General features: G+C 44.7%; 2 protein-coding genes across 2 annotated transcripts; one reads left to right on the top strand and one right to left on the bottom strand.

The window, feature by feature from the left end:
• Window positions 1-5,264: 5,264 nt before the first annotated feature.
• LOC143497948 (E3 ubiquitin-protein ligase TRIM35-like) lies at window positions 5,265-10,982 on the bottom strand. The gene is made up of 7 exons (XM_076993606.1): window positions 10,860-10,982; window positions 10,239-10,718; window positions 9,797-9,892; window positions 9,456-9,686; window positions 9,106-9,128; window positions 8,651-8,769; window positions 5,265-6,131 (listed from the first exon to the last, which is right to left on the bottom strand). The coding sequence occupies exons 2-7, from the start codon at window positions 10,641-10,643 to the stop codon at window positions 5,587-5,589; spliced, it is 1,419 nt and encodes a 472-aa protein (XP_076849721.1). The 5' UTR covers window positions 10,644-10,718; window positions 10,860-10,982; the 3' UTR covers window positions 5,265-5,586.
• Window positions 10,983-40,257: 29,275 nt separating this feature from the next.
• On the top strand, window positions 40,258-44,928 carry LOC143497962 (uncharacterized). Its single transcript, XM_076993615.1, has 3 exons — window positions 40,258-40,261; window positions 40,519-41,715; window positions 43,309-44,928. The coding sequence occupies exons 1-2, from the start codon at window positions 40,258-40,260 to the stop codon at window positions 41,673-41,675; spliced, it is 1,161 nt and encodes a 386-aa protein (XP_076849730.1). The 3' UTR covers window positions 41,676-41,715; window positions 43,309-44,928.
• The last annotated feature ends 27,161 nt before the right edge of the window (window positions 44,929-72,089 follow it).

Consider the following 72,089-nt stretch of genomic DNA (forward strand, 5'->3'; position numbering starts at 1 on the left):
TAACATTATACACATGCACACACGTATATAAAACATATTTTTGTAAGCTCATCACAAAACATTAAGCCAAACAGCAGTAAGTATTTTAAAGTAATACAGTGGCTACAACACTCAATTTTTGATTAAACTCATGACTGCTCTTTTAGTCCCGTTCATGGCGATTTGGCAAAGGTGTAATGTACAATTTGTCAACTGTTTCAACAACAACACATTTCATTGTTATCATGTCTGGCCATATAGCACTGACATTTCCAGTCTTCCTCACCTCATGTGTAAAAGTACACTGTACATTTATTTGTGAATCTTTACACAATGGCCTGCTAGATGTCGCAAGTACCTCAACTAATACACAGCAATGTTTGGTACATGCACAATTTGCAGGGCTTTGATGTGCACAGTGTATGTAATCCACTGGTAAGTCTACTTACAGTACAGTTAAAGGTATATTTAAAGTGTAAAAAATTGAAACTAAATTGAAATAATTGTATACTTAAAACATATAAGTAGTAAACTATAATTATTATGTTAAGTTCAAAAGTGTCACGGTGAGGGGGCCGGGTCGCCACCAGAGGGCGCGCATCCCGGCCAGCAGCCGATCCCAGCACACACCCCCGAGCACACAACCACTCCCACAGTAGCAATCATCAGCATACTGAACACCTGTTTCTTATTTACTTTGCTCTTCTTAAGCCCGCAGGTCGTCTGGTCCAGTGCTGCACATTGCCGCTACATGAGCGTCTCTGGTCCCAGCGAGTCCATCACTGCGTTCCCTACCTGTGTGCGCTACGAGCTTCACCTTGCATCACTTGCAGTGTGTGCGCTAAGAGCTTTACTGGTTTGGTTGCCATTGATAATAAACATCCTTCTGTCCAACCCCCGTCTCTGGCTGCCTCTGTCCCGACGCCCCCGGCGTCACAAAAAGTAAGCTTATTTGTATACTGTTAGTTTACTAGTTATATACTTATATCCCACTTTTAAGTGTATGAAAGTACACTTTTAAGAATACTCTTAGTAAACTAGCAGTATACAAATAAGCTTACTTTTAGTATATTAACAGTACAAAATAAAACCTAAATGTAAACTAGTTGTGTACTCAAAGTTTACTATTCTTACACTTAAAGTATACTTAACAGTGTACTTTCATAAACTAAAAACTAGACTAGAAGTATATAACTAGTAAACTAACAGTAGACCTGTAAGTTTACTTTTAGTATAGTTGTAGTACAAAATAAAACTTGGATATAAACTAGTTGTGCACTCAAAGTTTACTACTCTCTCACCTAAAGTATACTTAAAAGTATATTTTATAAACTAAAAAGTGGGCCAATTTAGTCCCAAGAAGTATTGAATTAGTAAACTTACCAGTATACCATTAGTACATTGGTATTAGTATACTTACTACATAAAGTATACAGTGGTACCTCGAGATACGAGCTGCTCTATATACGAGCGATCCAAGATACGAGCACCGAGATGAGCAAAATTTCTGTTCGACACCCGAGTGCACGCTCGAGATGCGAGCATGAACCACTAGGTGGCAGTACAGTACTATATGGAAAAAAAGAAATCATTAATCAGCTCAAAGACACACTCAAACGCTTTTCTTTCTTTCCCTCCCCCACAACCTTAGGTTCAAAAACACAAACATACCTGTATGTGCGGAGATGACGTCATTTAGCGCGTTCTAGCAGCCAACAGCGTTTTTTAATTCTTGAGGTGTTGGTAAGGTCGACTCCTGTACCCGGTCATCACAGCCATTCGCACGTGTGCTTTGCAACGAGTAACAGTACGTACGGTGTATACAGTACAGTATTTCAATACTACAAACGTTTTTTTTTGCATTATGGCTCCAAAGAAAGGCTCTAGTAGTGGAAAGTTTACGCTAGTTTTGTGACTTTTTAAAGGACCGGAACCAATTACAATACTTTACATTGTTAAATTGCTTCCAGAACCGAGCAGTTCGGGATACGAGCATGGGTCTGGAACGGATTAAACTCGTATCTCGAGGTACCACTGTACTTGGGAAATATACTTAAGTTTACTATAAAAAATAACCTTTTAAGTATACTTTTTTTGGTAAGGGAAGACAAACACAAGACAGAGACAGACATGAGTCTCATTCAAGCATGACAACTCTGAGAACAAGGGGGCAGTGCCCTTGCTTATATATGTGGCACTATTGAATAGTAATATACATGGATAGAGTAGCCCCCCATTTAATTTTGATGTCTAAGGTCATTCTTTTCTGTAATTTAACAGTTTAATATATTTCACCAGTAGAGGGCGCTCGGTACCATATTCACCACTAACTGCCGCTCTGACCGACAGAAGTAGTCGGCCAGTCAGTAGCGAACGCACCGAGTGGTAACCTGCCATTTTCTCTGTTGTGCAGGTAAGCTGGGTGGTAGGCTAAATGATATAAAATGAGAGCGAATATGAGATGATTCTTGTGCAGTGTAAATGGTGGACTCTTGGTCCGAGGCAGTTGTGGTAACAGGCTGCAGAGCGGGTTTATGTCTGTAAGCTAAAGCTAATGGTATGATCGGACAGGCTAATGCTAGGCTGTGGAGCGCACATGGTCGTTTACCTGAACTAGTTAAGTAAAGCTGGGCGTACACTGTGTGATTTTTGGCCCATTTTCAGCCGATTTTTCACTCATGCGACTATTTTTCGATCGGGCCGAGTTTCGGCTCAATCGCGTGTCGTGCATCGTATAGTTTACACAGGTAAACGAGGAGCGATTCACACCTCACGACCAACTCCCGATCAGAAATCGCAGCGTCGCAAGAATATCAAACATGTTTGAAATTCAAATCGCTCCTCGTGAGATCGCATGAGAGCGTCGGGTCGTATAGTGTGAGTATATGAATCGTGAGCTGTGAACTTTTAAACCCTGCGATTTAGTCGTACAGTTTGAGCTGGAGCTGAGTACACGATTTAAAATATCGTACAGTGTACGCCCAGCTTTAGTTGGCCGGGATTAGCATCCGTGCTAACGATATAGCTGTGTTTAGTTTAAAACTGCACTATATATATTTTCTGTTTACTGGCGGAAATGTAAAATACTTGTTGTTCATTTAATTAAAACGGAGTTCATTTAAAGATGCAATTCATAAGAGTACTAAAAGAGGTTAAAACTGATTTAAGATGGCGGTTAAGGACACGGTAAACCGGGATAAGAGTTTATACTGATACTGGTTTATACAGTAAACTACATTCTGGTTATTTAGTGAGTTCATGATAGCGATGTTTGTAGACATAAAACTGTAAAAGTGCAGAGACATTAATGTAATTGATGATTATTGATTGAATTGATGATAATGCAAATTGTTAAAATAATACTGTTTTATTATTTGCATTTACAATACATGTCTTGTCTAACTGCCGCTCTGACCGACAGAAGTAGTCGGCCAGTCAGTAGCGAACGCACCGAGTGGTAACCTGCTGTTTTCTCTGTTGTGCAGACAAAATAAATATGTTGCACCTGGGATGAATTGGCCCATCATTTTCAGAAGTGTAACATATACAATCTTAAACACAATTCAGCAGTTCTAACAGCAGGTTATCTTAAGCACAGCATGTTCCAAAACATAGGTGTCCAGCAGGCTACTTTGTCTCACATGTGTGTATCTCCTAATATGGACTTCCCTAGAGTTAGCGGAAGAAACTGATGTATCAGTTGAACACAGAGAAAGCTAACTAGTGACTAGTGACTACCAGTTAACAGAGTGCTCTTACCCTCTGCACTCTCCCTGACCTGGGTCACAGTATAGCACACATGCATAATATGAACTAAACACAAGTACATGGTTACACTGAAACACACTTCATTATTGTCTAATCAAATGACATGTACTAAATCATAAAGTTCATAATGATCTCTTATAATAACTAAACATGATCTAATCAATAATCTCTGTCACACTGACATTACTTCAATATCTGTCCCTTGACAGAACCCAAGAGGCGCCAATCCTCAGTAGGTCAGGAACAGAAACACTAGATCTTAACACCAGGAGGTCCTTAGACTCCATTGAAATGATATTACACCATTTGTAAACAATGATAGCAGAGCTTTGCAGTGGAGAAGAATGGAACGGTCAAGTGAAGGAGCCCTCACTAAAAAGAGTGATGGAGACGTCTGCACAGTGTCACACTGAGAGGAAGATACACTCCACAACAGAAAGAGAGTGATCACTCTCACTTAGGAGAACAGAGGAAGAGAGAAAGGTGGACCTGACCTGGGAGAAGAATGAAATGGAACGAGATCTCCAGAAAATAAAGGACAGAGTGACCTATTTGGAGAGATTCATAATGCAAGAAAAAGAAGAGAAGAGAGAGATGGAGGATGTGATGACCAGAGAGATTACACTGAAGGAACACACTAAAGGAGATGTATAGACTGAGAGATGGAGAGAGAGAGATGTAGAGAGTGAGAGAGATGGAGGCATAGAGAGGATCAAACAGAACAAGAAAATTTTTTTTGAAGAAACACGAAGATGATTGGCATCAAATATATTTGGAGAAGCGTGGTGAGAAAGAAAAAGAAACAATGATTGATGGATTGAAGGAAAATATTAAGGAAAAAGAGACAAAGTATGAAAACTTTAAGATGATGTGTTCAGTAGAGAGAAGGCCACATGTAAATCCATCCAAGGAAGGTCAGAAAACGAAAGAAAAGACCTGAATGTGAAAAGAAGCTACAGATGGAGAGGAGATGGACAGAAAGTGAGAGAAGGAGAGAAAGCGAGATAAGAAAAAAAAGTGAGAGCAAGTGAGAAGAGGACCTGTATGGGAGCATGAATACAGAAATGGTGGAAGAGTTCAAGGAGGAACAACGTCAAATAAAAAGGGAGAAAAGGATGAAGACAAAAAAGAAGAGACAGAAGGACGAAAAGCTGAAGGAATCAGAGAAAAATGTGCTGAGAAAAACAGTAATGTTCAGCTTGAGAAGAATGAGAAAGAAAGAAAAAGAAAGAAGAGAGGGAGCATAGAAAGAGGAGAAACAAAGTCCTCTGCCTGACAGACTGAGAGGAGTTAAAGTGTACTGGACATGAGGACACACTGGGATCACACTGACCCCACTATAATGATATTCAGTTAATGATGTAATTTAATTGTAACACTAGATGTCACTAGTGAGATAACGATAGTTAAGCAGAACATGAATAGAGGGAGTAGGAAGAACACACGTTGAGCGAGTGGGAAATAAAACAAGACAAGTTTCTTAAAGTGTCTATCTTTATTGTATTAAGAACGAATACAATAACGTTACATGGTACCAGGAGTAAATCATAAAGCCCTCTCAACGGGCACGCGACCAGTCAGGACATCAGATCCATATTTCTCACATGTAATACATTCACATTCAGTGGACTCAAACTTTCTGATGATTCAGGTTATAAAAATGTAATGACAAAGAGAAATTAAAAAATTATACTTTCTAAGTCAATAGTTAATAATCAAAGTCATGATTCTAATATTTTGAGGAAAAACATGTATTGAATTTTCTAAGATATAGTCAAAATATATATTTATAAATATAATGTTCATTATTACATGTATGCAGATTAATTCAAGGCAACGTTAACTTTGCTGTTCCACAGTTACTGATATCTTTGCTGGTAAGATCCTCATAGGAGAGGAACTGTTATTACAGAATAAAGGGAAAACAGTGTCAGTAAAAGTGTGTGTTATAGTGTGCAGGTGTGAACTGGTTAGAAGATCAGTGAATGTCACTTTCCCCCTGTCCCAGTCCAGCTGAACTCTGACCCTCTGCAGTTTCTCTGTAGGTGTGAAGTAGTGACGTGTCTGTCCTGGGCAACGTGTCCAGTATTCATCAATGTTTTTACTGTAGCCCAGACACCACATTGAACCCCAGACCCCCCATCCCTTTCTCCTTTCAGACTCTCTAATTACACCCAGTTCCCATATTTCACTGTCTCCAACATCAACATCCCAGCAGTGTGTCCCTGAGTTAAAGCCCTCAGAGCCCAGGACACACGCCCACACATTAAATCTCTCTGGATTATCAAGAAGCAGTGATTTCTGTGGTCTGCGTTCTACAGTAGTGAGATCATCAGTCAGGTGGAGGTCTGGATGTGCAGTGTTGGGGTCCAGAGTAACAGGGTCTGAGGAGAGAGAACAGAATGAATCATCATGTTCTTCATGTGTTTATGTGATGAGGTCACATCTACAGACTGCAGGCCCTTTACTCTGAGTGAAATGCTGCAGTAGGTTGATAAGAGGGAAGTGATGGTGATGTTGTGTGTTCACCACACACCCCTGCAGTACTTGTGTGCTTGTTGTTTTGACACTTGAAATTGTGTCTTTTATTCATTAATATATTTCTACATATCTTGTATTCATTATTTGAGTATCACATGTGACACTTAACTAGTGCAGTGTTACTGTTACACTGAGTGTCACACTGCATGTGTGTATTATTAGTGTGTGTGTACTGAAGTGTGTGTGTCCTCATTAGTGGGTGGATACCGTTACAGTTCCCCCACTAAAGGGCGCTACTCCCAGAGTGACTAACACCAGTGGACTGTCCCCAGACTGAAGGACGGGACCAGAGGACGAGGACCACAGTGTCCAGACCCCCCAGGAGCAGATCCTCCAGGGAAGAGTCCACCGACGTGCCACAACTACAACACCCTCACCAGGACAACAGGGGGCGACACACACAAGACAGACACAGTGACAGACAGAACAACTAACACAAGGATGGCGAGGAGCAACAACACTAAGGACAAAACAGGAACAGACACAAAACAGTGATAGACTCACAGAAAAGACACAGACTCAAAGATGATGACAGGGAGAAAGACAGAGACAGACACAGAGACAAGGGAGGGTCCCAGCTGGTCCCTCAGGGATGGAGATCCATGGAGCTGAACTCACGGTAACGGACTTCCTATAGACCCCTAGTATCTTCATTATTTACAGGATGGGGGAGGAGGCAGGATGGAGGAGCAGGTGGAGGTGGTGATGTCCCAGGAAGAGTGGGTGGTGTGTAGAGGTTGAGAGTGGGTGGTGTGTAGAGGGGAGAGTGGGTGGTGTGTAGTGGGGGAGAGTGGGTGGTGTGTAGAGGGGTGGTGTGTAGAGGGGGAGAGTGGGTGGTGTAGAGGTGGAGAGTGGGTGGTGTGTAGAGGGGAAGAGTGGGTGGTGTGTAGAGGTGGAGAGTGGGTGGTGTGTAGAGGGGAGAGTGGGTGGTGTGTAGAGGTGAAGAGTGGGTGGTGTGTAGAGGTAAAGAGTGGGTGGTGTGTAGAGGTGGAGAGTGGGTGGTGTGTAGAGGTGGAGAGTGGGTGGTGTGTAGAGGTGGAGAGTGGGTGGTGTGTAGAGGTGGAGAGTGTGTGGTGTGTAGAGGGGGAGAGTGGGTGGTGTGTAGAGGTGGAGAATGGGTGGTGTGTAGAGGTGGAGAGTGGGTGGTGTAGAGGTGGAGAGTGGGTGGTGTGTAGAGGTGGAGAGTGGGTGGTGTGTAGAGGTGGAGAGTGGGTGGTGTGTAGAGGTGGAGAGTGGGTGGTGTAGAGGTGTAGAGTGGGTGGTGTGTAGAGGTGTAGAGTGGGTGGTGTGTAGAGGGGAAGAGTGGGTGGTGTGTAGAGGGGAGAGTGGGTGGTGTGTAGAGGTGGAGAGTGGGTGGTGTGTAGAGGTGGAGAGTGGGTGGTGTGTAGAGGGGAGAGTGGGTGGTGTGTAGAGGTGGAGAGTGGGTGGTGTGTAGAGGGGGAGAGTGGGTGGTGTAGAGGTGGAGAGTGGGTGGTGTGTAGAGGTGGAGAGTGGGTGGTGTGTAGAGGTGGAGAGTGGGTGGTGTGTAGAGGTGGAGAGTGTGTGGTGTGTAGAGGGGGAGAGTGGGTGGTGTGTAGAGGTGGAGAGTGGGTGGTGTGTAGAGGTGGAGAGTGGGTGGTGTGTAGAGGGGAGAGTGGGTGGTGTGTAGAGGTGGAGAGTGGGTGGTGTGTAGAGGGGGAGAGTGGGTGGTGTAGAGGTGGAGAGTGGGTGGTGTGTAGAGGTGGAGAGTGGGTGGTGTGTAGAGGTGGAGAGTGGGTGGTGTGTAGAGGTGGAGAGTGGGTGGTGTGTAGAGGTGTAGAGTGGGTGGTGTGTAGAGGGGAAGAGTGGGTGGTGTGTAGAGGGGAGAGTGGGTGGTGTGTAGAGGTGGAGAGTGGGTGGTGTGTAGAGGTGGAGAGTGGGTGGTGTGTAGAGGTGGAGAGTGGGTGGTGTGTAGAGGGGAGAGTGGGTGGTGTGTAGAGGTGGAGAGTGGGTGGTGTGTAGAGGGGGAGAGTGGGTGGTGTAGAGGTGGAGAGTGGGTGGTGTGTAGAGGTGGAGAGTGGGTGGTGTGTAGAGGTGGAGAGTGGGTGGTGTGTAGAGGGGAGAGTGGGTGGTGTGTAGAGGTGGAGAGTGGGTGGTGTGTAGAGGTGGAGAGTGGGTGGTGTAGAGGTGGAGAGTGGGTGGTGTAGATCTCCTCATGGACTGACTGTCTCTCCTCAGACCAGCAGTCAACTGGTCGTCCCCCTCACTGTTTATACTAATACAGCCTTTAATACTGGAATAGTTCATGTACCAAACACACAATGTTAATGTTTCTCTCTCTATAGAGTTCTAATTGTGAGGAGAACAGAATTACTCTAATTAATTAAAGAACACCAAAACTCACAGTACTGGAGAATCTTCTGCATTCTCTCCCAGACTCTGAACTTCAGGTTGGAAAGATGTTTTGCTACATTGATCAGAGCTCCTGACACCTTCTCATGTTCCTTTGGGGTGTGATGAACTCTGGAATAATATATTATTATATGTTGTATTCAAATTATTTAACATTTAAATTAACATGTGAAAAATATTTCACTGGAAATGTATAAAGCTGTTTTATTATCTTTCATTAAACATATCAGTGTATCTAACCACTTTTTGCACATCATCAGTATCAATGTATTTTTATCTTCTTAAATCATTTTAAGAAAATTTTCTTAAATTATTTTCTTAAAACATCTTCATATATCTTGTTTCTGAAATAACAGAGACCAGATACTGAAGATCTGAATGTATCAGAATAATTTCACAAACACAATGTGTAACACAATATATCAAACAGAAATAATAATCACTTACTGTTTCAATGTGGACGACACGTTCTGAGAAGAAAACAGAGGGACAAACACAAAAAGTAAAATTAAATTTTAGTCATTTTGTTTATATGAGGGTCAAACATGCGTCTTCCTTATATGATGATAACATCACACACACGCGCGTACAAAAATAAATGTCAAAACATTTTACTTATGCATTTGTGTGTGTGTGTGTGTGTGTGTGTGAGGTAGATGGCTAGTGAGTGATTCTTTTTCTTCTACATTGGTGTATTTCACATGTTTTGAGCATATGTCTAAGTGAGAGAGAGAGAGAGAGAGAGAGAGAGAGAGAGAGAGAGAGAGGGAGAAAGATACAGACTGAGTGATTCTTACTAGTAAGAACGGGATGTTCTCAGCTTCCATCTCCTTCTCTGTGTTTCTGATTTGATCTGAAAGAGATGCTATTTCTCCACTCATCTCCTCAATCTTCCTCCTCATCATGTGACTCTTCTGCTCCTCTTCCTCCTTCAGTGCAGCTATTCTTGCTGCTTCTTCATCTCTTAGAAACTGGTGGATCTTCTCAAACTCCTCCTTTATCTGCCTCTCTGTGTGCTGGGCCTGATACTGGAATGGGAGATGATGAGGAAATATAAACTGTCCAAATGTGTGTGTTTCATTATGGTGTACGTGGACAGTGATCACAGCACCGTTCAGAACTCAGAGTGACCTTTCACCTTAATGTGTGATGCTGTTTTCTCATAGTCTTGTTTATCTTCCTCTAAAAATTTCAGATGCTGCTGTAGTGTCTCCAGTGAGGTCTTGAGTTTGTTCTGTAAAATACGGGTTTAGTAGAGGACAGTGTGAGTCTTACAGGACTCATCACTGTATCTGTATAGATGTGCTGGAGATTACAGAGATTATAACGACTGAACACAATGGCGTGATTACTATGATTCCTTTTCATCCTTTTACTATCAAATTGAGATGTATGATATATTGTAGCAGATTGTATATTAATAATGTTATTTATATTAAGTTTCACGGTGAATGAAGGTCAGATTTAGCTGTCTGAAATTTCATCATCTGATAAATTTAATCTAGACTCTCTAACATATATTTCAAGATAATTGTAAACTGGAAAACATTACAGTTAAAAAATTAGTATATATTTCATACCTTAAAGTCACACACAGCTTCCTCTACTGGACAGCAGTCGTGAGTTTTATGTGCCTTTGAAATCTGACACACCACACACACAGGCTGTTGGTCCTCCAGACAGAAGACTTTGAGTTTCTCATTGTGCAGACTGCAGAGAACCTCAGACCCTGCTGAAGATCTCTGACTCCTACTCGCTAGAAAAGCCTCGCACAAGTTCTTTAGGACAAGATTACAGGGAGGATCATCTCTTGAAGATCTTCTCCTACAAACTGGACATTCTTGAGATCCCTTGATTTCCCAGAACTGCTGCAGACAGGTTTTACACACACTGTGGCTACATGACAGTACAACAGGATCCCTGAAGATGTCACAGCACACAGGACATGAAAACTCTTCTTCTGACAGAGGGTTTATAGCAGCCATTTCCTCCAACAGCTGCTGTGCTGTTTCTCTGTAATGTCTCCTTCTGTACAAACTTCACTTTCACATTTAGATCTTCTGTAATAAACATAGTAGCACAGGAGAGAATCAGTCACTGTAGTCTTTTATCCAGCTGAGGGAGTTTAGACTCCTTTTAGAAATAAGGCAGAAAGAAGTAAATACCAGAGTTAAGAGGTTCTCATTATATTTATAACTCACCTTAACGCAGAATTAATAAAGACTAGTGTGTCACTCCCAGATTTACTTCCTCAAACAGGCAGGTGTGTACAGGGAGGAGGAGCTTTTGTAAAGAAATAAAGGAGTTGAAAAAGTGTGATTTCTCCACCAGATGGCGCCAGTTTACTATCAAGTACCTGAATCAGGGAAACATGCACTAATTCAACTTCTGGTTTTAATATTTATTCATTAAACAGGAGTGCACCAAAACATTTGAAGTAAATATTTACATAATTATGAGATCATGATTTAAATTTTTTTTGAACACATAAAAAAAATTATAGGTTAAGCCAGTGGTTCCCAAAGTGGGGGGCAAATATAAGATTAGCATTTTGCATTTTACGTTCCTAATTTGTTTCTGCAATACTTTCCCTCTTTTGCGTTTCTTTCTTTTCTTTGCGTTTCACATTTTATGTTGCTGCTTTTTTTTTGCAATACTTTCCCCCTTTTGCGTTTCTTTCTTTTGTTTGCGCGTCACTGCTTTTCTTTGCGCGTCACTGCTTTTCTTTGCGTCTTGCATTTTACGTTCATAATTTTTTTTGCGCTTCTCTCTTTTCTTTGCTCCGGTTTTATCCTCTGTGTGGGGGCCGGGAAAGAGGCATGGTCAAGAGCGAAAGGCGTGCTGTGAACGTTCAGCGTCATCAGTTGAACCGTCACACAGCGCGGCAATTTGGTTACTGGTATCATGGCAGGTCGCCCAGCTGGACCACAGGTATATGCGTGCAGACATAGACATCAGGTGCTAAAGCACCACCAAATCTGCCCTTTATCAACGAAAGTGCCCTTTTAAAACTTCGTTTAAAAAATATATATTATTATTATTATTATTATTATTATTATTATTAACATTTTACTGAGGTCAGTTTGAAATGATCTTTTGAAAACCTGAGCGAATAAAAACAATGCCCTGAAATGCGCCACCACCTCGCACACACCCGACCTCTCTCTTCCTTTAACACCAGATGCGCTCAGTTCAGCGAGTGGAAGGAAGCTGAACTGACGCTGAACGTTCACAGCACGCCTTTCGCTCTTGGCCACGCCTATTTCCCCGCCCCCACACAGAGGGTAAAACCGGAGCAAAGAAAAGAGAGAAGCGCAAAAAAAAATTATGAACGTAAAATGCGAGACGCAAAGAAAAGCAGTGACGCGCAAACAAAAGAAAGAAACGCAAAAGGGAGAAAGTATTGCAAAAAAAAAGCAGCAACATAAAATGTGAAACGCAAAGAAAAGAAAGAAACGCAAAAGAGGGAAAGTATTGCAGAAACAAATTAGGAACGTAAAATGCAAAATGCTAATCTTATATTTGCGATATTATTTTTTTTCGTCACCATTAAAGACCCTAATTTGACTCCATACGCCCCCTAGGTGGGGCGCGGAGCTATTGTAGGGGGGGCGCGGAGCTTGAAAGTAAAACGTGCACATGTGTCAATATTAGGGATGCACCGATTCCGATATTAATATCTGAAAAAATTCTAGATCGGGTATTGGGGACAATGTGACCGATCCATAAAAACAGATCTATTCACTCTAATTCTATGCTTGTATTGCTTGCTTTTCGGAGTTAGTTCAACCTTAATACTCACGCTGGTGGTATTCCACTTAGTCCGTTTATTTGCTGGTTGACCAAAATAAACCTGGGCTCCAGCAATACTTCACTGTTCATACATGAACTGGTGAGTTGTCCAAAGCTCATTTAATGCGTTACTTACAGAAATAAATTAAAGAGCAGTGGTCTGACTCGGTCTACGGCGGAAAGCTAAAAAAAACAATATTCCATACGCACGCTCAACTCGCTCCCTTAAAGAGACAGTACACATATTTCTGGCCGTTACATGCTTTGTGCTCTGCGTGATGTCTGCGCTTGCAAACTAGCCGCATATGTATTGCTGTTTCTCTTATTTCATTTCCTTATTTATTTTAAATTATATTTAGAATTCTTGAACCATTTAAAAGGTTTCTTGCAGTTTATTTTTTTCATGTTTGACCAAAGTTGTGAACCTATTGTTTTTGTAAGTTTTCAACACATCCCTAGTCAATATGGGGGGTGTAGGGGGGGCGCAAAAATATTCTCATCTACTAAAGGGGGGCATGGCAGAAAAAGTTTGGGAACCACTGGGTTAAGCAATGATAAGCTCTTTAAAAAAAAGTAGTTAATTGTCACGGTAGGTCAGCCTGGACGCCACCAGAGGGCGCATACACACACTCCCCTCTCCCCTCACACACACACCCACAACCAGACGGAGCGCACCCTCTCAGTCTCGGTCACTCCTACTTTCCCAATCACCGGAGTACTGACACCTGTCACATAATCAGGTGGTGGTGTATTTATTCCCACAGGTCGCACTGTCCAGTGCTGCGCATTCAGCCTGCTACCTCGCCTCGCACCGTGGGAGAGACCTGCTCTGTGAACAAGCTAGTTAAAAGCTCCGCTATTATTCTCGTTCCATTACTATTTTCTTCGTTTACATTTCTGTTCGTGTCAGTTCTGCCGTGTGGCCTGAGTTTTTCTGTTAAAGCGTTATGGATAATAAAACCAGTCATTTTACCAGATTTAAATTTTCATTGTACTCATAAATAAAAAAAATTGAGCAGTGATGAGTTCTTTCAAAAAGTAGTTCATTTATTGAAGTTCATGTATTAGTAATTGAGAGGGTATTTATTGATTATATATGTTTATGATATCCTCTTTTTGTTTGATTATATGGACCACTTCTCGTGCATCCTATCTAGGAGAGATGAGAAAAAAACACCCCAGACGAACAAGACGTGGTGTTATGATATAGAGGCTGAGACTTAGTGTCATTTACCAAAGTATATGCAGAGTATATCAACGGTGGAGAACTGTAAGAAGGCTGTGTGAAGATAATATTGAGTAATTGAGTAATGGAGTAATGTTACGGTGACAGCTCCGGACCCTTCCCTGTGGACGTGTCGCTACGTTGTCTGCGTGTCGTTATGTCCATGTATGTAGTTCCGTGGGTGTGGGTTGTCTGTGAGTGTGTTCGTAGTCTCACCTGTGCCTTGTCTCGAGATCACGAGGGTATGTGTTGACCGTCTATTTAATGTGCGTTCGCGCAGTGTCCTGTGCTCGTATTTGAGTGTTACCCGTGCGTGTTTATGTTGTATGTGCGCTGTGTGCGCTGAAGCCATCACTCAAATAGAGTGACGCTTGAGTGTGCGAGCTGGATTCTGAGCCTCGTCATTCTGCCCGCACCCCCGCGTTACAAGTAATAACAGACTGTTTTACTTGTTTGCAATCAGGGCCGGACTGGGCCCTTTTTCAGCCCGAGAGTTTCATGCCCAAATCCGGCCCAAAATTATTTTTCCCTCCCAATTAGCCCAAATTAGAGATTGACATGTGCCGGCCCATCGGGAATCCTCCCGAATCTCCCGATTAGCCACTCCGGCTCTGAATGGTAAATGTGACTAGCGATTAGCTTGTGTTGCTACATGCAGATAGTAGCTTAATGTTACACGATGGCTAAATGTGTTTGGACTGTGTGCTTTTGAACTCGGCATGAGCTCAGTGTGTGTGTGTGTGTGTGGTGTGTGTGTTTGTGTGTGTGTTTGTGTGTGTGTGTGGTGTGTGTGTGGTGTGTGTGTGTGGTGTGTGTGTGGTGTGTGTGTGTGTGTGTGTGTGTGTGTGTGTGTGTGTGTGTGTGAAAGCACCAGAACACGCTTCTTGGACCTGCCCATCAGTGAGCAGCAGGTCAGTGATGTGATGTGTGGGGAAAAGAAATCCATCCAGAGTCTGATTACTCCCTGATAATCTCACCCAGAGTCCGATTACTCTCTGATAATCTCCTCTCACACCTGGACATGGCCTGAAGAAGGACAGTGTGAGCACATAAGAGATGCTGTACATGGAGGTGTTTCTCAAGTTAATTTTGTGCCTGTTGGTAGCTGTTTTGTTTTCTTGCCGTAATGTTTTATGTTTTCTTGCCGTAATGTTTTATGTTTGCAGTAATGGACATTAAACCCTTTGCTACTCCAGCCTTCTGCTGCTTCCTCACCGTCACACACTAATATACCACACAAACTGGTTTGACTTTGACCTGAAATTAAACAAATGGTGTAAGGCAGATGTGAAGACTGTATTCATACATTTGTTATAGAGACTAAATTAGTTGGGCTGTGACAGAGTCTTGGGTCTGTGAGAAGAACATTTAACATGTTTGATTTTGGTTCTTTCTCTATCTCTTCCTTCAGTTAATGTCTAAAGTGACTGTGGTGATATTGAGAGGACGTGTAAGCAGGAGCATCTGTGAGGAAAACACAGGTGGTTTAACATGTCAGTATTTCACAATCAGACCTAGAAATTCAGTGTACAGTGTGTGAGGAGACCGGTGAGAGGAGACCAGTATCTTGCTCCCTGAGTAAACGTTCCTTCTTCTCCAATACATCTTCTCAACTGGTTTGGAGATACTTTACCCTTCAATAATGACTAATAACCATGTTTGAACATGAACATGTATTTCATTGTTTTTTTACTTCACATTTTAAAAATATACTGCATTGTTTCACATTTTTCAAAATGATGATAAACATGAGTCTAAGCATTTCTTTATAGAATGTCTTTATAAACAACAAACTAAAGATTGTGTATGTATAATAATCATGGTGTTTACTGCCATGTTTTTCAATAACTCTAATAATTTACATTTATAATATAAAGTGTCTCATTTGTGTACAGATTAAACAAATTCTAAATAAAAGCAAATGAAACCGGTGCGACTACGAACACGCTCACAAACGACCCATACCCATGGAACTACAAACATGGACATAACGACACGCAGACAACGTAGCGACACGCCCACAGGGAAGGGTCCGGAGCTGTGACCGTGACACATGGGAGATTGTCAGGAACAGCACATGATACCCGTGTGATGCGGTTCACCTGTCGCTCATCGCCCCTCCCCTTTGCTACTATTTAAGCTTCCTCCTCTCTCTTCCGGGTTGCGAAGTATTGTTGCCATGCCACATACCAAGCGTTTTCTCAGTGTTACTGCTCTCCCGTGTACCGACCTCTGCTCTCCTCCTAGACCTCGTCCCCTGCCTAGTCCCTTTGTACCTCCTGGCTTCTGTCTCATCGGCGTGACCCTGGACTGTCCTGACTACGATCACATCACTCCTGCACTACACCCCCTGAACAGAGTTACTCGCCTGTTTGATCACTCCGTAATTGCTGTTTCAATAAAAGCGGCTATTGTCCGCACTTGGATCCTTGTCTGCCTGATCAGTACGTTACAGAGATCCAAAGATATTATACTGATACGAAAACAAGTGCAGATATCAAGAACAGGCAAAACCAGTACAAATGGGATAAGTAAAGAATCAAGAAACCAGTCCAAAGCCTCAATAAACCAGGAGCAGTGGGAACAGAACCAACCAGAGAGGAGCAGAACAGATCAGTAACTGGAAATAATCAATGGACATGATCAGTATGCATAAATGAGACATGACAGTCATTCATAATGATGACACTTTGTGAACAGGACTGGAGAGTGGATGGTCCCCTGTGGTGCTCCTGTGTTGCTGGTCACTGTATCAGAGGAGCTGTCCCTGATCCTGACGTGTTGTGGTCTCCCCATAAGGTAGTCAGTAATCCAGGTGACCAGGTGCATGTCCACCTCCATCTTCATCAGCTTGTCCCTCAGCAGTAGGGGCTGGATGGTGTTGAAGGTGCTGGAGAAGTCAAAGAACATAACCCTCACAGCACCGCTCCCCTTGTCCAGGTGAGAGTGAGCTCTGTGCAGGAGATGGAGGATGGCGTCCTCCACCCCCACCTTCTCCATGGTGGACCTGAGGTCTGAGGTGACACAGCAGCAGTCGCTCCATGGTCTTCATCACGTGGGATGTCAGAACAACTGGCCTGTAGTCATTCAGCTCCTTCGGGTGTGCCTTCTTGGGAACTGGAATGAGGCAAGTTGTCTTCCACGTGTCAGGAACCTTCCTTAAGCGTAGACTCAGGTTGAAGACATGTTGGAGCAGCAAACCCAGTTGGACAGCACATGCCGTGAGCAGGACAGTCAAACCTGTTGTAGAAGTAGTTGAACTGGTTTTCTCTGTCCACACCCCCATCCACTGAGCTGCTGCTATTGTTCTTGCACGCTGTGATGGTTTTCATCGCACCCCAGACCTCCTTCATGTTGTTGTCCTGCAGCTTTCTCTCCACCTTTATCCTATAGGACTCTTTGGCCTCTTTTAGACGAACCTTGAGTTTCCCCAGTACACGCTTCAGCTCCACCAAGTTTCCATCTTTGAACACCCTCTACTTCTGATTGAGGAGGTCCTTGACGTCACTGGTGATCACTGGTTTATTATTAGGGAAGCAGCGTACAGTCCTTGTGGGAACAGCTACGTCCATACAGAAGTTCAAGTAGTCCGTAACGCAGTGTGTCACTCCCTCAATGTCCTCACTATGTGGGTGCAGCAGCACGATCCAATCAGTGGTCTCGAAGCAGTCTATGAGGGCTTCTTCTGCTTCAGAAGACCAAACTCTTAATGAGCGAGAGGTAGAGGGCTGTCTCAGTACCAGTGGTTTGTACTGAGGCTGTAGGAAAACCAGATTGTGATCTGATTTCCCCTGTGGTGGTAGTGGGGTGGCCCTGTATGCGTCCCTCACATTAGCATACAGCAGGTCAATAGTCCTGTTTTTCCTGGTGGGACAGTCCACAAACTGGAAAAAGGCAGGCAGGGTAGAGTCCAGTGTGACATGATTAAAGTCGCCAGAAATCAGAAGGAAGGTGTCAGGGTGCTGTGTCTGTAGTGCTGTGTCTGTAGTGCTGTGTCTGTAGTGCTGTGTCTGTAGTGCTGTGTCTGTAGTGCTGTGTTTGTAGTGCTGTGTCTGTAGTGCTGTGTTTGTAGCGCTGCGACAGTGTAGTGGATGACATCACACGCTGCCTGCGCGTCCGCCCGGGGTGGAATGTAAACACACGAAGATGGCGTGTGTGAGCTCCCGCGGCATGTAATATGGTCGGAGGCTCACCGCTAACAGTTCGATGTCCCGACAGCAGATAACCTCCTTCACGCTTACATGGCCAGGGTTGCACCACCTGGTGTTGATGAAGAGAGCGAGCCCCCCACCTTTGCGCTTCCCGCTGAGCTTCGGGTCCTTGTCCTGTGAAACAGCACACTGCACTCCCTGTAGACCTTCTGGTCCTTTACCAGACTAGCCAGCTCATCGGTTTTGTTAGTTAGCGAGCCCCGATACTTCCGCCTCACCAACGCCGATTGTTTGTACAATGCCCCCGCGTCTCCCATGAGATAGACGCTCAGCAATTGTTCCTAGGAATAGACTCGATATTCCTCGCTGCATTCCATACTACGATTAAATATATTCTAATATCCTTAGGATATAAATAAGATGCACACTGGGCGTGCCATCCTGGATGAGCTGCACTACCAGAGCAACTTCTGTGGGTTGTAGACATCACATCATGCTACCTCTATGGTGAGAGAACTGACAAAATGCAAAAGTGACCAAAACATCAGCCAGAAAGGATGAGAACAGAGAAAAGGTCTGTGGTCTCCACCTGAAGAACCACTCCTATATAGGGGGGGGGGGGGGGGGGGGGGGGGGGGGGGGGGTCTTGCTAATTGTCATTTCTACCTGTTGTCAGTTCCATTTGCACAACAGCAGGTGAAATTGATTCACAATCACTGTTGCTTTCTAACTGAACAGGGGTGAGTTTCCCGTAACATTCTTAATGCTAAGTACTTTGTAACCTCGTACTTACGAACATTCTTAAATTTACACTGGTTTCCCAAAAGCCTACGTAACCCACGTCATACTTAAACTTGTTTGTGAACCTACGAGTGGTCTGGCCCTGTTGTAATTCGCTAAGTTGTTCTTAGCGAGTGCAGTTCTGTCTGAAAAACTAAAGAGGCTGGTAATTATCCCTTTATAAACGCTCCGAACTGCACACATGTGTGTACAAACACGAATCCATTAACAGTTAAATGTACTTTTGAAAAGGGACTTGCGTCAATTGTTTTCATGAAACAAACTATTGAAATTGGTTAAAGTACAACATAGTATTTATTAATATATGCAATTTTCCAGTGGAACAGTTGTAGATGTAACGTAGGGCGCGGCGTGAAGGATGAGACACGGAATCCTTTGTGCCAGCAGACGTCACTCTTTATTTTACACATGAATTACGCTCGAAGCGCACAGAGAGACATGTAACTCACACAGAAACGTGCAGACTCAGACAACGACGAACACAGGACGCTGCAGCGCGAACACACATTAAATTGACAAACCACATAAACCCCACGTGATGGCGAGACGAGCCACAGGTGAGACGAATCAGCACAAGACATAACCGCACCCACGGAGATCCACAGACGCAGACTAGGAGACGTAGACAACGTAGACACGCCCAAAGGGAGGGGCCGGGTACCGTATCGTGACAGTAGAATTCAAATAATATATTGTTCCTCGAGCAATGGTTACAAATTGGCCTACTAAGCTTGTTAACTCTTAACCAATCAAATTCATTCAATCATTACTTACACATATAAGTAACCAAGAGGAATGCTGATAATGGTGGTTATGTGGTGAACATGGCAGCTATACAAAGAATATTGTTTCTCAACTAAAGACATCGTTAAAGAAGACGCCGTAATAAACATGAACAGGCAGCTCATCTTAACTCAGTTCTGCGTCTAAGGGTGGGTCAACTTGATCTTCGTGATGATGTACTGTGTGACAGATACCGCCTGCCTAGGGAGGAGATCATGGCTCTCCTTGGTCTCATACAAGAGGAGTTAACAAGAGGCACCAGAAGAAATGTTGCCTCAGTCCCACCATTCAGCTACTGACAGCACTTTGTTTTTATACCAGTGGTGGATGGCAGCACTCTTGGTGATGTCTACAGTCTAAGTAAAGCTGCTGTGTGTAAATGTGTGTGTGCTGTGACTAAAGCTCTTCTGCAACATGCACCAACATACATAATATTTCCACAATTCCTGGAATTGTTGGTGTAGTGGATGGCACATTCATCCCCACACACACTCATCCCCACACACACTCATCCCCATACACACACTCATCTCCCCACACACTCATTCCCACACACACTCATCCCCATACACACTCATCTCCACACACACTCATCCCCACATACACTCCCAGCCTCTTGAGCCCTAACTATTGGTGGTGGTGGTGGTGATGGTGGTGTTGGTGATGCCGGTGGTTGTGATGGTGGTGATGGTGATGGTGGTGTTGGTGATGGTGATGGTGGTATGGTGGTGTTGGTGATGATGGTGGTGGTGGTGGTGGTGGTGGTGATGGTTGTGATGGTGGTGATGGTGCCAAGTGACCTGAAGTGACTCTTTCATTTGGTCAAATTCAGTAGTGTGTCAGATGGCAACTGAGGGTGCGTTTGCTGGTGGACACGTCCTGGGTGACAGTGGTTATCCACTCCGCACCTATTTACTAACTCCTGTCTTGAACCCCCAGACAGTGGCTGAAGAGAACTACAACATGGCACACGGGAGAACACACAGTGTTGTGGAGCGAGCTTTGGGCATTTGGAAAATGAGTTTTCAGTGCCTTCAAAAGTCATCAGGGGGGATTCTGTATTCACCAGCACGGAGCTGTGCCATAATAGTGTATGTGCTATGCTTCATAACATTGCAGTGCAGGCTGGCATACACGTTCCTGGTGAGGACATTGAGGAAGATGATGATGAGTGAGGAGAAGTTCACATTCCTGCAATCTTACCAGGAATTGGGAGTGAAGGACATTATCAGGCTGGCTTGGAAACACGAATGCAAATTATTAGGGCTGTTTTACTGAAAATAAAATTTGGGATACAGTTTTTGGGATATGGGTTTTGTGACCCGTGTTTGTGTGTGTTGTTTCTTAGAAAATGAACAGACTCCAAGGAATTCATTGGGTACAAGTTATGCTTTTCAATGTGTTTAATTTGACTTCACTAATTAAATGCTACAATAATTAGGGAGGGAGGAATAAGGAAGGAGGATTTAAATAAATGAATGAGTTTGATTAGCTTTTTCTTTATACATCAGAGATCAGTAACTTCCATTTTCATTCACTATGGTTACATGGCAAAGTATGTTACCTTGTTCAGTGGGTAACATGATTGGCACAGAAATTGAGGGTCTGGATAACTGAAACTCAGTCATTGAGAGTTGTTGAGCAGGTGGAGGTGGGGTAGGTTACACAGGGGATGCAGGTGGAGGTGGGGTAGGTTACACAGGAGATGCAGGTGGAGGTGGGGTAGGTTAAACAGGAGATGCAGGTGGAGGTGGGGTAGGTTACACAGGGGATACAGGTGGAGGTGGGGTAGGTTACACAGGGGATACAGGTGGAGGTGGGGTAGGTTAAACAGGGGATACAGGTGGAGGTGGGGTAGGTTAAACGGGATACAGGTGGAGGTGGGGTAGGTTAAACAGGGGATACAGGTGGAGGTGGGGTAGGTTACACAGGAGATGCAGGTGGAGGTGGGGTAGGTTAAACAGGGGATACAGGTGGAGGTGGGGTAGGTTAAACAGGGGATACAGGTGGAGGTGGGGTAGGTTACACAGGGGATACAGGTGGAGGTGGGGTAGTCGGGGTCAATCAGTGGTGTAGTCCTAAAAAAATAATTGAGGGGTCGCGGCGAGTGTAAGTTGTTGAGCGTGAGGGGGGTTAGGGGTAAGTTGTTGACGGGGCGAATGCCCCCCCCCACTACACCCCTGGGTTCAATTTGAGATGATGGAGATTTGCGTTTTAGCCAGCGCTCCATGTTTGTGTGACTGTGTATCAGTATCAGTGATTGTGTTGGTTCTGATTTGACTGGGAGAAATGCCTCTAAAGCAGAAGGTTCTCGTAGCTCTGTAGAGAGAGGAAGAGTGAGCACACCGAGTGCAGCGTCCAGTACGGAAGTCGGTCTGTCCGACTATCTGTCCATCTCACAATACTAGATTATTCTTTTAGATAGTACTTAAAAACTTAATTATATTTATAAAGTCAAAAAATCATTTTTTACAGTGTATAATATAATGTTCATTATAACATGTATTCAGATTAATTCAAGGCAACATTAACTTTGCTGTTCCACTGTTACTGATATCTTTGCTGGTAAGATCCTCATAGGAGAGGAACTGTAACTGCAGAATAATGGGAAAACAGTGTCAGTAAAAGTGTGTGTTATAGTGTGCAGGTGTGAACTGGTCAGAAGATCAGTGAATGTCACTTTCCCCCTGTCCCAGTCCAGCTGAACTCTGACCCTCTGCACTTTCTCTGTACGTGTGAGGGCATGACGTGTCTGTCCTGGGCACTGTATCCAGTATTTACCAGGTAATTCATAAGTGAATATACCACAGGCCAAACTCCACACTGAACCCCAGAAACGCGCTACTTTACTCCATTCAGACTCTCTAATTACACCCAGTGCCCAGTCATCACTGTCTCCAACATCAACATCCCAGCAGTGTGTCCCTGAGTTAAAGCCCTCAGAGCCCAAGACAAACGCATACACATCAGATCTCCATGGATTATCAGGAAGCAGTGATTTCTGTGGTCTGTTTTCTACAGTAGTGAGATCATCAGACAGGTGGAGGTGTGGATGTGCAGTGTTGGGGTCCAGAGTAACAGGGTCTGAGGAGAGAGAACAGAATGAATCATCATGTTCTTCATGTGTTTATGTGATGAGGTCACATCTACAGACTGCAGGCCCTTTACTCTGAGTGAAATGCTGCAGTAGGTTGATAAGAGGGAAGTGATGGTGATGTTGTGTGTTCACCATACACTCCTGCAGTACTTGTGTGCTTGTTGTTTTGACGCTTGAAATTGTGTCTGTTTTATTCATTAATATATTTCTACATATCTTTGATTCATTATTTGAGTATCACATGTGACACTTAACTAGTGCAGTGTTACTGTTACACTGAGTGTCACACTGCATGTGTGTATTATTAGTGTCTGTGTACTGAAGTGTGTGTGTGTCCTCATTAGTGGGTGGATACCATTACAGTTCCCGCACTAAAGGGCGCTACTCCTAGAGTGACTAGGAGTGGTGTAGGACCTTCTTTGCATTGTGTGTAAATGTATTTAGTTCAATAACTTTTTTATGAAGAGGTGCATATGTTTATATTTTGCTATTTAATATAGTATTAAGATGCCAGAGATTATATTTGTACTGATTATATAAATATAAATGTCTACAGGCACCATGTGTTTGTGAGCTTGTCTTTAAGAGATAAATGGCCACAGGGCGGGAAGCTCATGTTGACTTCGGGGGAGAAGCGAGTAGTTGAGAATACTGGTAGCAACACAGTTTTATTATCGTGTTTAGCGTTACGGTTTGTGCTGCATCACATATTTGGAAGGACTTAACCATTGTTTGAAAGTTTTGTTTTAAGTTTATTTCATCGCATGTACAGCCTGGAATAAACAACCGTTTTATTTTGTTCATCACGGAACTTTGGGGAAGTTTCCTTTACGTATCGGAATAACGCAGACATGAGTAAAGAAAGTTGCTTCAGTCACAACTTGAGGGGGTGCGACAACAACTCAAAGGACAACACTGGGACAGACACAAAGATGGAGACAGGGACAAAGACAGAGATAAACACAGAAACAAAGATGGTGACAGGGACAAACACTGAAACAAAGACTGACAGGGACGCAGACAGGGACAGATATGAAGATGGTGACAGGGATACAGAGAAGAAAAGACACAGACTCAAAGATGATGACGGAGACAGACAGAGACAGACACAGAGACAAGGGAGAGTCCCAGCTGACACGCTTGGTCCCTCAGGAATGGAGATCCATGGAACTCAGACTCAGAGTACCGGACTTCCTATAGACCCCTAGTATCTTCATTATTTACAGGATGGGGGAGGAGGCAGGATGGAGGAGCAGGTGGAGGTGGTGATGTCCCAGGGAGAGTAGGTGGTGTGTAGAGGTGGAGAGTGGGTGGTGTGTAGAGGGGGTGAGTGGGTGGTGTGTAGAGGGTGAGAGTGGGTGGTGTGTAGAGGGTGAGAGTGGGTGGTGTGTAGAGGTGGAAAGTGGGTGGTGTGTAGAGGGGAGAGTGGGTGGTGTGTAGAGAGGGAGAGTGGGTGGTGTGTAGAGGGGGAGAGTAGATGGTGTGTAGAGGTGGAGAGTGGGTGGTGTGTAGTAGGCTTGTCCGCCGATATTTGCAAAAAATGCATATCGGTATCGGATCGGCAAGCACGAGAAAATGCCGATCCAGACCCCCGACCCCGATCCAGTTTTTTTTTTTTTTTTGAAAGTCCGAACCGGGTTTTCCAGTGCACCCATTTAGATAATCTATTCCAGTTTTTGGTGTGTTTTCGCCAGTGAGAGTAAAATCCGATCCACATTTTCCAGCACACGAGCATAGCGTTTCCCCAATTTAGCTCAGTGGCATCTCCTAACCATTAAGACGGCCTTGGAAATTTGAAGTTATCGGTATCGGTGCTTTGTGTATCTAGTCTTGGAACATCCTGTGATTGGTTAAGGTAGGACTTGAGTTTATTTACTATTGCCTGAGATTCTGGTAGATTCTAGGCTTCTAATCATAACCTTGTTGCTTGTTGTTATTGACTGTAATTAGTCACTCCAGGTGTAGTTTCGCCCTGGTCTAAGGTGTGAATTAAGGGGCGGATACAGCACTGACTAAAACAGATAAATTAGGACAACTCTAATTTTGGACTTCAGTGTGCTTTGTGTATCTAGTCTTGGAACATCCTGTGATTGGTTAAGGTAGGACTTGAGTTTAATTACTATTGCCTCAGATTCTGGTAGATTCTAGGCTTCTTATCATAATTTTGTTGCTTGTTAGTTGTTATTGACTGTAATTAGTCACTCCAGTCACCCCACTCCACCTGTCAGACCATCACCTTTTATCCTTTTCTATCCTCCTCCCTGCCATTTCCACTCACACTTCCCCTATACATTCTTCTTACTTTTACCCAAGTTTGCACTCCATCAATCCCTCAACCCTTTCTACCACTATTTTGTCCTCCCTTCCTCATCAGAATTGTCTGTCTTCTCTCTCGCTGGACACAATTACTGATACTTTCCTCTCTATGCTCTCTTCATCCATCAATCTTCTGTGTCCTCCCTCCCCCAGGCTTAAGAGATCTGTTCCATCCACCCCCTGGCTAACTGAAGTGCTTCGCACCCACAGGAGAGATCTAAGAACTGCAGAGAGGAGGTGGAAGAGAAGTCGCATAGATTCAGACCTCTGCTCATATCAATCTCTCCTTTCAAAGTTCTCACTGGAAGTTACATCAGCGAAGTCAGCCTACTACAGAAAGAAATTTGAATAATCTGCATCCAACCCACGCAAGCTATTCAGTATTTTTTCTTCACTCCTTAACCCTCCCTTACCCTCTCCTCCATCCTCTCTCACTCCTGAGGATTTTGTCATCTTCTTTGAAGAGAAGATTGCAGCAGTCCGTCAGTCCTTCTCCCCAGCTCCCAACCTTCCTACTAGTACCCCTAACCCAACACTCAACTCCTTGGCTTCTTTCTCCCCTCTCTCCTCAGACAAGATACATCAACTTCTGACTTCTAGCAATCCTACTACATGCCCACTGGATCCAATTCCTTCCACTCTTTTCCAGAATATGTCAAGAGAACTCCTTCCGTTCATCTCGGCAATCATCAACAACTCCTTAGTTTTGGGTCATGTGCCTACCGTGTTCAAGATGGCAAGGGTGGTACCAATCCTGAAAAAAGCAACACTTGACACCTCTGACATGAACAACTACAGACCGGTATCACTTCTTTCTTTTCTGTCAAAAACTCTGGAGTGAGCAGTCTATGACCAATTATCTCTCTTCCTCACCCAGAACCAACTCCATGATCCTAATCAGTCTGGCTTCAAACAGGCACACTCAACAGAAACTGCCCTCAAAGCAGTGACCGATAAGCTCCATGCTGCCAAGGCTAACAAGCTATCATCAGTTTTAATTCTTCTAGATCTTTCTGCAGCCTTTGACACTGTCAAACACAACATCCTCTTCTCTGTTCTTTCTAGCCTAGGTGTGACTGGCTCTGCTTGGACATGGTTCCAGTCATATCTTGAAGACTGTTCCTATCAGGTAACATGGAGAGGATCTACATCCAATCCATGTAAACTTTCCACTGGAGTCCCCCAAGGCTTGGTCCTAGGCCCTCTTCTCTTCTCTTTATATACTCGTTCCCTTGGTGACATTATTTTGTCTCATGGTTTCTATTATCATTGCTATGCTGATGACACCCAGCTAATTCTTTCCTTCCCTCATTCTGACACCCAGGTCTCTAGGCGTATCTCGGCATGCTTGGCAGATATTGCTTCATGGATGACTGCTCACCACTTGAAGCTCAACCCTAGCAAAACTGAGCTTTTGTACATTCCAGGAACCCCAAACCCACACAACGACCTCACAGTTTCCTTTGAGAACATCTTGTTAACACCATCAGAAACTGCTCGAAGCCTGGGTGTAACGTTGAACAACGAGTTGTCCTTCTCAACACATATTTCAAAGCTGACCAGATCCTGCAGATTTCTCCTCTGCAACATACGGAGAATACGACCCTTCCTTTCACAGGAAGCTACTCAAGTGCTTGTGCAGTCTCTAGTAATCTCTAAGCTGGACTACTGCAATTCTCTACTTGCAGGTCTTCCTCTACGAGTCATCAGACCTCTACAACTGATTCAGAATGCTGCAGCACGACTGGTCTTCAATCTACCCAAGTTCTCAAATGTGACTCCTGTACTATGCTCTCTTCACTGGCTTCCAGTAGCGGCACGCATCAGATATAAAACCTTGATGCTTGCTTACAAAGCCAAAAATGGACTGGCCCCTCCCTACATGATGTCCATGGTCAAAAGCCGATCCGTACAGCGAGCACTCAGAACCTCAAGCTTGGCTCGACTAGAAACACCATGTTTAAAGTCTCATGGAAGACAAAGCTCCAGACTATTCTCCGTCCTGGCTCCAAGATGGTGGAATGATCTTCCATTAGCTGCGAGGACTGCAGAGTCTATTGCTATCTTCAAGCATAGACTGAAGACTCACCTGTTTGTTGAGTTCTTACCAGAGCACTAACTCAGCTGATACCACTTGCCGTTGTTCTTAAATTGTATGTCTGTCTGTGGTTATTTGTGCTTCTTGGCAAATGCCTAACTTGCAAACACTAGGTAATGATACTGACTCCTGTAGTTTAGTAGTAGTCTGACTCAATGGTGTCTTGAATTCTGGCCTATCTGTACTATTTCCTAGGATGTATTCTGTGATCAGAAGCAAAGCACTTTGTAAGTTGCTCTGGATAAGAGTGTCTGCTAAATGCCGTAAATGTAAATGTAAAAATGTCAGTTGTGTGGGATTATTTTAAAGGACGACAAATACGAAGATGTAGAGTGCAACATATGCCACAGTAAAGTCAAGCGTGGTGGTAAAGCTATAAGATCTTTTAATACAACCGATCTAATCAAGCATTTAGCGAAATACCACCATAAACAACATGAAGAGTTTCTAAAGAAAACCGAATACAAAAAGAAAGGGCCTACACAACTAACACTGGCAGAAATGTTTGTGAAGTGTGACAAACTGCCACTTTAAAATACAATTTACAATATTATTTGCATTTATGGCTTTTTAAGCCTTGGTTTACTGATGCCATTTCTGTTTGTTATTTATTATTTTGTCTATTTTGAGTTTATTAATTGCTAAATAAACAGGTCAGTTTCTCCTTACCAACCATTATATATTATTCAAACACCAAATTCAGCTGGCTACTTGTTATCAAGAGTAAAACGCTTTTCAACATGAGTTTGACAATGAAGTAAGTTGCCTAAATAACTTTAAACTTTAATACATGCTCGGATAGGCCGTTATTGGTATCGGCCAAAATCGGTATCGGATCGGAAGTGCAAATAAATATCGTTATCGGATCGGAAGTTCAAAAAGCTGGATTGGGACATCCCTAGTGTGTAGAGGTGGAGAGTGGGTGGTGTGTAGAGGGGAGTGTGGGTCGTTTGTAGAGGTGGAGAGTGTGTGGTTTGTAGAGGTGGAGAGTGGGTGGTGTGTAGAGGGGGAGAGTGGGTGGTTGGGAGAGTGGGTGGTGTGTAGAGGGGGAGAGTGGGTGGTGCATGGGCGGTTTGTTAATTAGGGCGATTGGGCAACGCACCACGAAAGGATGAAAAGGAAGTCTTTTTTCTCACATTCTATCACGGCATTTAACTAGCTATGGCTGTTCCGGACAGTTTCTCTTGCCTCTGAATGCCATTGTCCAATCAGCGTTGAGGTCCATTCCCTGTAGTACCACCCCTTTTTGGGCGATTTTAGTCTGACTGAAAATCGCCGATTGTTCTGGTAGACTGTCATGTTAATGTTTTTTTTTTAAGTGTAGGCACTGTAATGCAATATATATGGGTTCCGGGAGGGCTTGCACTTATGTGTTTGCGTCAGACGTAACCTAGGGAAAATAATGGCAGCTAGCGATCTGCTCAACATGGCCAGTGTTCCTTCAACTCAGAAAAACTCAATCGTTTTATTAAGAGAAGTGCCATTCTGTCGTCGTAATAATCAAGATAAACTAGCAACTAAGGAATCAGGGCCTCTGCGACCAAATTTAAACATCAAACAAGTGAAGTGTCTACAAAGGGAGAAAAAGAATATAACCGAGGATTTTCGTAAAACTGGTATGAAGGGAAAACATGGCTAGCAGGCTGTGAAGTAGCTAGCACCCTGTTTTGCTTTCCCTGCATTCTGTTCCATCCTTAATGCTGTTGCCCATTTATATTCTAAAATGCAACACCTAATATAAAATGCTCTTGTCAGGGTTGGCTCGGATGCCACGCCTTCTACCTCCACAAGAGGCACCCGAGTCAGTCCTAGACTAAATCGGCACAATCCAATTCACACTGCTGATTCGTTGTGGCTTGCCGTTACGCTCTCAGCCCTTTCTCTGTTCTGCAGTTGCTCTCTCTTTGTGAAGGTGTCTCGCCACCATTCTCTCTCTCTCTCTCTCTCTCTCTCTCTCTCGTCTCTACCTTTTTCCTTTTCCTTATTCGAGTGTCTATCTCCTGATAGACGGCACTTGGGTCTGCCTCTCCCTCTCCCTCTTCTGACGCGGTGTGTGCTTGGTGTACACCCCGCGTTACAGCTGTCTGAGGAATACAGAAATTATTGTGAGAAAGATTGTGGGAAAGATTCACTTTTAATTAGTGGTAAATCTGGCCTCTCTCCATGTTTAAAATTGTTTGTGAGGGCAAATTGAGAGATGACTATTTTTGTTGACCAGTTAATTGTTGTCACGTTACGGTCCCCGACCCCTCTCTTTTGGGCGCGTGTTTACGTTGTCTCACCTGTGGCTCGTCTCGTCATCACGTGGGGTTTGTGTGGTTTGTTTACTTAATGTGCGTTCACGCAGTGTCTTGTGCTCATCGTTGTCAGAGTCGCTTATTTGTTTACGTGTTTGTGTTCTACATGCGCTGTCTGCACTTGTGTTTATGTAATAAACGTAACGTCCGTTCAGCAAACCAAGGATTTCTGTCTCGTCCTTCGCCACGCTCCGGACGTCACAATTGTTCAGTCATTGTAGAGCTTTAACCAAGATGATATTTACAAGATATATCAATGCACAAATACTGTAGGGACTTGGATATCCCCGCATGATAATGATTGAGCCGCGGCCATTTTTCTCCGGTCGCACTGTCTAAGCGAAATCAGTGATCGCAAGCGTGCTGTAAAAAAAATTGCTGTTTTCATCGGTTTGTAGGAGGTTCTTCCCAGAGTTTTCGTAAGATGATATAATTGAATGTCTGCTTTCTCTCATCCCGTTTGTCACAATATGGACAGACAAGAAGTGTAGTTTTTATAACTTTTACTCGAATAGCCAAACACCATACAATCTGTATGTCACTGAACAAAATCACACCATACTCTAACTCTGATGCAGTGCGTGTTATGTATCCTAAATGCATTCTCTAATATCTTATCAAAATAAAAGCCATGTCTCATGACATCTCCCCCTTTAAGTTTGTTTATGTAACAAATATCAATAAACAAATAATGTCTTCACACTGCTCACATTTTCTATATCCTAGTTTCATTACCACTTACAGACTGTAATGTCTCTAAGATGTCTCTAAGATGGCGCTGTGGATGGCAGCCTTGGTGAGATCTGTGCATTTTGTTTGTTTTTGTTGTTTTTTGTTTGGTATTGCACGTCAAACACAGTCAGTTGGAGAAGAGAGCAGTTATTGTCCATCAGAGACAATGCTCCACCAACTCTAATTCCAGAGTTTATTGGAATACCTTCAGATTTTTTGGAAATCTTGACTTTGGGAGCACTGGCTTTGCTCAGTTTGGCCAGGAAGAGACAGAGAAGCAGGAGAGCCGGAGCGCTCGTGCGCTTAAGACATCGGGGTTTTCGCACACCACTACCATCATTATTTCTCTCTAATCTACGATCCCTGCACAACAAAATGGACGAACTGCTTCTCATTAATCAAACAACCAAGGACTTTTCAAATGCATCTGCACTCTGTTTCACGGAGACCTGGACCTCTGAACTGTGCCTGGACAGCGCGCTGCACCTTCCCGGCTTCCAGCTGTACAGAGCGAACAGAGATGCGGAGCTTAGCGGCAAAAGCAGAGGAGGAGGAATCTGCTTTTATATCAATGAACGCTGGTGTAAAGACGCTACGGTACTGGAAAAGTCATGCTCTCCTCTTCTAGAGACTCTAGTCATAAACTGTAGACCTTTTTACTCTCCCAGAGAGTTTTCTTCTTTCATTCTGGTTGGCCTTTACATCCTGCAGGGCGCGCGCACGGGCGAAGCGCAAAAGCAGCTTTCCGAACAGTTAATGAAAGTAGAAAGGAAGTATGCAGACTCACAACTTATCATTCTGGGGGACTTCAACAGCGCCAATCTCTCTAAAGAAATGCCAAAATACCGACAGCATGTCCCCTATGCCACGAGAGATGGGAATATTCTGGATCACTGTTACACCACTATTAAAAATGCCTACCATGCTGTGACACGCACAGCTCTCGGTCATTCCGACCACGCACTTCTCCACCTCATACCTACATATAGGCAAACACTTAAAACCAACAAACCTGTCATAACTACAGTGAAGAAGTGGACCAGTGATGATATAGAGAAGCTACAGGGCTGCTTTGAGTCTACTGACTGGTCTGTCTTGGAAGAGGCAACAGGGAGCTTAGACAAATACACAGACACTGTAATGTCACATCAGTTTCTGTGAAGACAGCTGCATCTCAACCTCAACACGGGTGAAATTCAGCAACAACAAACCATGGTTCTCTGCTGAACTCAAACAACTTCGTAAGGAGAAGGAGGCTGCTTTTAGAAGTGGGGACAGAACTCTCTTTCGAGAGGCCAAATACAGGCTGGAGAAAGGTGTTAACACTAGAAGCGCCACGCCTCATTTACATACTTATACCTAGAAGCGCAGAGGGCCGGTCATCTGACCGCTTTCACCACCTCCTACTAGCGCCGTGTTGTTTTCACCTACTTAAAGCGCGCCTGGGGAGGTCAAAAGACCGCTGAGTCTTTACACAGAGAAGCTGGTACTGACACATAATTAACACTAGATGGTGTTTTGCACAAAAGGAAGAATGAGCCGCCCAAACAAAATATTCGTAATGGTGACATTTGCACATAACGTCAATATGCTAACAAATTAATGTGACTAAATTACCTTTTAGAATCAGTGACTTGTGACCTTGTTCTCAGTAGCCCCCATTGCCAGTTTTGTTTAGTTTCATATTGCATTTCCTGGCTTGTGCGAAAACGTAAATGCAAAATATAGTTTCAGTTTTGTTTCTTGGTTAGTGTAATAAGAGGGTTTTCCATCCACCGAGTTTTTGCGCATTTTGAAAATGCGCATGAAAAAAGCTGGATGGAAAAAGTCCAAAATTCGAAAAAAGCCCCAAATATCGCAAAAAGATTTTTACGCTAGGAGGAGGTGGAAAAGTTAGACTATCGCATCGCCAAAATTCGGAAAAACTGGATGGAAAAGAGCAAAAATTGAATTTAACTTCTCCATGTATAGAAAAGAAAAAGAAAAAAATGTTTCAAAACCTCAACGTGCAAAAATGCGTAACTGCCAGATGGACGTAAAACCACTATTGTTTGGCGTCCTCTCACGGGATCTAAAGTTTATTCGCATAACTGTAATGAATGGAAACAAGGCTTAATTCGCATTTTTTTCTGCCGAAACTTGGAAATTGCGCAATTATTTTTTCGAAAGGTTTGGATGGAAACCCGGCTATAGTTTGCTTGGTTAGTGTAATAGTTTGCTTATTTGTCTGTGTGTTATTCTGTTGGCATATATGTCACTATATTATCGTGTTCTTTGCCACACCACTAACCCACTGGCCCGCACCCCCACTGTGAAGCGTTCACGTCTTTCGTCTTGCTAATGCTACAGACTGCGCTGCAGCCTTCCATCCCCACATCCACAGAAAGCTTGTTCAATACTCAAAGTGAAGCCCGCAGACAGAGCTAAAGCAAGTTTGTTTGTATACTCAATGTTACGCCATTTCATGTCTAAAAGTTGTGTATGTTAGTGAATTGCAGGCTATGGTGAACATAACAAATCTACAAATAAATGTCTATAATGTGTTAGACAAAGAACAAAAAGCATAAATAGGCCAAATTAATTACAAAAATATCATTATAAAAGGTAGGCTATGTACCTTTGTGTAACAAAACGCAAAATTATTAAAATGATACTTTTGATGGCTTTACGAATATAGTTGCCTCTTTCCTCTGTAATGTTCACTTTTTTATCTCGCCGTATTGTGTTGCTGTTTCAAATGGAGAGGTGTTTGATCGGTGAATAGCCGATGTGTGATCCCACGTCCTAACGACCGTGTTATCACCGAGCGTTATCACCATTCGGCGATTTACATTTAGCTTATATTGCATACGTTTAGTTCCCCACTTCAAATTAAGTTCCATTTATGTAGTGAATTGTGAACTTGAGAATAAACCTCCGCTTCAGGTAAAATTCGCTTTTGTGCCATTGCCCTAGCCGCTTTCGCCATTTTCTGCTATGCACACAGCTCCTTTACCAACTCGAGAATAAACCTTCGTCTGCTCAGGTTAACGTTCATGCACTGTTTGAAGAATATATGTGCATTTATTGCAGCCAGGTCTAGGAGGTTGTAGAAAACCGCTACAGGCCAACGACGGGTGCCTCCCTTCACCGAATACAGTCGTGCCATTTGATCCATAACATCAACGCCACATTTAGTCGTGTTGTAATATGAAACAGTTTCAGGCAGTTTCTTTGCGCCATTATCAATTGCAACTGTCTGATGCATTGAGCTCAGGATGGATACATTTTTTTTAGGTTTTGCCTGGTAAATCGTTAGTTATTTTTCCAGCCCGCAACACCTTGGTGGAAAATCTTTCAGACTGTGTCTGTGTACATGGGGGCATCTCACATCTGATTTTATTCATCGTACCAACAATAGTGGTTTTGTTTGCCAAAAGGGTGTTTGCCAGTGCCAATGAAGTGAAGAAATTGTCAGTCGTTACATTTCTTCCTTTACCCATGAAAGGCTCCATCAAACGCAACACTATATTTTCAGACAACCGTTGACCAGCCGGCCTGCTTTCATCTTTCCCTAGATAGGGAATGGCGTTCAACATATATTTTGTTTCAACATCAGCGGCCACCCAGAACTTAATCCCAAATTTATCGGGTTTATTGGCCATGTACTGAGTGAAACGACAGCGAGCTTTAGTTGGGAACAGTTGCTCATCAAGAGTTATGTTCTCACCGGGCGTGTAAGAAGCAATACTGTTTTTCACAAATTTATCAAATATCTCCGAGATCATGGCAAATTTATCAGTCGCAAGATGGGCAGCCCTTGTGCTCGTCATCAAAGCGCAGATAGCGCATGATATCTCTGAATGTCTGTCTAGACATTGCCTCTTTGAAAATGGAATTTCCCAAGTCAGCAGACCAGTATTCATCAAGTTTCATGCTTTTACCGGCTGTTATACCTCTCAAATAAACGAGACCCACAAATACTTTCAGTTCGTCAGCTGTTAGTTTGAACTGAGCATTATTTCGTTCAGCCTCTGCCTCTGTGTATTTCAGAATTGCGCCCCACATTTTTGTGTCAATCAATCACAGTAAGCTGGACAGTGGACTTTTAATTTTGTCCTTTGTCCTAACACGTAGGCCCTGTGGTTTCTTTCACAATATTGCACTCTTGTGCTCTACCCCGAGGTTTGCCAGCAGTTTGTTCAAAACATACTGTACTGTCTTTTGCCTGAAATGAGTCACCGCCACACTCAGTTTCAGAGTCCGATTCTGAATCAGATTCAAGATTCAGATCCATTTCACTTTCACCCTCTCCATCTGACACCTCACATTGTTCGCCCTCCGATTCCATCTCATCAATATTGCACAGCATGTCCAACACTTGCTTTGGAGTGTACATGATTCTCTGTGCCATTTTTATAATGCACTATGCAACCTTTCAAACGCCCAAACCGAGGAGTCACGCAAACTGTGTTGCTGTTCGATCACACAAACCGAGCTTTCAAGCAAACTGTGTTGCTGTTCGATCACCCAAACCGAGCTTTCAAGCAAACTGTGTTGCTGTTCGATCACCCAAACCGAGCTTTCAAGCAAACTGTGTTGCTGTTCAAACACCCAAACCGAGGAGTCACGCAAACTATGTTGCTGTTCAAACGCCAAAACCGAGCTTTCAAGCAAACTGTGTTGCTGTTTGATCGCCCAAGCAGAGTTTTCACTCAAACTGTGTAGCCGCGTCCCGACGAATTTATAGCTCGCGTTGCCTCATGAATGCTAATGTGAATAAAGTGTTCATAACAGCACCGCCCATGCCATCATCTCAGTTTTACATCGCTTGCAAAGGTATGCATTTACATACGTAACTTGCATTCTGCTTAATTCTTTTGTAATGCCAGTGTGTCAAAAGCAGCCATACATAATGTATGTATCTAACAGCTAGCCCTGGCGAAGAGGGATTATACCCGAGAGATCATTTCTTTGAGATATTGACTTGATAAGTAATTACCATTCGCAGGATTCCTGCAAACTACTAAAGCATTTATTAGGCAAAGCAAGACTCACTCACGGTTTGAAAACCGTTGATGTAAACTTATATATAGTATATATTAAATAATATTAATAAATAAAGTATATATTAAGACTTTGGAAAGTGAAACACATTCACTTTCGTTCAACGGACGAATTCTGTTTTGTCTTTACACATAATCAGTTTGAACTTTGTGATTAATTTAGTTTTGAAAACTATTGATCTTTATTTAGTTATACTAAATATTAAATGACATACGAATCTTTGTGACACCCGCTGGCAGAAAAGAGAATCACAGTCTTGAAGTGTAGGCGACGACGATAATATTACAGAGATACGAGCGAAATCGATTGAACCTAGCCTGTGCAGGGTTTCTTTTAACAATGTAAAAATACTAGTTTAAAAGGACAATTCAGGGAAAAGTCATGAAAGGAGGGTTCTGAAATTGGATCCAGTGCAAAGATATTATTTTATTTTGTGCTGCTGCGGTCAAGTGACCGGTGCTCGGCGCTTCTAGGTATAATTAGGTCGAACAGAGGCGGCGCTTCTAGTAGACGTCACAGCGGTCAAATGACCGAAGCTTTGGCGCTTCTAGTGTTAAAGCAGCAAAGAAGGATTATTCAGCTAGGCTGAAAAACCAGTTTGCTGCCAACGACTTATCCTCAGTCTGGAAAGGCCTCCAAGAAATCACCAATTACAAGGTGAGAACATCCCCTCTCTTGAACGACTGTCAACTCTCCAACGACCTGAATGAGTTCTACTGCAGATTTGAACACACAAAAGGAACTGTTAGAACTGCTACTCTCAACTACCAATCCTGCTCCCCCACACTGACTCTCTCACCTCAGCCCCCTGCTCACCTTATCATCAAGGAGCAGGACATCAAGAGGCTTTTCTGCAAAGAGAAGGTGGGGAAAGCCCCCGGCCCAGATCTTGTGTCTCCTTCCACCCTAAAACGCTGCTGTGATCAGTTAGCACCCATTTTCACACACATATTCAACAGATCACTGCAGCTCTGCTCTGTTCCTACCTGCTTCAAAACTTCCACCATTGTTCCAATCCCCAAAAAAGCGAACATAACTGGACTTAATGACTACAGGCCAGTTGCACTCACTTCTGCAGTCATGAAGGTATTTGAACGCCTGGTTCTAGCCCACCTGAAAAACATCACAAACCCACTGCTGGACCCCCTACAGTTTGCATACAGAGCAAACAGGTCGGTCGATGACACAGTCAACCTAGCCTTGCACTACATCCTACAACACCTGGACAGCCCTGGAAGCTATGCAAGAGCTCTGTTTGTGGACTTCAGCTCGGCATTCAACACAGTAGTGCCAGAGCTGCTACAGGCCAAACTGTTACAGCTGTCAGTGCCTGATATGCCGCTGTATCATGGATTTTCTGACAAACAGGACACAGCAGGTGCGGCTTGGTAAACATACATCAGATACCCGAACCACAAGCATAGGATTACCGCAAGGTTGCGTCCTCTCACGTCTCCTATTCAGTTTTACACAAACGACTGCGTCTCCAAAGAACAGTCTGTAAAAATCCTGAAGTTTGCAAATGACACCACCGTGATCGGCCTCATAAACTGAGACAGCTGAAGAAATTCAACCTCCCGCAGAATCTGATGGTACAGTTCTACACAGCAATCATGGAAGCTGTACTGACTTCATCCATAACCATCTGGTTTGGCTCGTCCACCTCGCAGGAATGAACCAGACTGCAGCGCATAGTCAGGGCAGCGGAGAAGATCATCGGTTGCAGCCTGCCATCACTTCAGGACATCTACCACAGCAGGGTCAATAGACGGACAGGAAAAATAACTTCTGACCCCTCTCATCCTGGACATCACATCTTCCAACCACTCCCCTCTGGCAGAAGATTGAGAGCCATCAAAACCAGCACAGCCAGCACGCAAACAGCTTTTTCCCCAGAGCTGTAGCACTCAGCAACAGAACCAGTCCCTCTGCACCTTAAACCCCTCATGCCACTTCCTACACTCCCTTTCTTCTCTACCTACCTCAATGGACATGAATGACATTTTTCTGTCAAACAGCATTTATTATTTGTGCAATACATTTACCACCCCTTGGCTTTTTACTGTTTACTGTTAACTGTTTATAGCATATAGCATATTTATTACATATCTATTCTGTATATATCTCTTGTATAGTCTGTGTGGTGTCTTGTCGTCTAAATATGTGTCAAGTCTTACTTGTGGGCCAACACCAAGAAAAATTCATTGTATGTGCAACATACTTGGCGAAATAAAGTGATTCTGATTCTTATAAAACATTAAAGTAAACTTCCTATAAAGAAAACATTCTATAGCATTTCTATAGTATTTCCCTTAACTACAACTTAAACTTAATTTCTCTTTTCTTTAAACTAAGCATTCATCGGACAAAGTCCTTGAACTTCACAGGAGTCTTGATAGTTCTTCCTGATGACCGTTTAACCAAAGGAACTGGTGTAGTCGGCGAATGGACCGGCACTCCTTCTGGCGATGCCTGGTCTGGAGCCTTTGGTACGGATATGGGCTGAGCTGGCTCGCTAGTGGTCACACCAGCTGGTTGGGCATGTTCCTCTGGCGGTGTCTGTTCCTCCAGGCTGGGTTGCTCTGGGATGAGCTGCAGGTGATGTCGGTTTCGACGTGTGACTGTGCCTTGCTCAGTTCTCACCACATATGACCGTGGCTCTGGTGCATTTGAAACTATAACACCAGGAGTCATCCATCTCTTTTCCCCATCTAGCTTGACCTTTACCTGCTGACCAGGGCGTAGAGCTGGAAGGTCACGCGCAGAGTGTCTCCTGTTGTAGAAGAACCTGTAGGCCTGTTTCGTCTGTCTATCTTTATCTTTCAGCTGCTTAGTATTGACATTGCAGGGCTGCAGATGTTCTGTAAGAGTGGGGACTCTCGTTCTGATCTGGCGACCAACTGCAAGCTGGGCAGTGCTCTGTCCAGTTGACTGAATTGGGGTGGCCCTGTAATTCATCCACGCCAAGTGTGGGTCTGTTTGGCACAAGATCCACTTGGCAGTCTGTACTGCTCGCTCTGCAGCACCGTTTGCTTGCAGGTAGTGCGGCTTGAAGAACTCTCTGGAGATCCTCATCCTGGAGGGTCGCCACTCGGATCTGTTCTCAGACACTGGTCTGATAGCCATCACTGCTTGCACATAGGCTTTCACATCCTCTTCAGTATCCGAAGCTTCAATGACCTTCAGTGGGTTTCGGGACAGTGTGTCTGCAATTATGAGTTGTTTGCCTGGCACATGTACCGCCTTAACATTGAACCTCATGAGGTGCATTAATAAGCATTGGCATCTCAGTGGCACTTTGTCCAGGTCGTAGGTGTTGATCAAAGGTACCAACGGCTTATGATCAGTTTCCAGACAAAAGCTCTCCATTCCGTATAGGTTACGTGAGAATTGTTCGCATGCCCAGACACACGCCAGACACTCATTTTCTATCCGAGAGTATCTGCGCTCTGTCTCTGTCAAAGTGCGTGAGCAGAATGCCACTGGACATAGAGTATCTCCCTGGTCTTGGAGAAGGGTGGCTCCTAGGCCATAACTACTGGCGTCTGCACTCACCACTGTCTGCTTGCTGGGGTCATAGTAGGCTAACACTGGTGTTGTGACCAGCATCTTCTTCACCTCTTCGAGGGCCTGCTCTTGTGCGGCACCCCACACCCACTGGACATCACTCCTCAGCAGGGAGGAGATCGGATGCAACACAGTGGCCAGATGAGGCAAGAATTTGGCCAAGTAATTCACCATACCCAGCATTTGGCGGAGTTCACTAACATTCTGAGGACTTGGCATGTCGGTTATGGCTTTGACCTTGTCACCATCAGGCTTTATTCCATCCGCTCCAATGATACCGTAGTACAAAGTACCGTAGCTCTGGCTGTGCGAAGTGGCACTTGTCTTTGTTGAGCTTAAGCCCAGATGCTTTGATTGTCTGCATTACAGCCTTCAGGTTGCTGTCATGTTCAGCTTTAGTCTTCCCAGACACTAATATATCGTCCATCAATACAACTGTGCCTTTATGTTCACATAGGAGGGTGCTGATTTCTCTCTGAAATATTTCAGGAGCAGAGGTGATTCCGAAGGGCAGTCTTTTAAAACAGAATCTCCCTATTGGAGTGATGAAAGTAGTCAACCTCTGACTGGATGGGTCCAAAGGTAACTCCTGTGGTGGAAATTTGGTGATTTCCATTTAGATCAGGCTTTCTTAGTATACGTTAAACACATTAGAAATAAGGTTTTTGCATATGTGTGTTAATCAAAGCACTAAAGTCATTTTGGTGACTTTAGTAGGCCTCAGAGATGTGTTTATGTGTGCCTGTCTGGGACATTTAATCTGATGTTCCTCTGGATGTTCCTAAACTGACCTCGCTGGAGACGCATAATCTCAGCTTGGAAAGGACTACGGCGACACTCAGTCTGCCATGCCATCACGAGGATGCTGAGCAGGGAGGGGGCACGCATCATATGCATCTGTCAAATCAGAGTTAATCACTCCTTACTTTGTCCAATCATATTTAGTTAATAACCGTGTGTTCACCTCGTGGACACCGTGTGTATTGATGATCAAGGGTATAAAGGATGAGAGTTCGGAATGGGGAATTAGCTCTCTCTGTGACTGACACGTGGGTGTTTGTAACGGAGATCTCAAGGGTTTAATCTATGTCTATGTTTAAATAAATCATTGTACTTATTATCTAACCCAACTACTTCTGACTTATTTTGTACTCACCATTGAAGGGTTTCAGAATTTCTAAGACATTTTGGCACCCCAGATGGGACTCCACGACTGAGGACGGCACACCTGAGGGAGAGACTAAGCGCTTAGCTCCTGAAGGCCTTACTTCAGTCAGCCAACGACAAATTCCGTTGAGCGGGACTCGCAGGTGTGTGTGCCTCCTCGGCGTCGGAGTTTTCCCAGGAACAGACGAACATTTAAGTTAACTAAACCCTGGTGAGTACAAAGTGTTGATATAAGCTTATTGCAGAGGTTGTGACTTCTCTCTTGGTGCGTGTATACACGGTTATGGTTATCGGGCGGGGTAACTGAATGATTAAGTGTTTCACCCTCGGCTAGGAGTCGAGGAGCAGAGTATCAGGGAGAGTGAGAGTCAGGCTCTGCGTGAGTGTGTGCGTTGTGTGAGGGAGTGTTGTTATTTTTTTTCTCCCCAGAAGCAGTAAAATGGGCGGATGTGGTAGTAGTCATACTGACAGGGAGGTCAGTGAGATACTGCACGCACATCCTAGAATAAGGTACATGAAAGAACGGTATGGGTCCGAAAGTTTAAAACAATTTCACATGTGGGTAAAGAAATGTGATTTCCCAGAGGGAGGGAGTTTTAACATGAACCGAATTGCAGCATTAAAACGGAGTCTGATAAAAGAACAATATGATGGGTTCAAGGTAAACTGGGAAGCTTTTGACTTGTGGGAGAGGGAGGCGAAACGGCGGGATTATAGATTGCAAACACAAACTAAATATGAAGTTCAACGGGAACTTAAGAATCTCCAGTCTGTTGAGTGTGTTGCAGATCCAGACCTGGACGGATGTCCCAGGCGACCCCCAACCGCCCTGACGGCCTCACCCAACCCCACCGACGTCAAGCCCCAGGAACCAGTCAGACAAAACAAGCCTCCTCCAGCACGTCCAATCAGCCCAGTGGCTATGCACACAAGATCGCGAGACGGGCAAGACACAACTGCCGGACCAAGCCAAGGACGGATGGTCCATGTCAGCGAGTCGCCCCTGTCTCCTCCTCCGGAAACAACCAAGGATCAGGTGATGTGCCCAATGGTAGAGGTGGCTGGTCAGGATGGGCCTATGCTTGTTATGAGAACATGGACTGTTGCAGATTTACAGGAAGTGATGAAGCAGTTCAAGCTCCCTGGTGACATGGGGGGGTGTAAGTTTGCACATGAACTGGACATGTTTTGCCGTGAGTTCAGGCCGACGTCACATGAGCTGCGACGACTCCTGGGCCTGAAACTGGGAGTAGAGGTTACAAAGATCCAGATGGACTGGTCAGTCAAGAACATTCAGTTGGTCAACAGTGAGTGGTCACATGAAGGTAACAAACCGTATCGGACAATGTTACATGAACTATGTGCAGCAATACGGGATGCCTTTCCCCTTGTTATGGATTTAACCAAAATAGCTATTTGTAAACAAAATGACTCAGAGACTGTGCAGGAGTACCTGTATCGACTCACCCAGGTGCATGATACTCACTGCGGCATGGACAAGCCCGACAGGATGGACAACGGGCCAATCACACCCTATGAAGCTCATTTGCGGAATGCTTTCATCAATGGACTGAAGCCGGAGATTTCCGAGAAGCTCAAGGACACTTGCATCACGTGGGAGACAGCCAAGATGGAAGTGATTGTGCAACATGCTATCCACGCGGAAAGGCGATGGAAGACGGTGAGTGCCGGGAAGCAAGACAAAGAACCGCGGCAAACACAACTTTCCATGGTTCGAGTGGTGAGGGGCGATGAAAAAGGTAACTATGCAGGAGGCAAAAGCTGGAAGGAGCAGAAGAGGACTAAAAAGGTGAAGAACCGCAGGAGAGATGATGACGACAACGCTTGTTACATCTGTGGAGAGGACGGACACCGGGCAAGAGGGTGTCCACAAAGACAGGATAAGCGGGAGAAGCAAGGTCAGCAGAGTACTGGTGGGGACTGATGGTCGGAGGGGTCGACTGGTGATGTTCCGGAAGGGTCAGGTAAGACACAAATTTTTCCCACGCTTTGCAATGAAGAAATGCTTCCGCTAACACCTACTGGTTCTGTTTTTTCTTTTTTTTTTTTATTCCTTTATTATATATAAAAAAAAAAAAAAAAAAATTATATACATATTATTCTGCAACTGGGCTATGCAAATAATGATGAACTGTCGTATGGGGAATATATGCTGTTTTATGAGACAAGTGCTGCTGCTGAGCGGTTATGTTTTTTTGGGGTTAACTTGGGCAGAGCAGGTTAGGTTTCAAACAGTAAACGGTGTGGCTGAGGCAGGGTTTGTGTGCGCATGGCTGTGGGAGTGGGTGTGATGGTGTGCGGTACAGTCCGTCAATGGACGGGTTTTTCTAAACCACTGATTTGGGAGGTCAGAGTGAGCAGGGGAGTGCAGCTGTATCTGGGCGAGTTGCCAACATTCCAATGTCCAAAGATAAGAGGGTGTGTGTGTGTGTGTGTGACTGAAGGGAGTCCCACAGACTCTGTGGTCCCAGGGGAGTGTGACTTAGAGAAACACATCTAGGTCAGACCGTAGGCCTTGCAAACCACAGTACCCCTTGAAGCGGTCAAGGGGATACGACCAGTCTTTGAGACATTGGGAAAGGGGGGGGGTAATTGTTCCATATGCTAATTCACCAGTGGGAGTTCCAATTTTTTTCCTGAGTGAAAATTTAGGGAGCCTGGTGTACCGAGGAGTGGAGGTTGTTAAAAGCTCTCCAGGCGGTAAAATTTAGATGTGGTAGCAGGAGCCCCGTTGGTACCGAATCCCTTAACAGTTCTGTCACAAGTCTCACCTGACAGTAAGTGGGTTTTTTGTTGATTTGGCTAATGCCTTCTTTTCTGTACCGGCACATGCAAACTCACAGCTTTGGTTTGCTTTTAAGGTTGATGGTCAACCATACACTTTCACTCACCTAAGCTAAGGCTGTCGACAGGCCTTTAATGCATTTAAAAACAAGCGTTGCACACATCCTTAACATTGGGCCTGGCTAACTCTGTATTTCTGTTTGTCCAAACAGCAGATGATAAGCGGCGACTGAGATCTATTCCCCAATGCCAGACCTGAGGGAGGTCTGGAGCTATTTGTGGACGGATCGGCATCACGTAATCCAGCAACAGAGAAAAACTGTGTGGGTTATGCAGGGGTTTCGCAACACAGCACTGTTGAACCTGGACCACTGTCAGGGCACCATTCGGCGCAGGCAGCTGAATTGGTGGCTCTGACTCAGGCATGCTGAGTGGTTCTAGGTAAAACAGTGGCGAGTCGCACAGGCAACAGGTATGCCTTTGAAGTAGTGCACGACTTCGGGGCTATCTGGACACACAGGGGGGTTCTCACTTCATTGGGGAAGTTGATCACACATCGTAAATCAATTGCTGAACTTCGTGATGCCATTCTCGTCCCGAAGCAAATAGCGGTATGTAAATGTGATGTATATATTCTGACAATAAAGATTCTGTTTCTTTGGGTAATGAACGGGCAGATTTGGCTGCAAAGCAAGCAGCTGGGCAGTCATTTAAGCAGGATTTGGACACCATGTACACTCTGTGTGCTGATAACACCGTTGTTTCCACAACAGCTGAGATAAGCGAGCTCCAGAAGACAGCAACCGCCTCGGAGCTGTCTGCGTGGCAGCGGGCGGGTGCGGTGAAGCGGGGGGGCCTTTGGGTTGGGCCCAACGACAAACCATGTCTTCCTAGGAGCATGTTTCCTGTGTATGCACAATTGACACACGGTGAAGATCATGTGTCAACAGGGGGGATGTATGATAACAATGAGATCTTATTCGGCAGGCCGCCAAATACAGGCATCGGGTGAGAACGACCCTCTGCACCGACCACGAGCGAGTGCAATGATGCCATGTTGATTTATTGTGCAAACTTGTCCTCTGTCTTGTCACAAGTTCACAGGGCAGTGAAAGAGGCGTTGCCTAAGCCACGGGAAGGTCTACAACACAACCTGAAACCCGGAGACTGGGTGGTTGTGAAAGACTTCAGGAGGAAGAACTGGAGGGCACAGAGGTGGAGAGGCCCATTCCAGATCCTCCTGACGACCCCAACAGCAGTGAAGGTGGCTGAGAGGGCAACGTGGATTCACGCCAGCCATTGCAAGAAGGTTCCAGTACCTGAGCAGACGAAGAGCAGCCCTGAAGCATCCCAGCTTCTGTAGGGTGAAAGGAGGGTGTTCGGGCGCCTCAGTCGAGTGGGTGGAAGTGCAGTAAGGGCGTGACCCGCACTCCAAGCACAACGGCTGTCAAGAAGGGTCAACGATCACCCACCATGAACCCTGTGCTCTTGCTCATCCGGTGATGGAGCTCAATGGCGATTGTTGTTGATGGTTTTCTGTGTGCCTTGTTTGCTGTCACTTCTGAGGAGTTGTGTCTTGCAGGCTGCAGACACGGCGCTAAAACCTGAGGACCTCACGATGAGGACAGATGTCAAGGCTACAAATCTACCACCTGATGTTGATTCATTTACTGATGATGATGATGATGATGATTTGGTTTGATTAACTTCATTGACCAATGTTGTATTCTGTTTGTAATCAGGTGTGAATTGTTTGACCATCCATGTACTTCCTGGAAATTATGCTACGATCGAAAGCCTGTATTGGAGTGGTCTGTAGTCAATGTAATTTGTCCATAAAGGACAAAAAGGAGGGAAATGTGGTGGAAATTTGGTGATTTCCATTTAGATCAGGCTTTCTTAGTATACGTTAAACACATTAGAAATAAGGTTTTTGCATATGTGTGTTAATCAAAGCACTAAAGTCATTTTGGTGACTTTAGTAGGCCTCAGAGATGTGTTTATGTGTGCCTGTCTGGGACATTTAATCTGATGTTCCTCTGGATGTTCCTAAACTGACCTCGCTGGAGACGCATAATCTCAGCTTGGAAAGGACTACGGCGACACTCAGTCTGCCATGCCATCACGAGGATGCTGAGCAGGGAGGGGGCACGCATCATATGCATCTGTCAAATCAGAGTTAATCACTCCTTACTTTGTCCAATCATATTTAGTTAATAACCGTGTGTTCACCTCGTGGACACCGTGTGTATTGATGATCAAGGGTATAAAGGATGAGAGTTCGGAATGGGGAATTAGCTCTCTCTGTGACTGACACGTGGGTGTTTGTAACGGAGATCTCAAGGGTTTAATCTATGTCTATGTTTAAATAAATCATTGTACTTATTATCTAACCCAACTACTTCTGACTTATTTTGTACTCACCATTGAAGGGTTTCAGAATTTCTAAGACACTCCCAAATGCCGCTGGACGCGTCAAGGGTCGAGAAGACAGCGGACCCTGACAGCGTTGGCGTCACATCTTCCAGCGTAGGCAAGATGAACCTCTCTCTCCTTACCGCTTCATTCAGCCGCTTTAGGTCTACACAGATACGAATTTTGCCATTCTTTCTGGCTACTGGAACCATCGGCGCACACCAGTCCGTGGCCTCTCTGACCTCCTCGATGATCCCCAACGACTGCATGCGTGCTAACTCCTGCTCCACTTTTGTGAGCAGTGGGAAGGGGACACGCCGTGGTGTTGTGACACTGTAGGGCTGAGCATCCTCTTTGAGCTCAATTTTCACCGGTTTGCAATTTAAACGTCCAATGTCACCAAAGACACTATCACACACCAACTCGTCCACTCTCAGCACTAGTCCCATCTTGCATGCAACTGCACGGCTGAGCAGGTTGTTTGTGCACGCGCCACTCACGACAAATATCCAAAAACTGTATTTTTGACCCTTTTGTTTAGTGGTAGCCAGGAACTTTCCCATGAACTTAAGCTTGCCACCAAGACTGCGCACATCTGCTGCTGTCTGGCACAGGGCTGGTCGCATGGGCAGACTGAGATACGAGCTGTATGGCATGACAGTAATATCAGCCCCAGTGTCAATCAACTAACGTACCCTACTTTAAAATGCTTGAAATTGTAATGGTATTTAGTTTCACAACAAATAGCTGTCTGACTGAATAGTTTGCTTGTATTACGTTTACAAATAAATTTACAAATAATACCGCGCAGCAACACAAACGTAATGTCAGGAGATACTGTAGTGACTACCTAACGGACAGACATTTGGCCACTCAAGGAGTCTTAGACCTTTTAAGTGACACTGGGGGGTGGCGCCTGCATGCGACAGGGTTGTGTTATCAATAAAGTTTCCCTCCTCTGGATTTTTGGATTAAACAGTTTCTGCCTCGGTTACCGAACCTGCTTCAATACATTGTTACTGTTAAAAATGCACTTCCAATAAAGTTAGTATTGGAAAAATAAATTTTGCTGCTGAATGTAACTACTAAAGTAACTTGTAATCTAACGTAGTTACTTTTAAAATCAAGTAATCAGTAATCAGTAATCGGATTACTTTTCCAAGGTAACTATGCCATCACTGGGTATTTAGACATAAAGTAGATAGGGCTGTTTGTCAGTGGTTGTATTGTACTGAAAAGTCCCAAAAATCTTACCGTTAATGAAATAACAATATTTAAACAAATAAATAATAACAGTGGTAGAATCTTGGGGAGACGGTACCATCTCTTTTAATGTGATAAAAAGCAAATTATTTCGAATCATTTTGACCATATGTGTATATGTAACTTAATTAAGCAGAAGGTGCTGGAAAATATTGAAAATGGAATTCCACCTTGTAAAGGTGTATGAACCCTGTAAACATGACTTCGTGCAAAACACAGCACTGAAGAGCGGTTACAAGTTACAAAAATCTAGAGGTAACTTGTAACAAGCTTGCGATTGCAGTGCTGCGTTCCGGACACATGAAGGCTATTAAACCGGTGTAGCCGGTATATGAAAAAATCTTATGATAACAAAAATAAACACCAGTTTTCTGTGCAAACCGGTATACTGGCCAGCAATAGTGTGTAGAGGGAGAGTAGGTTGTGTGTAGAGGTGGATAGTGGGTGGTGTAAATGTAAATGTGTGCCATATTTGGTAATTTGTGATTTTTCACCGCAATCGAAATTTGTCCTCCACTTTTTACCCATCTGTGCAGTTAGAACACACACACACACATACACACACACACACACACACACACACACACACACACTAGTGATTACTAGGGGGCTGTGGATCACACGTGCCCAAAGCGGTGGGCAGCCCTAGCCCGGCACCCGGGGAGCAGTTGGGGTTAGGTGCCTCACTCAAGGGCACCTCAGTCATGGACTCAGGTCTGGGAATCGAACCCACGACCCTCCGGTCACAAGACCAGTTCCCTACCACCAGGCCATGACTGCCCCTAGATCTCCTCATGGACTGACTGTCTCTCCTCAGACCAGCAGTCAACTGGTCACCCCCCTCACTGTTTATACTAATACAGCCTTTAATACTGGAATAGTTCATTTACCAAACACACAATGTTAATGTTTCTCTCTCTATAGACTTCTAATTGTGAGGAGAACAGAATTACTCTAATTAATCAAAGAACACCAAAACTCACAGTACTGGAGAATCTTCTGCATTCTCTCCCAGACTCTGAACTTCAGGTTGGAAAGATGTTTTGCTACATTGATCAGAGCTCCTGACACCTTCTCATGTTGTTTTGGGGTGTGATGAACTCTGGAAATGTATAAAGCTATTAAATAATTATCTATAATATATTTTAATAATATATCTTATTCAAAGTATTTAACATTAAAATTAACATGTGAAATCTTTCATAAAATCCATCAATACGTATTGAAATGTCTGCACATGGTCAATGTCACGGTAGGCGGGGTCAGCCCCACAGGGCTGCCCACTTCACATTCCACACATTCCTCAACACAGCCCCTCCCCTTTCTAATTCACCCACATACTCCATCATCACTGACACCTGTCTGTCATCACCTCACTTCCTACTTCAGCCCACTGGTTCTGCCAGTTGTCTCTGTTCATTCCTTGAGCGTAGGGGAGTGAACCTGTGTGTATTGTCTTGTCTGTTCTGTTATATTGTATAGTATTGTATTGTATTGTATTGTCTGTTGCTGCCCTTTGACTGCCAAGTCAGGGACTTTGCACCTTAAGTGTTTATCTTCCTCTGACTATCCCTGTGTGTGTGTGGCTGTGTTTTATGTCACTGTGTGTAATTGTCATTGCTGTGTGTGTGTGGCTGTGTTTTATTATACTGTGTGTCTGTGGCTGTGTTTTATTTCTGTGTGTGTGTGTGTGTGTGTGTGTGTGTGTGTGTGTGTGTGTGTGGCTGTGTTTTATTTTACTGTGTGTGATTATCATTGCTGTGCAATAGACATTAAGGGTTACATGGCACCATAATCCACGTCTGCTGCTTCTGTCACCCCGTTACAGTCAATATCAATATATATTTATTCCTAAATACCTTCTTCATATATTATATTTCTGAAATAACAGAGACCACATATTGACGATCAAAACAATCACAATGTGTAAAAATATGGAGATCAAACAGAAATAATCACTCACTGTTTCAATGTGGGCGACACGTTCTGATAAGGAAACAAAGTGACAATTGTACAGAGAAATTGAAATACAATTATCATTTTCTTTGACTATCAAATATGCCTTTTCCTTATATGATAATAAAATCAATGTGTCTAAAGCCCCTGACACATGCACACAAATTAAAACGAATGTCAAACCTTTTACTTATGCATTTGTGTGTGTGTGTGTGTGTGTGTGTGTGTGTGTGGTAGATGGCCAGTGAGTGATTCATTTTCATCTGTTTGTTTAAGTGAGAGAGAGAGACAGACGGTGAGTGATTCTTACTAGTAAGAATGGGATGTTCTCAGCTTCCATCTCCTTCTCTGTGTTTCTGATTTGATCTGAAAGAGATGCTATTTCTCCACTCATCTCCTCAATCTTCCTCCTCAACATGTGACTCCTCTGCTCCTCTTCCTCCTTCAGTGCAGCTATACTTGCTGCTTCTTCATCTCTTAGAAACTGGTGGATCTTCTCAAACTCCTCCTTTATCTGCCTCTCTGTGTGCTGGGCCTGATACTGTAATGGGAGATGATGAGGAAATATAAACTGTCCAAATGTGTGTGTTTCATTATGGTGTACGTGGACAGTTATCACAGCACCATTCAGAACTCAGAGTGACCTTTCACCTTAATGTGTGCTGCTGTTTTCTCACAGGCTTGTTTATCTTCCTCTAAGACCTTCAGATGCTGCTGTAGAGACTCCAGTGAGGTCTTGAGTTTGTTCTGTAAAATACAGGTTTAGTAGAGGACAGTGTGAGTCTTTCAAGACTGTATATATACACATCTGTATAGATGTGCTGGGATTACAGAGATTATTTATTTGTTATTTATATTTTAATTTTGAATAAATAAACTTTGAATATAATTGTGAAGGTTTGATTTAATTCTCTCAAATCCCATCCCTTGACAGGTTTAATCTAGCCTATTTAACATTCATTTCAAGATAATCTAAATCATTGAGGAAAACATATTACAGTTAAATATATATATAGTATGTTTCATACCTTAATGTCACACACAGCTTCCTCTACTGGACAGCAGTCGTGAGTTTTATGTGCCTTTGAAATCTGACACACCACACACACAGGCTGTTGGTCCTCCAGACAGAAGAGTTTGAGTTTCTCATTGTGCAGACTGCAGAGCACCTCAGACTCTGCTGAAGATCTCTGACTCCTGCTCTCTAGAAAAGCCTCACACAGGTTCTTTAGTGCACGATTAAGTGGAGGGTTGGAATTAAAGGATCTTGTTCTACAAACTGGACATTCTTGAGATCCTTTCTTTTCCCAGAACTGCTGCAGACAGGTTTTACACACACTGTGGCTACATGTCAGTAGAACAGGATCCCTGAAGATGTCACAGCACACAGGACATGAAAACTCTTCTTCTGACAGTGGGTTTGTAGCAGCCATTTCCTCCAACAGCTGCTGTGCAGTTTCTCTGTAATTTCTCCTTCTGTACAAACTTCACTTTCACTTTTAGATATTCTGTAATAATCACAGTAGCACAGGAGAGAATCAGTCACTGTAGTCCTTTATCCAGCTGAGGGAGTTTAGACTCCTTTCAGAAATAAGGCAGAAAGAAGTAAATACCAGAGTTAAGAGGTTCTCATAATATTTATAACTCACCTGAACACAGAATTAATAAAGACTAGTGCGTCACTCCCAGATTTACTTCCTCAAACAGGCAGGTGTGTACAGGGAGGAGGAGTCTTTGTAAATAAATATAGGAGTCGAAAAAGTATAATTTCTCCACCAGGTGCGCCAGTTTACTATCAAGTACCTGAATTGGAAACATTTGCTAACTGAACTTCAGGTTTCAATATTTATTCATTAAATAGGAGTGCAGCAAAACATTTGAAGTTAATATTTACATAATTATGAGATCATGATTTAAATTGTCATTGTACTCTTAAATAAAACATAACTAGGTTAAGCAATGATAAGTTCTTATAAAAAAGTAATTCTGTAACACGGTGGCACCAACGAGTACACACCGCTTGTAAAACAGTGAGAGAGGTGAACCCAAGAAATATAAAACAGCCGTAAGTTCTCGAGAGAAAAGAGAACAAAAGAAAACAATGTGGAAAACTCAACGCTTGCAAAATGAAACTAAGGATGACAGGGGAAGTAACTGGCAGCAGGCAAAACACCGCAACAAACAAAACATTCCCAAAATAAAGGTAAATTTTCATTGTACTCATAAATAAAAAATAAGTAAGTTAAGCAATGATAAGTTCTTTCAAAAAGTAGTTCATTTATGTCACGGTGACAGCTCCGGACCCCTCCTTGTGGGCGTGGTGTTACGTTGTCTGCATCTACTTATGTCCATGTTTGTAGTTCCGTGGGTGTCTGAAGCTTGTGTCTTGTGAGTGTGTTTGTGCAGTGCTTGCACTATCCGCGCCACACTTTGTTATTTGTACTGCACAATAAACCTTTGTATGTTGATGTTATCTGCTCATCGTGCCTGCCTGCTCCTACTGTAACATAAAGACGGGCCGACAAGATGCCAGGATACGCTTCTCGGGCGAAGAAGGGGAAAAGGAAAGGCGACGCCATTCGTCCTCCCCTGCACAGTTGATGGAGAGGGATGTATTCTTCCAAGTGGCGTAGAGAGGGATACCGTGCATTGATGGAGGAGTCCTTCCCCCCGGCAGACCTGGAAGAGGACACAGGAGACACCCCCTCCCTCCGAAGACTCGGAAGAGGAGATGGAGAGAGAGAAGCCAGCTCCTCTCCGTTAGAACACTCCACTCCTCCCGTAACGGAGGAAGTCAGCCCTCTGCATGCTCCGCCCCAACAGAGGACTACAGTGAAGGCGAGGGTGAGGACGTCAGCCCCCCTCCGTCCGTTTACTCGGCCCCAACCGAGTATAACGGAGAAGAGGAACCAGACGTCAGCCCCCCTCCATCTGTTTACTCTGCCCCAACCAAGTATTACGGAGAAGACACGGGCAACACGGTGGCTTGGTGGTTAGCATGTTTGCCTCTCAGCACTGGGGTCTTGGGTTCAAGTCTCTATCTGAGTGGAGTTTCCATGTTCTCCCCAAGTCTGTGTGGGTTTCCTCCCACAGTCCAAAAACATGGAGGTTAGGTAAATTGGCATTCCCTGATTCCCTGACAAATTCTCCCTGAGTGTGTGTCTGTGTCTCTCTGTTCAATAAAAAGTAGTGTCTGAGTGTATGTGTATGTGTGTGCTTGTGTGCCCAGTGGTGGATGGTGCTTTGCCACTAGGGTCTGTCCTCTCTCCCCTTCCTGCAACCCATTCAGTCCCCCAGGGGGCTGTGGTTTCCGGTAGAGAGTACGCTGTGCGCAATTGGCTGCTGCTTCTCACCGGTGTGTGTGTGTGTGTGTGTGTGTGTGTGTGTGTGTGTGTGTGTGTGTGTGTGTGTGTGTGTGTGTGTGTGTGTGTATGTGTGTGTGTGTGTGTGATTGGTTGTCTGTAACATGTACCTGTGTTAAATTGTAAAGCGCCTTGGGTATTCTGAAAGGTGCTATATAAATCAAACATTCATTCATTCATTCAATGTAACGACAGTGGTAGGGAGCGTTAGCACGCGGTTAACACACCGCGTTAGAGAGAGCAAGAGAGAGGTGGAACCAAGTGCCACAATAAATAACAGAACTAAAAGGAGCACCTGAATAAACGCGGACTGCTCAACGCATAAAAAGAAATAAAGCAAAAACAAGGACGTCAGGGGAAGTAGCTGACTAATAGCAAAAAGGCTATTCAAACAAAAAACCCTTCCCATACAAACAGCAACGGGATAGGAAGGTAAACAGGTTGAGGAAAACTTGAGGGAGGTCAGTAAGCGACGCAGGAGAGGACTCGAAAAAAGACAGAGAAGATAGATAAGAGAGATAGGTGACGAGACACCTAAAGAGGCAAACGCTGCAACAGAGAAAGAGAGAGGCTGAGAGCGTAACGGCATAACCACAACGAATCAGCAATGATCCGTCTCCACTGGCTTCCTTAAGAAGCCATGGCAACAGGTGAGACAGATCATTGCCGATTGCGTTGCTGGAGTCTAGGACTGGCTCGGGTGCCCCTTGTGGATGTAGATGGCACGGCATCCGAGCCAGCCCTGGCTCGGGTGCCCCCTTGTGGATGTAGATGGCACGGCATCCGAGCCAGCCCTGACAGAGCCCCCCCCTCTAGGCCCGAGACCCCGCGGGCCCAGAGCGACAGCCCTGTCACAGCGGAAGTCACGAATAAGAGAGCGGTCGACAACCCGAGAGGCGGGGACCCATGACCGTTCCTCAGGCCCGTAACCCGCCCAGTCAACAAGGTACTGGTCCCGACCACGAACACGGCGGTGATCCAACAACCGAGAAACGGTGTACACCGGACCGCCGTCAACCATGCGGGGAGGCGGCGGGGCCGGAGCACAGGGCATGTGACACAAAACAGGGCGGAGTTCCACCACGGACCGGCAGATCCTTGGCGGAAAGCCAGACCCGCTGCCCGGGGCGGAAAGACAAAGCCGGAAGACGGTGCTTGTCAGCGTTGCGACGGTAACCGGCTGAGGCAGACAGAAGGGCCCTACGGGCCTTACTCCACGCCAACTGGCACCGCCGCACCAAGGCACGGGCACCCGGAACCGCCACCTCTTCCTCCTGGTCAGCAAACATAGGAGGGGCGTAGCCATAGAGACACTGAAAAGGTGACATCCCGAGGGCAGAGTGCCATAGGGTGTTGTGGGCGTATTCAGCCCAGAGGAGCTGGTCAGCCCAGGAGGAGGGGTTGGAGGACGCCAGGCACCTGAGAGTCTGCTCCAGGTCCTGATTGGTCCTCTCGGTCTGACCGTTGGTTTGAGGATGGAAACCCGAGGACAGACTGGTCTTGGCGTTAAGCAGACCCAGAAAAGCCCCCCAAAACCGGCTGGTGAATTGCGGCCCACGATCGGAAACCACGTCAACGGGGAACCCAAAATGCCTGACAATGTGGTGCAGGAAGAGCAAGGCGGTCTCTTTGGCAGACGGGAGCTTGGGGAGGGCTACGAACCTAGCTACCTTGGAGAACCTGTCCACGATAACTAATATGGTAGTGTTGCCACGTGAGGGTGGCAACCCCGTAACAAAGTCCAAAGAGGCGTGAGTCCAGGGCCTGGATGGAATAGGCAGGGGGCGAAGAAGACCCGAGAGCTTAGAGTGGGTCGTTTTAATTTGAACGCACGTGACACAGGTCGAAACGAAGTCGCTAACGTCCTTATCAATCCCCGGCCACCAAAACCGTCTACGAATAAGTCCGCCGTATGACGAGACCCAGGATGCGCAGCAAAGGGTGAGTTGTGACCCCATTCCATGACCTTCTTTCGCAGGTTAGGGTGGACAAAGAGACGACCCGATGGCTCACCACCTGGGCCAAGGTCGGCCACTAAGCCCGTTTAATGGCGGTCTCGACCTCCCATTGAATGGGCGCAACAATTTTGGAGACGGGAATGACCGTACCGGGCTCGGTGGAGTCAGGGGGTGTCTCCCATTGACGAGAGAGAGCATCGGGCTTAACATTTTTAGTCCCTGGGTGATAGGAGAGGGTGAACTCGAAGCGCCCAAAGAAAAGCGACCACCTGGCCTGACGGGGCTTGAGCCTTTTGGCTTGCTGGAGGTAGGCCAAGTTCTTTTGGTCGGTCCACACAAGAAACGGGTGTTTGGCCCCCTCCAGCCAATGCCGCCATTCTTCCAGGGCTAGCTTTACGGCCAAGAGTTCCTTATCACCCACATCGTAATTACGCTCGGCAGGAGACATACGATGTGAGTAATAAGCACAAGGGTGGAGCTTAAGCGGCGTACCTGTTCTCTGGGACAGGACGGCCCCAACCCCGTAGTCAGATGCATCGACTTCCACCACAAACGGTAGGTCGGGTTAGGCATGAACAGAACAGGTGCCGAGGTAAACCGCTCCTTGAGCTTATCAAAAGACTCCTGGGCCGCAGGAGACCAGACAAAGGAACCCGGGGTTTTCTTGGTAAGCGCAATGAGGGGACCAGCCAGAGTGCTGTAGTTCTTTATAAAGCAACGGTAGAAATTAGCGAACCCCAAGAACCGTTGAACCAAACGAAGCGATGTGGGAGTGGGCCATTCGGCGACTGCTCGGATCTTAGCAGGATCCATGGCAAGAGTGTTTTGGGCTATTCTGTAGCCCAAAAAGGCCACCTCCTGGACGTGAAACAGGGATTTTTTCTAATTTAACGAACAGGTGGTTCGTGTTTGACGTGCTCAGATCGTGAACTACTGTAAATGAGGATGTCGTCAAGATACACGAAGGCGTACCGGTCGAGAGCCTCACGCAACACCTCATTAATAAGTCTCTGGAAGACAGCCGGGGCGTTCATCAGACCAAACGGCATCACAAGGTACTCATAGTGACCCGATGGTGTGATGAAGGCTGTCTTCCACTCATTCCCCTCTCTGACCCTCACTAGGTTGTAGGCACTCCGAAGGTCTAGTTTAGTGAAGATGGTGGCTTGTTGGAGTGCCTCAAAGGCCGTTGACATAAGTGGCAGGGGGTGACGGTCTTTGACTGTGATTTTATTGAGACCCCTGTAATCAATGCACGGCCTCAACCCACCATCTTTCTTGCCGACAAAGAAAAAACCAGCACCGGCTGGAGACGTGGAGGGCCGTGTGAACCCAGCGGCTAACGCCTCCTGGATGTACGTTTCCATGGCTCTTCGCTCTGGGGCGGCCAAAGAGAAGAGACGACCCCTAGGAGGACTAGACCCGGGAAGTAGGTCAATGGCGATGTCGTAAGACCTGTGAGGTGGAAGAAAACTGGCCTTCTTTTTGCTGAACACCGCCTGGAGGTCGTGGTAATCGGCAGGTACAGAGGACAGGTCAACGATCTCGACCGGCTTTTCAGCAGAAGAAGCAGGGAGGCTCTTACGACATGTGTTTTTGCACATAGCACCCCAAGACCCGATACTGCGCGAGAGCCAGTCTATGTCAGGGTTGTGTCGTTGTAGCCATGGAAACCCTAGTATGAGCGGCATGTGAGGGGCGCTGATGACGTATAGGGTGACTAACTCAAAGTGTTCCCCGACGTGCATCTCCAGCGGTATGGTTTGGTGGTCGATACCGCCGGAGGTAAGGGCGCGGCCGTCCACCGCGGCGACAGCGAGGGGTTTTTCGAGGCGAACCAGAGGGATTTGTAGTTCCTGCGCTAAAGAGCTGTCAATAAAATTAGCCGCGGCACCACAATCAACAAAAGCCATAAGGCGCTTTTCCTGTGATTTATGCCACGACAACGAAACGTGGATGGACAGACCGGTTGTGGGAGGACTTGTGTTACGACCCGCCAGAGCCTTCCCGTCTACTGGTGGGTCGTGTCTTTTCCCTGCAGCTCGGGGCATTTGGTACGTTGGTGTCCCCCGCCCCCGCAGTACAGACACCGCCCCTCCTGTAAACGCGCCTGTATTTCCTGCCGTGACAGGCGTGTATGACAGAGCTGCATGGGTTGCGGTTTGCTACTGGGATTATTGGTTTCACCGGACTGCACAACGTCAGGCATGCGGGGTGTTTCGCAATGGTAATGCTTCTTGGTGTTTTTGCGCTCGCGCTGGCGGTTATCGAGCCGTACCGTCAGGCTGATCAGCGCTTCTAGATCAGACGGAGGGTCGCGGAGAGCTAGTTCGTCCTTCAACTCCTCCGTTAATCCTTCCAGAAACACGGACATGAGGGAGTCCGAACCCCAACCGCTTTCAGCCGCCAACGTGCGAAACTCTATGGAGTACTCTGCTACGGACCGCTTTCCCTGCTTGAGACGCAGAAGCCGCTGACCGACAACCCCGCCCAACGAGGGATGGTAGAAGGCTCCTTTCATGGCCCGGGAGAAGCTATCGTAAGTAGCACAAACTTCGTTCTGTTTTTCCCATACGGGGGTTGCCCAAGCCAGGGCTTTGTCTGTGAGTAAGGCTATTACGTATGCTATTTTTGCGCGCTCGGTAGGGAAGCGTAGAGGTTGTTGTTCGAATACAAGCGAACACTGTAGTAGAAAACCCCTACACCCTTCGGGATCCCCTGAATAGCGAGCCGGGGCGGGGAGAGTAGGCTCGAAGTTTGAGGAAAACTTGAGGGAGGTCAGTAAGCGACGGAGGAGAGGACTCGAAAAAAGACAGAGAAGATAGATAAGAGAGATAGGTGACGAGACACCTAAAGAGACAAACGCTGCAACAGAGAAAGAGAGAGGCTGAGAGCGTAACGGCATAACCACAACGAATCAGCAATGATCCGTCTCCACTGGCTTCCTTAAGAAGCCATGGCAACAGGTGAGACAGATCATTGCTGATTGCGTTGCTGGAGTCTAGGACTGGCTCGGGTGCCCCTTGTGGATGTAGATGGCACGGCACCCGAGCCAGCCCTGGCATTCAAGAGGAATCAGACGTCAACCCCCTTCATCCGTTTACTCAGCCCCAACCGAGTATTACAGAGAAGAGGAACCAGACATCAGCCCCCCTCTGTCCGTGTGCGCACCCCCCGCCGAAGGGTAACTGTAAGGTCCGAGAAGGGAGACCGACTGGAGGAAGAGGCTCGTTCTGTATTAGAGGCAAGCAGGATGGTTTGCTCGCCCTACATCACCTCGGAAGAGGCGATGTCACAGAGCCTGGGAGTCTCTGAGGAGGAGGAAGAGGAGATGGAGACGTCGAGGGGCGAGGTGGCGCTGCCCCAGAGAGCGTGAACACCTCTCCTGAAGTTGAGTTTCGGGGTGCCCCCAGAGGCGCCTCTGGAAGTAGCCAGCGAACGGCGTCAGGCAGACCCTCCGCCAGTGCCCAGGAAAACGTCTGACGCCCAGAATGAGGCAAGCGGGCGCGCATTTGCCTGGAGCGCCAAACAGCACTGCGCGAGCGGGATGATCGGTCCCGAGGACCGGGGGGACTTCGCCTTCAGTTTCGCCTGCAGCCCTGGGATTGTTCGCGCCGCTGGCCGCGCTCCTACAAGCAGGGATAGCGATCTCCTGGCTGGCCATGCCTGTGTGTGTGTCAGTCCTGTTGTTTCATCACACCGCTCTGGGCACGTGTGATCCACAGCCCCCTAGTGATCACTAGTGTGTGTGTGTGTTCTGACTGCACAGATGGGTTAAAAGCGGAGGACAAATTTCGATTGGGGTGAAAAAATCACAATTGACAAAATATGGCTCATTTCATTTCATTTCATTTCATTTCATTTCATTTCTCTCTAATCCCGTTTCCCTCTTGTCCCCATTGTGTTTCATGTGCCCGTGTGTGTGTTTGTAACTGTACCTGTGTTGAATGTATTGTCCCCTGTCTTCCCAGACCCGGTGACAGCGCCAGCTAACATGTTTATAATTGTAACGAGTAACTATACAGCACGTAAAAAATGTATTGGAGTAAAAGTATTAAACTGATGGAAAATATGTAGTGAAGTAAAAGTGGAAGTAGGAGAAAAAAATAATACTCCAGTAAAGTACACATACAGCATTTTAGTACTTAAGTACAGTAGTGAAGTAGTTCTACTTCGTTACTATACAACTCTGATATTATATAATATATATAATTATGACATTGAGATAATAACCTAGTACATTTGTAAAAGTGTTATCTAAGATAACATTAGATTAAGCTTTAATTATCTCACAACAGGGAATTTTATAGAATTAAAGCAACAGGCAAGTGCACATAGTGCAACAAAATTACATAAGGTTTGAAAGATATATGAGAGGTGGACTAGAAAAAATATTATGAACAATTTATCTTCAAGGAATATTTACACATCCATACAAGTGTGAAATTTATAGAGACTTTAAACATACAGAGGTAAAAAAAAATAGATTAATGATTTGTCATTTTTTTACTCTGTTTATTTAAGAAAAAACAATTGCAATGAAGAACAAAATTCCTTTTTTCCTATGAACAATTCTATTTAAAAAATAAACAGAAAGAAAGAAATAGAAAAGATATCTAGTGAGGAGATAATTTTTATTCATTTTTGTATTTTTTGTGTATTCTACTTGTTTGGGCAACACAGTGGCTTGGTGGTTAGCACTGGGGTCTTAGGTTCAAGTCCCTATCTGAGTGGAGTTTCCATGTTCTCCCTGTGTTTGTGAGGGTTTCCTCGGGTGTCTCTGGTTTCCTCCCACAATCCAAAAACATGGAAGTTAGGTAAATTGACATTCTCTGACTAATTCTCCCTGAGTGTGTAACTGCGTGTCTCTGTTTAATAGAAAAGCAGGTGTCTGTGCATGAATGTGTGTGTGCTTGTATGCCCAGTGGTGGGTGGTGCTCTGTCACTAGGGTCTTCCTCTCTCCACTTCCTGCACCCCATTCAGTCCTCAAAGGGGCTGTGGCGTCTGGTAGAGAGTACGCTGTGTGCAATTGGCTGCTGCTTCCAGTCGGTGTGTGATTGGTTGTGTAAGACTTGTACCTGTGTTAAAATTGTAAAACGACCTTGGCTATCTTGAAATGCGCTATATAAATTGAACATTCATTCATTCAAAAAAGATTTATTTTCCTAATGTTAAGGCAAACTTTGTTTTGTTACTGTTCCCTTGTTTCTAAACAAAAATATTGATTGCGATAATAAAGTATTTTGTTGTCACATACAACGTTTGGAGAAATTGTATCCTAGATCTTTTGGATCCTTTGTATCTACTTGGTATCGGATCGATACCACAATTCCCAGTATCGCCCACCTCTACTTTCCAGCTGTGCGGGACGCTCCGGGAGTAGTGAGCCCCTGGTGGCGGGCTCTGTCACGGTGACAGCTTCGGACCCTTTTCTGTGGGTGTGTCGTTACGTTGTCTGCGTCTAGTTATGTCCATGTTTGTAGTTCCGTGGGTGTGGGTTGTTTGTGAGCGTGTTCGTTAGTCTCACCTGTGCCTTGTCTCGTGATCACGTGGGTATGTGTTAATCACCTATTTAATGCGCGTTCGCGCAGTGTCTCGTGCTCGTCTTTGTCTGAAGCTCGTGTCTTGTGAGTGTGTTTGTGGAATGCTTGCACTATCCGCGCCGCACTTTGTTATTTGTACCGCACTGTAACAGTGGCGTATCCTAAGGTAGTGAGGGATCCATACGCAGGTGAACAATACGTAGGTTTTATTAAACAAAAGGAACAAGCAGACTCCGTAGGGAAAGCAGGCAGCAGCACAAAGAGGTCAAGGCAAAAAAGGAGAGTAAAAAAAAAACCAGGCAGAGAGTCAAAAACCAGAACAGTCCAATAGCAGCAGGCAGAGGTACAGAAGGGCTAGGCAAACGGGAGAATATCAAGAGGGCAGAGCTAGGATCGGTAACCAGGAATCTAGACAGAGTATTAAGTAACACGGCTTGGTAGTGCAACACGGGGAGGCAATACTTCGCAAATGGAGTGTGTATACAGAGTCCTTAAGTAGGGTGTGGTGAGTGTTTCATTGGATTCAGGTGTGCTGGTTAATATTCCGGCGATGGCTCCCTCTGGCAGTCACGGGCATGATTGCTGTTCCTGACACGCACAATAAACGTTTGTTTGTTGATGTTACCCGCTCGTCATGCCTGCCTCCTCCTACCGTAACAATTTAATGAAGTTCATGTAGGCCTATTAGTAATTGAGAGGTTATATATTGATTATATATGTTTGATACCCTCTTTTTGTTTGATTATATGGACCACTTCTCATGCATCCTATCTCTAGGAGAGATGAGAAAAAAACACCCCAGAGGAACAAGACGTGGTGTTATGATATAGAGCCTGAGACTTAGTGTCATTTACCAAAGTATATGCAGAGTATATCAGTGGCGGAAGACTGTAAGAAGACTACCTGAAGGTAATATTGTCATTTGGTTTGGAGTAATAATGACTGTTACGGTTACTCAATGGTTAAATGCGTTTGGACTGTGTGCTTTTGAACTCGACTTGAGCTCTGTGTGTGTGTGTGTGTGTGTGTGTGTGTGTGTGTGTGTGTGTGTGTTTGTGTGAGCAGCAGCTCCGTGCTGTGATGTGTGGAATTTTCATCTTTCCCTCACCATCAATCCAATGTCTGATTACTACCTGATAATCTCATCCAGAGTCTGATTACTGCCTGAAAATCTCATCCAGAGTCTGATTACTCCCTGATAATCTCATCCAGAGTCTGATTACTCCCTGATAATTTCATCCAGAGTCTGATTACTACCTGATAATCTCATCCAGAGTCTCATTACTTCCTGATAATCTCATCCAGAGTCTGATTACTTCCTGATAATTTCATCCAGAGTCTGATTACTGCCTGATAATCTCATCCAGAGTCTGATTACTACCTTATAATCTCATCCAGAGTCTGATTACTCCCTGATAATCTCCTCTCACACCTGGACATGGCCTGAAGACGGACAGTGTGAGTACATAAGAGAGATGCTGTACATTAGGGGTGGGCAATTACTTTTTACAAGGGGCCACATGAGAAACCTGAATTGTGTCAGAGGGCCACACAAACGAAAATGACGTAATTGCGGTGGCTCCGCCCACCTCGCGCGAACTTCCGCGAACAACGGAGCCGTTTATACTTGCGGCATCACATTCTGTGCAGTGTTGTCCGAAACAATATGTGGTAGTATAAAGAAACACCCCTCAAAAACAGGGGAAGGAACATTTACCTGACCAATTTTAATGTTGCTTGTGTTTTATGTTTGAAAAGTGCTGGAATTTAGGCTAAAGTACTTTAAAATGTTTGAAATTGTAACTACTTCGTTTCACAACAAATATCTGTCTGACTGAACAGTTCTCTTGTATTACGTTAACAAATACAAGCCTCTTGTAATTCCAGGACAAAACATGAGAGAACAAGAAGATGTTAAGTTCGGGAGTTTTGAAAATAAACAAACATAATGTGATTAAAAACGAATCATTTCGAGTATATGTATAAATATTTAACTTAATTTAACTTAGGTTTAACGTGCTGGGAAATATTGAAATGGACCTTGAAAGTGACGTACAAGTGCTTTAATTCCACCTTATAAAGGTGTATGAACCCTGCAAATATGACTTTGTTCATTGCGCTGAGGCGCGGCGCGCCGCGAAGTTACAAAATTCAAGAGATGCACGACCTTGCGAATCAACAGCGCGTGAGGCCACCATAATTATGTCATTTTCGCCACGCGGACCCTCGCACCGTGTCAAGTATAAACCAGGCTTAAACCTAGCTTTAAAGCACTTCTACGGCACTTTCAAGGTCCATTTCAATATTTCCCAGCTGACTCAGGTTCTCTCTAAGCTCGGGATCTGGAACGGAAAACACTGAGTTTTCGTTAACTCTGAGTTTACTTACCCGGTTTCGTCACTGAATAAAAAAAAAAATAATACACGGAATTAACACAAATGTAGCGCTTTCAAAATAAAAGCGCGGGCCGGACAGGGATGCACAACAGGCCGGATGTGGCCCGCGGGCCGTAGTTTGCCCAGGTCTGCTGTATATGGAGGTGTTTCTCAAGTTAATTTTGTGCCTCATTTGTGCCTGTTGGGAGCTGTTTTATGTTTTCTTGCCATAATGTTTTATGTTTTCATGCCGTAATGTTTTATGTTTTCTTGCCGTAATGTTTTATGTTTGCAGTAATGGACATTAAACCCTTTGCTACTCCAGCCTTCTGCTGCTTCCTCACCGTCACACACTAATATACCACACAAACTGGTTTGACTTTGACCTGAAATTAAACAAATACTGTAATGCAGATGTGAAGACTGTATTCATACATTTGTTATAGAGACTAAATTGTTTGGGCTGTGACAGTCTTGGGTCTGTGAGAACATTTAACATGTTTGATTTTGGTTCTTTCTCTGTGTCTCTTCCTTCAGTTTAGTGTCTAAAATGACTTTGGTGATCTTGAGAGGATGTGTAAGCAGGAGCATCTGTGAGGAAACCACAGGTGGTTTAACATGTCAGTATTTCACACCCCAATCAGACCTAGAAATACAGTGTACAATGTATGAGGGGACCAGTGTGTGAGGAGACCATTGAGAGGAGACCAGTGTCTTGCTTATTATTCTATGTAGTCTTACAGTTTTTCTCTATTGGCCAAACACAAAACACACATTTAGTAAAACTACCCCCCATTTGCCACAACCACAAACACAATTCACCTGTAGACACTGTTCGCAAAACCCATCCCCTTTTTCTCAAAACTCTAAACATATTTTGCCTTGCTAAAACACATTTTGCATATATCTCTGCTCCAATATGCATTGTGAAGCCCATGTGATGCAAAATGCCACCCACAGTCAGCAAAACCTGAACACAATCAACATACCTGGTGTCATTCAGGAAACACAACTCATACTTGAAAACACATGTTGCAAATGATGTGACCACACCTTTATAAGTCAGTTTGCTGAAGGTACCAAACAAAAATGGATGATCAAGGCAGAAGAGGAAAAGTTCGTGTCAGAGGAGCCATGACAATGACCGAAGTGGGACAACGAGTCCAACCTAACCTCAGCAGATTCTGAGTGGCCACCATTATTCGGGCCTTCAGAGAACACAACAGGTACTGTATGTACTAGGTTTTTAGTCACTACTGTACACTAGATGTTTACAGTATACAGTACTATAGTGGAGTGCACCTACATACAGACAAGTGCAATCATGGTTACAGTAACTGTGTACTGCAAGGACCATTTCTGACCAAATGACTGTTTGTTTCTCTAGAGTTGAAAGATTGCCATTTGCAGGTGGGAGGCCTTCCAGATTCACACCAGCCCAAGAGGTCCTCATTGTGGATATGGTCCGGGAGAACAATATGATAAGACTACGGGAGATACAGGAGAGGATCATTGGTGACAATGTGAACTTTCAGAACATTGACAATGTCAGCCTGACAACCATAGACAGTCCTCATGCGCCAGAGAGTACGCATGAAGCAGGCCTATAGGGAACCCTTTGAGCGCAACTCTGACAGAATAAAACACCTACGTCACCAGTATGTGCAAGTAAGTACAGTACAATCCATGTACACGGTGGCCTACAGTACTTTACATGCAATGCTATACTATCGTACTGTAACGTGCTGTAAATGGATGTGACCTTTGACCTTTGTAGGCATGTTGGGTATTAAGCTGTTTTGGCGTGATGCTGTAAACCATGCGGAGGTCATTTTCTGTTAGCAGTTCTACATGTTGGAATAAATCTCTTCCATCACTTACACACATACAAAGCCCTCCACTGGACACGAGTGTGTGCTGGACATGAGGACACACTCGGATCACACTGACCCCACTGGTCATCTTTGATGACCTCCTGTCCTGAGAGCTCCTGCTATCCAGTATTGCGAATAACGCCATTATCTACCAGACTGGATATTTGATTTATTTAATTAAGAATAGAGGTTTTATTGTTACGTTTACTTCTGTTGTGAACAAACCAGTTGTCTCAGGTTGAGAGAATTTAATTTAATTTGATAGATGTAAATGCACTTTATATATTGCTTTTTTTTTTTTTTTTTTTTACAAAGATTTGGGATTTTAGAGGATTTTATCCTGCACTGGTCTGTTGATGTGCAATAAATATCAAAAGTTAACCACCTTTCTGATCTACTCATTTCAACTGACTGTGAAAACTGCTGTTTCAAAAAAATCCTTATTCATTGGCATATAACTTTTTTTGTACTGTAATGCAAATGGTTACTTTCCCTGGTAATGAGTTACTTTTATTATAAAGTAATTCAGTTACTAACTCAGTTACTTTTTTGAGCAAGTAGTGAGTAACTATAACTACTTTTTTAAAGTAACGTTCCCAACACTGCTGCTATCTGACTTCACTGACCAGCTGTGTGAGGATGAACGTGGAGGTGTAGGGGTTATAGTTATGAGATATAACTAACCTACCTGCTTGCCTACAACCAAGGATGGAAATAGGTGCAGAAGAAGGATTAAGGTGCATAAAACTTAAATATCTGACTCCAAATTATAGTTGGTAAGAATCTAAAAGAACTCACTTCCCAAATAGATCAGTACAGGTTATAGAATATACCTAACCAACTTTATAAAGTACCTTGCTATAAACAATAGCCTGCTTTGTCAGAGATTTATCATAAACATGCATAGCAGATGGGATACTTTAGAGGGAATTGGTGTTAGCATTGATTTACCTTTTAACTGATACTAATAATGAGCTCATCTGGCCCAGTATAGCTATAATCAAGGAAGACCGTGGCTACACAATTAACCAGATTTATTCAATAACCAACAAAATATAAAACAATAACATAACCATACTAGATTAAAGTAACAATAATACCTAATGAAAACAGATACCAACCGGTGCAGGCTGCCTCACGGAGAAGAACCCAGAAGAGGATGAGAGAGAGAGCAAGACCCCAGAGGAAGCAAGAAGAGCGCAGATGAGAGAAGAGAGAGCCAAGAGAAGAGACCCCTGCACCCACAAACTTCTCCTTTTATACCCCCCAGCATCTCAAAGGTACAGCAGTCATACAATCCAGGTTAACCAATGGGAATCAGGTTGCTGGTAAAGACAACAGAGTACATTTGCATACAGGGTGCATTCCATACAGGACTGGCACCTTTGGGGTGAAGTCTACAAACCTTCTCAGGGAGTGATGGAACTCTTACCCTGTTAGCATATTCTCTCCCAGCACACAACAAGCTGCAAAATGAGATTATTAAACATGCCACACAAACACACTGATATAACTAAAATAAAAATGGTCAGTTTTATCCCATTGCTATGGGAACCTCTTGAGGTTGGTTTTATGGAGGAACACCAGATCCTGCATCCCCCACAGGAACACATCTGGGCACTCCTACAGAGGTCATGGGTGAACTGTGACGCTCTTCCATTTCCTGGTCTCTGCAGAACTTCTTTGGTGTTTGGTTTATAGATTTATCCTTCATTTAATTTGTCTGCCTGGTTTCCAACCTCTGCTGTGTTCATGTGCTGTGATGACTGGACCTCCCTGATTAAACGTTCCTTCTTCTCCATTACATCTTCTCGACTGGTTTGGAGATACTTTACCCTTCAATAATGACTAATAACCATGTTTGAACTTCAACATGTATTTCATTGTTTTTGTACTTCAAATTTTTTAATATAATTAATTGTTTCACATTTTTCAAAATGATGATAAACATGAGTAACATTTCTTTATAGAATGTCTTTAATAAACAACAAACTAAAGATAATTATATAATAATTATGGTGTTTACTGCCATGTTTTTCAATAACTCCAATGATTTACATTTATAATGTAATGTGTCTAAAGTGTGTACGGATTAAACAAATTATAAATAAAAGCAAATGAAACCAAAGAAGCAAAGCCCCACATCACGTCATGATACAAGATGCTTGTAAAATGAGGCATTTATGAACATGGGAGATCCAAAGATATTATACTGATATGAAAGTGCAGATATCCAAAACAGGCAAAACCAGTACAAATGGGATAAGTAAAGAATCAAGAAACCAGTCCAAAGCCTCAATAAACCAGGAGCAGTGTGAACAGAACCAACCAGAGAGGAGCAGAACAGATCAGTAACTGGAAATAATCAATGGACATGATCAGTATGCATAAAGGAGACATGACAGTCATTCATAATGATGACACTTTGTGAACAGGACTGGAGAGTGGATGGTGCCCTGTGGTGCTCCCGTGTTGCTGGTCACTGTATCAGAGGAGCTGTCCCTGATCCTGACGTGTTGTGGTCTCCCCATAAGGTAGTCAGTAATCCAGGTGACCAGGTGCATGTCCACCTCCATCTCCATCAGCTTGTCCCTCAGCAGTAGGGGCTGGATTGTGTTAAAGGCGCTGGAGAAGTCAAAGAACATGACCCTCACAGCACCGCTCCCCTTGTCCAGGTGAGAGTGAGCTCTGTGCAGGAGATGGAGGATGGCGTCCTCCACCCCCACCTTCTCCCGGTAGCCAGACTGCAGTAGGTCCTCAGCCTGGTGGACCTGAGGTCTGAGGTGACGCAGCAGCAGTCGCTCCATGGTCTTCATCACGTGGGATGTCAGAGCAACTGGCCTGTAGTCATTCAGCTCCTTCGGGTGTGCCTTCTTGGGAACTGGAATGAGGCATGTTGTCTTCCACGTGTCAGGAACCTTCCTTAAGCGTAGACTCAGGTTGAAGACATGTTGGAGCAGCAAACCCAGTTGGACAGCACACGCCGTGAGCAGGACAGTCAAACCTGTTGTAGAAGTAGTTGAACTGGTTTTCTCTGTCCACACCTCCATCCACTGAGCTGCTGCTATTGTTCTTGCACCCTGTGATTGTTTTCATCGCACCCCAGACCTCCTTCATGTTGTTGTCCTGCAGCTTTCTCTCCACCTTTATCCTGTAGGACTCTTTGGCCTCTTTTAGACGAACCTTGAGTTTCCCCTGTACGTACTTCAGCTCCACCAAGTTTCCATCTTTGAACACCCTCTTCTTCTGATTGAGGAGGTCCTTGATGTTGCTGGTGATACAGGGTTTGTTATTTGGGAAGCAGCGTACAGTCCTTGTGGGAACAGCTACGTCCATACAGAAGTTCAAGTAGTCCGTAACGCAGTGTGTCACTCCCTCAATGTCCTCACCGTGTGGGTGCAGCAGCACGATCCAATCAGTGGTCTTGAAGCAGTCCATGAGGGCTTCTTCTGCTTCAGGAGACCAAACTCTTAATGAGCGAGAGGTAGAGGGCTGCCTCAGTACCAGTGGTTTGTACTGAGGCTGTAGGAAAACCATCAGATTGTGATCTGATTTCCCCTGTGGTGGTAGTGGCGTGGCCCTGTATGCGTCAATAGTCCTGTTTTTCCTGGTGGGACAGTCCACAAAATGGAAAAAGGCAGGCAGGGTGTGAGTCCAGTGTGACGTGATTAAAGTCACCAGCAATCAGAAGGAAGGTGTCAGGGTGCTGTGTCTGTAGTGCTGTGTCTGTAGTGCTGTGTTTGTAGCGCTGCGACAGTGTAGTGGATGACATCACACGCTGCCTGCGCGTCCGCCCGGGGTGGAATGTAAACACACGAAGATGGTGTGTGAGAGCTCCCGCGGCATGTAATATGGTCGGAGGCTCACCGCTAACAGTTCGATGTCCCGACAGCAGATAACCTCCTTCACGCTTACATGGCCAGGGTTGCACCACCTGGTGTTGATGAAGAGAGCGAGCCCCCCACCTTTGCGCTTCCCGCTGAGCTTCGGGTCCTTGTCCTGTGAAACAGCACACTGCACTCCCTGTAGACCTTCTGGTTCTTCACCAGACTAGCCAGCTCGTCGGTTTTGTTAGTTAGCGAGCCCCGATACTTCCGCCTCAGCAACGCCGGGATTGTACAATGCCCCCGCGTCTCCCATGAGACAGACGCTCAGCAATTGTTCCCGGGAATAGACTCGATATTCCTCGCTGCAATCCATACTACGATTAAATATATTCTAATATCCTTAGGATATAAATAAAATGCACACTGGGCGTGCGTAAAAGCCTAGTGTCACGTTGAGGACCCCGGCCCCTCCCTTTTGGGCGTGTGTCAACGTTGTCTACGTGCTTTGTCTGCGTCAGTGGATATCCGTGGTTAGGGTTTTGTCGTGTGATTAATAAGTCTCACCTGTGAATCGTCTCGTGATCACGTGGGGATAATGTGGTTTATCTATTTAATGTGCGCTCGCTCAGTGTCCTGTGCTCGTCGTTGTCTAAGTCTACACGTTGTGTGTGTGTCTGAGGAGTGTTACTCGTGCGCTATTGCGCAATACACGTTAAAGATTAAAAGTGACGTCAGTCGAAAATAAGGATTCTGTGTCTCGTCCTTCGCTGACCCACGAACGTCACACCTAGAGACAATAAATAAAGTTTAAAGAAACTCGAGAAAAAACACAAAGACGGAGCTAATGGAAAAAGCAGGGAAACATCCGCTTATATGGTATTTATTCATTAAATAGGAGCACAGCGAAACATTTTAAAGTAGATATTTACATAATTATGAGAACATGATTTTAATTTTCACGGAGGTCTGTGAGGCCCTCCAAAGAAATGCCTCGCCACACTATTACTGACCCACTGCCAATCCGGTCATGCTGGAGGGTGTTGCAGACAGCAGCGCATTCTCCACGGTGTCTCCAGACTCTGTCATGTGCTCTGTGTGAAGCTGCTCTCATCTGTGAAGAGCACAGGGTACCAATGGTGAATCTGCCAATCTTGGTGTTCTCTGGCAAATGACAATCACTCTGCACGGTGTTGGGCTGTAAGCACAAGCCCCACATGTGGACGTCAGGCCCTCATACCACCCTCATGGAGTCTGTTTCAGACAGTTTGAGCAGAAACATGGATATTGGTGGCCTGCTGGAGGTCATTTTGCAGGGCTCTGGCAGTGCTCCTCCTGTTCCTCCTTACACAAAGGAGGAGGTAGTGATCCTGCTGCTGGGTTGTTGCCCTCCTACGGCCCCCTCCATGTCTCCTGGTATCTGCTCCATGCTCTAGACACTGTGCTGACAGACACAGCAAACCTTCTTGCCACAACTCGTATTGATGTGCCATCCTGGATGAGCTGCACTACCTGGGCAACTTCTGTGGGTTGTAGACACCGCATTATGATACCTCTATGGTGAGAGAACTGACAAAATACCAAAGTGACCAAAACATACCACAGAGAAAAGGTCTGTGGTCACCACCTGAAGAACCACTCCTATATAGGGGGGGTCTTGCTAATTATCATTTCTACCTGTTGTCTGTTCCATTTGCACAACAGCAGGTGAAATTGATTCACAATCATTGTTGCATTCTAACTGAACAGGGGTGAGATTCCCGTAATGTTCTTAAAGTACTTTGTAACCTCGTACTTACGAACATTCTTAAATTTACACTGGTTTCCCAAAAGCCTTCGTAACCCACATCATATTTAAACTTGTTTGTGAACCTACGAGTGGTCTGGGCCTGTTGTAACTCGTTAAGTTGTTCTTAGCGAGTGCAGTTCTGTCTGAAAAACGAAAGAGGCTGCTAATTATCCCTTTATAAATGCTCCGAATTGCACACACATGTGTACAAACACGAATCCATTAAGTTAAATGTACTTTTGAAAATGTAATTGCGTCCAATAAATTAGACCCAAGGTCTTTAGTTCAATACTGCGCATAAATATACATACTAAATTGAAATTATTGTTTTCATGAAACAAACTATTGAAATTGGTTAAAGTACAACATAGTATTTATTAATATATGCAATTTTCCAGTAGAACAGTTGTAGAATTCAAATAATATATTGTTCCCCAAGCAATGGTTACAAATTGGCCTACTAAGCTTGTTAACTCTTAACCAAATCAAATTCATTCATTAATTACTTACACATAAGTAACCAAGAGGAATGCTGATAATGGTGGTTATGTGGTGAACATGACAGCTATACAAAGAATATTGGTTCTCAACTAAAGACATCGTTAAAGAAGACGCTGTAATCATCATTAACAGGCAGCTCATCTTAACTCAGTTCTGCGTCTAAGGATGGGTCAATTTGATCTTCGTGATGATGTACTGTGTGACAGATACCACCTGCCTAGGGAGGAGATCATGGCTCTCCTTGGTCTCAAACAGGAGGAGTTAACAAGAGGCACCAGAAGAAATGTTGCCTCAGTCCCACCATTCAGCTACTGACAGCACTTTGTTTTTATACCAGTGGTGGATGGCAGCACTCTTGGTGATGTCTACAGTCTAAGCAAAGCTGCTGTGTGTAAATGTGTGTGTGCTGTGACTAAAGCTCTTCTGTGACCTGCACCAACATACATCACATTTCCACAAACAAGGGATGCATTGCAAGAAACCAAAATATGTTTTCATGCAATTGCAACAATTCCTGGAATTGTTGGTGTAGTGGATGGCACACTCATTCCCACACATACTCATCCCCACACACACTCATCCCCACACACACACTCATCCCCACACACACTCATCCCCATACACACACTCATTCCCACACACACTCATCCCCATACACACACTCATCCCCACACACACTCATCCCCACACACACTCATCCCTATACACACACTCATCCCTATACACACACTCATCCCTATACACACACTCATCCCTATACACACACTCATCCCCACACACACTCATCCCCACACACACTCATCCCCATACACACACTCATCCCCACACACACTCATCCCCACACACACCCAGAGCCCTCACAGCGGGGTGAATGGGTGACGTCTCGGCGGCGTAGTCGGAGAGCGAGGGCTGCAGCTACCGCTAACGCCAGCGCTAGCCCACCAGAGCACCACTCCCCGGTTCACGTGTCCAACAGGTTTGCCCCGCTCAGTGTTACACCCGCTGAGGAGACTCTGGTCATAGGAGACTCTATAGTCCGACACGTGAAAGTAGCTGTAGCTGTAGGGGCACCAGCGGTTACAGTCAGCTGTTTACTGGGAGCCAGAGCGCCGGACATTAGTGGCAACCTTAGATTGTTAGCTCATAGGAGGTTTTCTAGGATAGTGATTCATGTAGGGGCCAACGATATACGTCTGCGGCAGTCAGAGGTGACTAAGGCTAATGTTAAAGAGGTGGTTAAATTAGCCCAGACGATGTCCGATGCCGTAATCTGCTCTGGCCCCATCCCAATGCGGCGCGGTGATGAGCAGTACAGCAGGCTCACGTCGCTAAACCGCTGGATGTCCAAGTGGTGTTCAGAAAATCAAGTGGGCTTTATTAATAATTGGGAAGAGTTCGAGGGCAAGCCTGGTCTTTTAGGCAGGGACGGTGTCCACCCCACCCGGGATGGCGCTGCCTTGTTATCTTGCAGCATAGCCCATAGCCTGTTAGCTAGTCGGCAGAGTAGCACTAGGAGCTGCTGACTGTCCAGGGTCGCGACCAGGCCGCAGACTAACGGGTTAAACCTGTCTGCGAGCTGCTTAGAGGCGTCACCAAGTTCCCTTAGGATTGAGACTGTGTCTGTGCCCCGGGTTAAACTAAATCATAAGAAAATAGTCCGCCCGAAGTTTTTAACTAATATTCAGACTTCACATCAAATTTTTACAACCTATATGACCGATCTGAAAATTGGATTAATCAATATTCGATCGCTCAACTCAAAAGCAGTTTTTGTAAATGAACTTATAACAGACCAGAACATTGATATTCTATGTCTAACTGAAACGTGGGTTCAATCTGGTGATTATTTAACTCTAAACGAAGCCACTCCTGTGGGATATAGTTATATACATAGACCTAGACTGTCAGGCAGAGGAGGTGGAATATGTATAATCTATCGTGATTGTTTAGAAATTCATCAGAAATACTTAGATATCTCAAACTCATTTGAGATGCAGTCTATTAATGTTATTAGTCCATCTGAAAATAAAAGTACATTCTCCCTAACTAATGTATACAGACCACCAGGGCCTTACTCAGATTTCTTAAACGATTTCACCGATTTTGCAGCAAATTTAGCAGTATGTAGTGACAAAATAATAATGGTAGGAGACTTTAACATACACTTTGATAATGCGGAGGATCCACTGACAAGGGCTTTTACTTCTATATTGAACTCTGTCGGCATTAAACAAAACGTAGTAGGACCTACACATTATCGAAATCATACCCTAGATCTAATATTAACGCTGGGTATCGACGTAGATAATATAAATATACTCCCGCAAACCGTAGCAGTCTCCGATCATTATTTAGTAAAATTCGATTTTCACCTTAACATAAATACCCGCCCGTCTCCTCGGCAGTGTCTAAAGCGCTCAATAAATTCATCAACAGCAGCACGGTTTATTGAAACCCTCCCTGACTTAACTGCTTTAGCCCACTCGCCATCCGATCCAGGAGAGTTAGATAGTCTAACCGACTACTTAGAGAATACCTGCAGATCAGCTCTAGATATAGTAGCTCCACTAAAATATAAAAAAGCTAGATCCAAAAAGCTCGCCCCATGGTACACCGACCAAACTAGAAACTTAAAACAAATAGCACGTAAATTAGAGCGGAAATGGCGATCTACTAAATTGGAAGTATTCCAC

The sequence above is a fragment of the Brachyhypopomus gauderio genome, unplaced genomic scaffold (genome assembly GCF_052324685.1).
Source record: "Brachyhypopomus gauderio isolate BG-103 unplaced genomic scaffold, BGAUD_0.2 sc117, whole genome shotgun sequence".
NCBI classification, from domain to species: domain Eukaryota; kingdom Metazoa; phylum Chordata; class Actinopteri; order Gymnotiformes; family Hypopomidae; genus Brachyhypopomus; species Brachyhypopomus gauderio.

What these genes read in the sequence shown, in the direction of transcription:
- LOC143497948 (XM_076993606.1), bottom strand. Translation starts at nt 10,643, where the DNA reads ATGGCTGCTATAAACCCTCTGTCAGAAGAAGAGTTTTCATGTCCTGTG. An exon ending in AAACAGCATCACACATTAAG is followed by an intron (nt 9,687 to 9,796) that starts GTGAAAGGTCAC and finishes CTCCCATTCCAG; the next exon opens with TATCAGGCCCAGCACACAGA. An exon ending in GCAGAAGATTCTCCAGTACT is followed by an intron (nt 6,132 to 8,650) that starts GTGAGTTTTGGT and finishes CTCTCTCCTCAG; the next exon opens with ACCCTGTTACTCTGGACCCC.